This window comes from Arachis stenosperma, chromosome 2 (genome assembly GCF_014773155.1).
Source record: "Arachis stenosperma cultivar V10309 chromosome 2, arast.V10309.gnm1.PFL2, whole genome shotgun sequence".
NCBI lineage: Eukaryota > Viridiplantae > Streptophyta > Magnoliopsida > Fabales > Fabaceae > Arachis > Arachis stenosperma.
The window spans coordinates 2570555-2642643 of NC_080378.1; the positions used below are offsets into that span (position 1 = coordinate 2570555).

The 72089-nt window shown below is 34.5% G+C and overlaps 5 protein-coding genes across 11 annotated transcripts; 1 reads left to right on the forward strand and 4 right to left on the reverse strand.

The window, feature by feature from the left end:
* Positions 1-13263: 13263 nt before the first annotated feature.
* LOC130961558 (uncharacterized) lies at positions 13264-19961 on the forward strand. Its single transcript, XM_057887503.1, has 3 exons — positions 13264-14647; positions 18972-19511; positions 19749-19961. Exons 1-3 carry the CDS (start codon positions 13739-13741, stop codon positions 19848-19850), a joined length of 1551 nt encoding a protein of 516 aa, XP_057743486.1. The 5' UTR covers positions 13264-13738; the 3' UTR covers positions 19851-19961.
* Positions 19962-20123: 162 nt separating this feature from the next.
* Positions 20124-21680, reverse strand: LOC130961559 (stemmadenine O-acetyltransferase-like). Its single transcript, XM_057887504.1, has one exon. The coding sequence runs from the start codon at positions 21650-21652 to the stop codon at positions 20276-20278; it is 1377 nt and encodes a 458-aa protein (XP_057743487.1). The 5' UTR covers positions 21653-21680; the 3' UTR covers positions 20124-20275.
* Positions 21681-24178: 2498 nt separating this feature from the next.
* On the reverse strand, positions 24179-30672 carry LOC130961214 (palmitoyl-acyl carrier protein thioesterase, chloroplastic-like). Its single transcript, XM_057886965.1, has 7 exons — positions 30388-30672; positions 27655-27788; positions 26389-26502; positions 24848-25019; positions 24691-24759; positions 24297-24398; positions 24179-24223 (listed from the first exon to the last, which is right to left on the reverse strand). Exons 1-7 carry the CDS (start codon positions 30670-30672, stop codon positions 24179-24181), a joined length of 921 nt encoding a protein of 306 aa, XP_057742948.1.
* Positions 30673-37663: 6991 nt separating this feature from the next.
* LOC130959321 (putative disease resistance RPP13-like protein 1) lies at positions 37664-43101 on the reverse strand. Of its 5 annotated transcripts, none has more exons than XM_057885288.1 (4): positions 41746-43101; positions 38930-41607; positions 38543-38613; positions 37664-37975 (listed from the first exon to the last, which is right to left on the reverse strand). In XM_057885288.1, exons 1-2 carry the CDS (start codon positions 42908-42910, stop codon positions 38948-38950), a joined length of 3825 nt encoding a protein of 1274 aa, XP_057741271.1. In that variant the 5' UTR covers positions 42911-43101; the 3' UTR covers positions 37664-37975; positions 38543-38613; positions 38930-38947. The 5 variants fall into 5 exon arrangements, with proteins under 5 accessions (XP_057741271.1, XP_057741270.1, XP_057741269.1 ...); XM_057885287.1 differs by having other exon boundaries at positions 38930-41655; XM_057885286.1 differs by having other exon boundaries at positions 38543-38610; positions 38930-43101.
* A 1202-nt stretch (positions 43102-44303) lies between these two features.
* LOC130961374 (putative disease resistance RPP13-like protein 1) lies at positions 44304-50370 on the reverse strand. 3 transcript variants are annotated; one of them, XR_009079531.1, is made up of 3 exons: positions 45961-50370; positions 45281-45359; positions 44304-44896 (listed from the first exon to the last, which is right to left on the reverse strand). XR_009079531.1 is itself a non-coding variant. In XM_057887223.1 (2 exons), the coding sequence occupies exon 1, from the start codon at positions 50158-50160 to the stop codon at positions 45961-45963; it is 4200 nt and encodes a 1399-aa protein (XP_057743206.1). In that variant the 5' UTR covers positions 50161-50370; the 3' UTR covers positions 44923-45371. The 3 variants fall into 3 exon arrangements, 1 of the variants encoding a protein (XP_057743206.1); XR_009079530.1 differs by having other exon boundaries at positions 44307-44896; positions 45281-45371; XM_057887223.1 differs by lacking the exon at positions 44304-44896 and having other exon boundaries at positions 44923-45371.
* Between the last annotated feature and the right edge of the window lie 21719 nt (positions 50371-72089).

Consider the following 72089-nt stretch of genomic DNA (forward strand, 5'->3'; position numbering starts at 1 on the left):
TAAAAAAAAACATAGGTGAACAAAGATATAATAGTAAATGAACAAAATTGGTGGAGTGAAAAAATGGGTGACAAGACATACACTGTCACCGAGTTTCAAATATGATGACGGAAAAGACTCAAGAGTAGTAGTAGTACTTTAGTAGCCTAGTAGTAGTGGTGTCTCCTCTCCAACACTCGAACATGCCTTTTTGTTTGAAATGCTCTTCTTTTGGGGTTAACTTAGCGGAGAAGTATTATTTAAAGACAATAATTAAAATAAAATATTATTCAGTAATAAAAATTAAATATTAGAAACTGTCCAAACTATCGAAAAAAAAGTACAAACCACTATCATACATGATTGAACTTTAAAGAAAAAAATACATGAAACATGAATCATCTAAACAGATGCGACCCAGTGCCACAGCGACGGGGTACCCGTGCCCTCTGACCTCGGCGGATCAACGGCTCCTCATCCTCGATGTCATCCCCGTCATCCGGTGGGGCAGGCTGTGCTGGTGGCGCAACATGCAGGGGTGTCGCCGAAATCCCTGCGACAGACTCTGATGCAGCGGTGAAGGCGGATGGAGGAGTACCTCCGAGACAGGACCAGCGGATGAGGAGGGCTCATTCAGATCAACATCTAACGGGGCCTGTGTGCCTAAGGTCTGACCACCACTGCGCGGAGTCGCGTCCCCCTGCATGATGGCGGTGATCTCCTCAAGGAAGCGTGGACTCCCAAAGTCCCAAGCGTGTCTGACCCAATGAAGTCTGACCACTGTGATCCAGATGCGCCCAAGGTGTCCCCCCCTGCTCAGGCTGGTCATCGGCTGGCACACCAACGAAGTAATCTCCAAGAGGGCCTGATCCAAGTACAGCGTCACCTGTGTCAGCCCCGGCACCCATCCCTGTACCATACCTCCACCTGACCTGATCGTGTGTGGTAGTACCAGCAGATGCAGCAGCCCCTGAACCACCCCCACCAACGGGCCGATGCTGATCGTCGGTGTCGTCTCCATGGTCAGCACGACCCCTCGCCCTACTGGCCTCGTCCTCCGCCTCTAGCGGGACCGGCGTCGTAATCATCGTGCACAGCATGGTCAGGCCACCACTCCACTCACGCTGGCTCCTCCGTGTCCCCACACCCATCCTCCTCTCAACCCTACGCCTGTCCGCACGTCCTCAGGACGATCCATGTCTGGAACTCGCCCCGGACCCCGCTGTGAGGCCTCTAAGGAAAGGACTGCTCTAGGATCCCCCAAGACTCCGGAGACAAGAACCTCTTCCATACTGACGCCACCAGTCAAGGAACGCATGCGAAGTCCGGGGTCGCCTACAACGTCGAACCTCAGCACACTGTCCTGACGAGAGTCCCAAAGGAGATGCCACCTCTGCAAAGTAGACGGGAACCATCGATCGCCGCCTCTACCGTCCTTGGACATCAAAAAGTCAATGTTCAGGGCGGGATGCGGAATGGGCTGAACCCCACCAAACTGCGGAAGAACACGATCTATCTGATGCCACTCTATCACAGCAAAAAGCCCGCGTCACAGAGCGCCACAACGCCATATGCCTAGGCTCCAAAACCTCTGGATGCACAACCTGAACGTCGGGAGTACTATACGGCATCCATAGAAACTGCTCAAGGAACTCACCCTTGTCAGGGCAAATTTACCACACACTAGAATGCTAGATTCTAAAAGGACACTTGTTAAGTAGCATACTCACCTCCCCATCCTGTAACCGTATCCTGAGCCTCCACATCTGCACTCTAGGACCCTTCTCGCTACCGGAAGGGTTGTAACCTGACCATCTGCACCATACACATTTGTTACATCAACAGAATATTAATGACTACGCAGGTATGTATGTCAAATTGAAATAGAGAAGGCCTAGTATAGTACCTGGATGCCAATGGCCAGCTCGACTCATCATATCCTGCAGGCTAAACCGAGGAAAGCGCCAAAAGATCCAAGGAGTAGCTGGCGGACGGGGCCCGCTAACTTGACAACATGTCTGTTCGCCACTCGGCACATGCACCGGTACAACCAAGCCAGTGCGGCAGAACCCCAGCTGTAGGTACCCAGTCCTCCAGTCTAGCTACGTACGGAAGGCCTAAACCGAGGAAAGCGCCAAAAGATCCAAGACTGGAGTAGCTGAAGCGGGCCCGCTAACTTGACAACATGTCTGTTCGCCACTCGGCACATGCACCGGTACAACCAAGCCAGTGCGGCAGAACCCCAGCTGTAGGTACCCAGCTCCTCCAGTCTAGCTACGTACGGAAGCCATCTGATGTGAATCCGGTTCCCTGACTTGTCCGCAAACAGCTGGGTGCCCAACAACATCATGATGTACGCACGGGCATACCGGCGCACAGTCTCATCATCTGCATCCTCAGGGCACTCCCCGAAGGTCTCCTGAAACCAGCTGCAGTTCACTGCGTACTTCTGAACCTGGCTGGGAGGAGGTATAACTCCGAGCAACTCCTGGAACCAGACCCAGGCTGGACGGCCACCCTCGATGTATATATGGAACTCGGACAAGCACCCGCTCACGTAACGGCCGTCCACTGGCAAACCCAGCTGGTATGCCACGTCCTGGAGTGTGATGGTGCACTCTCCGAACGGCATATGGAACGTGTGCGTCTCCGGACGCCATCGCTCTACGAAAGCACTGACAAGGGCCTCGTCTAGCCGGAACCATCGGTCGTTCAGCCTTGCAAGATGGTATAGACCTGCCATCTGCAAGTACGGAACGTATCTGTCATCAAGTCGCATGCCCTGCTGCCGCCGCATGCTCCTAATGCATCGCTGGGGCTGCTCACAAAATGAAACGCTCAGTTAGAACCGGCTTAAAATCCAACCACAACCATAAGCAGCACGATAAATCATCAACATACCGTTCTGCTAAATAAGACCGCATAACATTACATGAAAGATAAGCAACTGGAAAACAAATCACCAACATAAAACCACTAAGGTAAACCACTAACATAAACCGTTTGCATAAACCACTCGCAAAAACCGCTAACACAAACCACCAACATAAACCACTAACGTAAACCACTAGCATAAACCACTAACTTAAACCACTAACTTAAACCACTAACATAAACCATCTACATAAACCACCAACAAAAACCACTAGCATAAACCGCTAACTTATACCACTAACATAAACCACTAACATAAACCACCAGGATATACCACTAACTTAAACCACTAGCATAAACCAATAACTTAAACCGCTTACATAAACCACTAACATAAACCACTAACATAAACCACCTACATAAACCACTAACATAAACCACTAACATAAACATAAACCACCTACATAAACCACTAATATAAACCACTAACATAAACATAAACCACCTACATAAACCACTAACATAAACCACTAACATAAACATAAACCACCTACATAAACCACTAACATAAACAACTAACATTAACCACTAACATAAACCACCATCTAACCCACATGCAAAACCACTAAGCCACAAATACCGCTAGAATAAAAATTATTTCCATACTAACCTCCTCGTTGATGACCCCGGCTATATGAGCGACTCCGTCCAAGCGATATAACCGTGCCGGATCGTCCCCCATGAGCAGAGTATTCCGTTCAGGTCTTCGTCGGAGAGAATCTGGGTCGTTTTCTCTGAGATTTTGTGGGGTAGGGGGGAGGAATAATAGTTCGAATGAGGGTGACTCGAACTCCTTATATAGCCGAATCACCCATAATTCGAACCACCTTGGTTCGATTTATTAAAGAGCGCTCCAAGGGTAATTCGAACCAGCTTGGTTCGAATTACATGTGTTGCAGAATTGGCCATAGTTCGAACTAGCCTAGTTTGAATTACATGGGATTGGAGTTCGAACCACCTTGGTTCGAATTACATTGAAATCTCCACTTCCCTAATTCGAACCACCCTGGTTCGATTTATTCAACTTTATAGTTCGAACCACCCTGATTCGAATTACATAAAAATAGCATCTGGCTTATTGCTGTAACGATTTTTGCTTTGGCGTATTTACGTCATTTTTTGAGCCAGTTGGCTTATTATGGTTTTTTACCCTATAATTAATTCAACATTTTGCATATCGCGCGAGTCTTAGTCTAATTATATGTAAAAATTATAACGCTTTTAAAAATTATTAATTAAAATACATAATAAGACAAAAAAAATTAATGTAAACTAAAACAAAATCTATTCATTTATTTTAGTTAAATTAAATAATTAATATTATTAATTAGTTATAGCTAGTGTAATCAAATAAAATATTAAATAATTTGATATTTATCACAATCAAATAAAATAATTGATTAATTATAGCACATTTAAAAATTATTAATTAAAATACATAAAAAAATTAATACAAATTAAAACAAAATCAATTCACTTATTTCAATTAAATCAAATAATTAATATAATTGATTAGTTATAATTAATATAATAAAAAAATATATAAATAATTTAATATTTATCTCAATTAAATCAAATAAATAATTAATTAATTAATACATTTAAATAAATCAAATCAAATAAATTAATAAATACCTTTAAAATATGTCACGTTAGTTATGTCATTAATTTAAAAAATCCAATTTTAATAATAAATATCATACATTTAGTCCTTATAAAACAGAAAGTTTGTAAATCAATTCCTTGTCATTATTTGTTAAAACATCTGCACCATTATTATTAACAATCAAAACTAGAGATATAAATTTTGTTAACAAGTCATTTTATCCGTCTATTTCACTTGCTTATATTGATATTATGTACACAATATATGGGACCTAGATTGAATTATGTTAATCAAATATAATGAGATTTTGATTGAATAAAACTACACCATAGCTACAATAACAAGTTCACAGACAATTTCCCAATGAGTTATAACTCAAATGGCATAATCTTTCCATACTCGTCTAAGAGATCGCGAATCCGAATTTCCTTATCTTCAGTAAAAAAAAAAAGTATACAAACAATTTTTATTTTTTATTTTTTAAATAAGATTAGAATTAATAATACATATATAAAAAGTATTCTTCTTCTTTCCCCAACAAAATAAACTATTATTATCATAAGAGATAGAATAATTGAAAAAACTATAACACAAAATTGGAAAGTTGGCTTATAAAGTCATGGATATGTTATATGTATGCAAGTTTACAAGAGCTTGCTTAATAATCGCTCAGGAAAAGTACCTAAAATAAGAAGCAATCACCAAACTATGTTTGAATCTGTTTCAGCTCAAATAAAATAAGAGAATTTCTAAGTAACTCAAATGGATTGTTCAAAATTTACTTATTAGACACATTTGAGTAATAATGTTCATTGAAAAAAGAAAAAAATGAATTGGACACAATAAAATCCACCACTAGTAAATGGCATATCAATTGAAAAAAACATATATACATTATTTATCTGATATGTGTTATCATAGTAGTAATAGAATTTAATATTATACAGATTATTAATTATATATTATTACACTAGTAAAAATAATTAATTTTTAAATTTTTTTTTTACCAAAAATAGGAGATTCGAACCCACAACCTCTTAATTGAATATAGGGAGATTATGTCATTTGAATTATTATTCATTGATAATTAATTTTTAAACTTATTATTTAAAAATTATCTAAACATATAAATATAATTAAATAACTGTATAAAATTCTTTTATAGTATCAGTATATTAAAGTTATGCTTTTCATAATATATTTAATTTTTGTAAGTGTTAATATTACATGTATAATAAAAAATAATATAAAAAATATGTTAAAAGTAAAATGTATCTCCATAAAAAATATAAAGAGTGTTAATATAATGTTGGTTTTTGTCTTTGTTGACATACTAACTTCATATTTAAGATATGTATATTTTTTTTTTATTTCTCACGGTATCCTCCAACTTGATAGTCAAGAACTAATCCGTTGTAAATTTGAGATTTATTTAAGAGTCTGTTACTGGCTAATGGGTTACTGCATGCACAAGGCAAAATTTTGAACCCTGACACTTGCTTAAGCGGACGAGTGAACTGACCATTTAATTAACTCAAATTGATTATATTTAAGATATATAAGTCATGTTACTTGAGTAAAATAAGTTGGAACTAATTCATATTTCCACTAAACTTTTTAGTCCTTTGCATTTGACCTTGTAAGTGGAGTAGATCACGCTGTAACACTATTTTTTATTTCTAAAATTAGCATGTGAAGAAATAGAAATTAGATTAATTTATGGAAGTGGAAGACTACCAACCACAATCTCACAATAAAAGAATTAACTAAACCCCTTAAATACCATTAATATTTAGCAAGTTTTAGAGTCTTACAAGCATTGATGAGTTCACTTTTAGTTCCACGGGACAGTGAAACTTCTTATTCAGTTTCCATCAAAGTCTCCACAAAATCAATATGATAATGTTAGTTGAATAATTCAACCAAGTAATCACTTATCATATTAACATTTCACCAAGGCCACAAGTTTTTTGGTTATGATATCAAATATATTCTCTTATTCATAATTTATTTTTTAATGATCGAAATATTGTAAATTATAGTGGCTAATTTTTAAGTATTTTGTTGAGTATGTAGCAGAATTTAAACTTCTAATAGATATAAAATAATATGAAATTAAACACTATTTACGATAATGTACTAAATATAACAAAGCCAATATAAAAAAATATGATGTGATTACTCTATATAATATGATGTGAATTAATTTTTTTTCTTATTTTGATGATGTTTTAATTACAATACTACAGAAATATATATAGTATCATCTATACTATAATTTTAATGAACAAGAATAAAATTCTCCAATGAAAACTCTCTACAAGTTCTCTCTTATTAAAACTCCTTGCAAACCTTATTTTACTCCCTAAATTTGCTATTAACCTTCCTGTATTCTCACAATTTTTCACTTCGATCACAATTTAAAAAACTAACTCAAAATTTGAATGAACAAATTGTAGTAGTTGTATCCGGTTGTATCATCTTAACAATGACTGTCTATGTACTCTTTACCAGGATCAAACGAAACGTAGTTCCTTTATTTGCCATGTAATACTTAACATAGAATAATTTTGAGCAATCCAAACAATGCTGGAATTTGTTTCCCAACATTACTTTAGTCAACATGTCTGCAGGGTTTTCGTTTGTGTGTACCGTCACAAGAGAAATGTCACCTTTCTCTATAATATCACGCACCAAGTGATACCTAACATCAATATGCTTGGTATGAGTATGATGAATCTGATTTTTAGCCAAATAAATCACACTTTGGCTATCACAACTAAGATTCACACAATCTTGCTTAAAACCCAAATCATCTAGAAGACCCCTTAACCACAATGCCTCATTCACCCCTTCTACTACTACCATGTACTTAGCCTCTGTAGTAGATAGTGCCATTGTAACTTGTAACATCGATCGCCAACTAATTGGAACACCATATATTTTATATACATAACTAGTTGTAAATCGTCGTCTGTCTAAATCACCAGCATAATCTGAATCAACAAAACCATACTAATTTGATATGATGATTTATCACCAATGCATAAAACTTGTGCCAATGGTACCCTTCAAGTATCTTAATATCCACTTGACTGCTTCCCAGTGTGTCTTCTCCAAATTTTCCATGAACATGCTAACAACACTGACTGCTTGTGAAATGTCTGGGCGTGTGCATACCATAGCGTACATTAGGCTGTCTACAGCACTTGCGTAAGGTACATTGTTCATGTAAGCCTTATCTTCTACTATTGTAGGTGATTGTTTGCCTGAGAATCTGAAATGTGGAACCAATGGAGTCACCACCGACTTAACATTTTTCATCCCAAACCTTTTGATAACCCGTTCCATGTAGTCTTTTTGGCTTAAGAACAATTTTTGACTTGATCTTTCTCTTCTAATCTCCATGCCTAAAATTTTCCTCGTAGCACCCAAATCTTTTGTTTTAAACTCTTCACCAAGTTGAAACTTTAACCTATCTATCTCCACCTTACTCTTAGAAGCAATGAGCATGGCATCCACATACAATAAAAGATAGATATAATCACCTCCAGAAAGCTTACGAATGTATACACACAATCATAGTTACTTGTAAAGAAACCTTGTTTTAAAATAAAGTAATCAAATCGCTTGTACCACTGCCAAGGAGATTGTTTCAATCCATAAAGTGATTTTCTTAAGCAACAAACCTAACCTTCTTTACCCTCAACTTTGAAACTTTCAGGTTGATACATATAAATTTTTTCCTCTAAATCATCATGCAAGAACGCTGTCTTCACATCTAGTTGTTCTAACTCAAGATCGCCATGAGCTACAAGACTTAAAAGTATCCGTATGGAAGTGTGTTTCACCACAGGAGAAAATATCTCATTATAATCAACTCCTTCCTACTGTGCAAATTTCTTGGCCACTAACCTAGCCTTGAATCTTATACCATTCGATTTAGTAGGATCTTCTTTTCTTTTATATACCCACTTACAACCAATAACAGTCTTTTTCATGGACAATAAGGCTACCTCCCATGTCTTATTTTTATGAAAAAACTGCATCACTTCTTCCATAGCAACCAACCAGCTTTCAATATCCTTGTCCTTAATAGTTTGTTTGAAGGTGACTGGCTCATCATCCTCCACCGAGAGTGCATACTCTACCAAATTTAACTGCCCATAATGCCTCAAAGGCTTGTCTGACCCAAGCTTCTGTACGAGTTTGTATTTCTCTTTGGCCTAGTGGATGCCAAAAAATCCTGCTGTTGCTGTTGTAATACATGTGTATTTTTTCGCTGAATCTCCTCATGATCAAGTTCATCGACCTTCTCATCTTCGTGAGTAGCATTAAGATGCTCCACCTGAACATGACTAGAGTCTATTGGTTGGTTTTTAAACTCTATCTCCACCACTTGAGTGTTTATAGTTTTTCCAACATCACCATCATCTGTCGTCATAATTTTAGACAAAGCTACCATGGATCTTTCATTAAAGGTCACATCCCTGCTGCTTAAAAACTTAGAATCACTTACGCTCCAAAGACGATAGCCTTGAACCACTCTTGGATACCCCAAAAAGATTACTTTCTTAGCTCTTTCATCAAGTTTATTGTCTTTGACATGATAATAAGTCGTGCATCCAAAGACTCTGAGTTTCTCGTAATCTGCATATTCCCCTAACCATACTTTATAAGGTGTATCTCCATCTAAAGAAGAATGTGGAGATCGATTCACTATGTAGCACGCTGTAGCAACTAACTCAGCCCACCATTCTCTACTTAACCCAAAATTAGAGCGCATACACCTTACCTTCTCAAATAGTGTACGATTCAGTCTTTCTGCGACTTCATTCTGTTGTGGTGTGTCTCTAACTGTCCAATATCTTACAATCCCTTCTTGATCACAAAATTCCTTGAAAGTTCCATCCGTATACTTTGTGCCATTATCATATCACAAAGTTTTTAGCTTCCCACCTGTTCTATTTTCAACCATTGCTCTCCACCGCTTAAAAGTGTCGAATACCTCTTTCTTATGCTTGAGGAAGTAAACCCAAGCATACCTTGAATAATCATCAATAAACGTAATAAAGTACCTAGAACCACCCTTGGAAATAACTTTAGCCGGACTCCAAACATCAGTATGCACGTAGTCTAACAACCCTCTGCTTTTGTGTTTGCTTGTAGAAAATTTCACCCCATGTGCCTTTTTATATACACAGTGTTCACAAAATTTAATTTGTGGTTTCTTCATATTTTTCAACAAACCTTTTTCACTAAGCAATGACAGACCCTTTTTCGATATATTCCCAAGCCGCATGTGTCAAATCCTCGTGTAGTTTGTTTGGTCTTTATTTCCACCGATTCCAATTGCTAGCTTACCTGTAATAGTTGTCCAACAAAAGAGGATAAAGATTACCATAACGAATCCCCTTCATCATTACCAAAGAACCACGAACAACTTTTAAAATTTTATTTTCAGCAATAATTTTGCAACCATTTTTCTCTAACAAACCTATAGAGATCATATTTTTTCACAAGTTAGGAATATGTTTCACATTCTTAAAGGTTCTTACAACTCCATTATGCATATTGATTCTTATAGTACCTATCTCTACAATTTTGCAAGCATGATTGTTGCCCATCAAAACTGTGCCGCCATTAGTGTTTTGATAGGTAGTAAACCACTTCCTATTTAGACACATATGGCGAGAAACTTCAGAATCAAGCATCCATTTACCGAATATCTCGTAAGAACCATTTATTACATAGTAACAATCTTCATCATCCTTTGAGATGTAATTTGCTTTTTTTTTTTGAGTTGTCGTCATTGTTCTGTTTCTTGAAATTTATCTTCTTATTTGGGCAATTTGCTTTAAAATGTTTAGGCTCACCATATTTAAAGCATGTTCTCTCTGCGTGAAGTCTAGATTTTAGCCTAGACTTTCCACGCTTACCTTTTCCTCTTTCATTACTCCTTCCTCTAGCTGCAAACAATCCTTGTACTTGATTATTATACTCTCTTTCATTTGAAGACGACATTACATTCGTAGCAACCATACGTAGATCATCTGCTAAAAGTGATGCCCTCGACTCATCCATGGTCAGAGTGTCACCCACTAGCATCAAAGTCTGCACCAAATTTTCATAAGACTTCGATAATGAAAGTAATAATATGAGTGCCTGATCCTCATCATCAATCTTCACATCTATATCCTTTAAGTTTGATATAATCCTATCAAACTTATTGATATATTCTCGGATTGAGGTGCCTTCCTCCATCTTGCATATATACAATTTGAATTTTAAGTAGATCCTGTTAGTTAGAGTCTTTGTCATGATGTTACTCTCTAACTTTAACCAGATGCCTGCTGCAGTTGCTTCTTCATTCACCAAGAAAGCAACATCCGTCTCAAGGCATAAGATTATCGGAGCCTGCACTTTAAGATCTAATTCTTCCCAATCCTCATCCTTCATATCCTCTGATTTTTTCTCTTTTTCTGCCAGTGCCTTGTGCAATTTCTGTGATATAAACAAATTTTTCATCTGCATCATCCAATAGAAAAAATCATTTTTTTCATTAAACTTTTCGATTTCATATTTGCCTACTTTTGACATTTTCACTAGTAGAAGCCATTGTATTCAAACTTGAATTTTACCAATCAAATAATGAATAATATAATATTGACTCTTGATACCAATTGTTGAGTCTTCAATAGATTTTAAACTTCTAATAGATACAAAGTAATATAAAATTAAATACTACCCACAATAATGCACTAATTATAACAAAGCCAATATAAAAAAATATAATGTGATTACTTTATATATATATATATATATATATATATATATATATATATATATATATATATATATATATATATATAAATTAATCTCTACTAATGATAGTGGTATTTCATTAAATCCAATTTAAGATTACAATCACCAACGTCAAAACCAAGACTAAAACAAAAATAAATCGCACCAAACCTACCAAAACCAAACAAAAGCACCAAAAAAAAAAAAAACAAGACAATCGAACCAATAATTCCGTGTTTTATAAATTAATGGCAAGACAAAAAAGTGGCAAAAACAAAAAAAATCAAGACAAACTAAATCTAAAATAATATGATCTTTTCTCTCTAATTTATGATTATGACTCATAAGTTTTTTCAAATAATCTTTCAATAAATCATAAGTATTTTCTCTTTATACTAGGAACACTCAAACAAAACTTAATATATCAAGGTGAAAAAGAAGAAAATTATCGTGCTATTTTCTGTCTTTTGAATATTTATCTTTAAAAATCTTAAAAGTTGAAACCTGATTCTTCTTCTTATATCATAAACTTAGTCTTTTGCTAGCCGTCGCAACAAATCAATTATCATAAAAATTTTATACTTTTCTTTATTTGGATAGCAGCACAAATTTTTATATTCTATTCATATCCTGCTCTTAATAGTTGATTATTTCTAAACATAATCAAATCAATGTTTCATTATTCATACTAGTTTTTTAGTGTCCAAATTCTGTTATAATTGTCATGATTATTTTTTTATTCGGTAGTATTAATCTCTTTCATATCTTACTCTTAACAATTGATTCTTTCCAAATCAAATCAAATCACCACCTATATTACTACTAATCCTAAAATTATATAACAAAAATAATAACATCATAAATTAAAATCAATTTTTAATCAATCAACCAAATATTTATCATTACAATAAATAATAAAATCATTTTTTCAAATTTAATAATTTATTTAACAAAAGTGTAAATTATTAAACAAACATTTTTTTATAACTGAAATTATTCCTAGTTGTTAGATATACTTGTAAAAATCACAAGTAACAACTTTTTTTTAGCTGTAATTGGCTTTTTAACTCTTTTATTAATTTTCGTTAAAAATATTTTTTAATATATTATTATTTTCTTATTTATGTATCATTCTCACTTGAATATATTTGTATAAATATTAAATGAGGTATTTTTCGTATAACTGACTTAATAAAGATATTTTAATTTTGTGATAATTTAAACTTAAAAAAATATTTTTTAAGAAAATCCTTTAAAATTTATTCAATCGAAAACTAACATTTTAGACTAGACTCAAATTTTAAATTCAATTTTAATTTAAATTACAGCAAATATTATGTGGTTTAAGATATTGTTTTTTTTATTTATAACCGATCTTGCGGTATCAATTTACCTATTATTTTACTAATTTTTATTTTCAAATTATTATTATCCCTTTTTGTCTCGGTCAAAAAATTATTTTGGTTGATTTTCTGTGAAAATTCTAGTATATATACCAAAAAATCTCGGATATATATTTTTTATTTTTGAATCACTTTTTTAGATTTTAGACTCTCAGTTTAAAAGATAAGAAATCAATGATCATACGCATGTAACGAACTTGATACGTGTTTTATCTTGTGAATAAAGTAGAATTCAATAAAACAAAAGAATATAATTAATTAGTTACTTATTAGCTATTTTCTCTTTATTTTTCTGTTTTGGAGTGCATTAAAGTACAACAAGAAATAAAGAGAATTTCTTTATTTTATTTTATTTTTTTTGTGTTCATTTTTTCTCAAAAGAATGTGTTGTTTTTGCGAGTAGACACATGTCCATTGCAATCCATAGCACCGAACGGCCAAGAGAAAAATGTGAAAAAAAGTTAAAAAGAAAAAAAATTGAAAAAAAAACTATTTTTTAAGAACTAAATCTAAAAGGGTATCTAACTGTGTTCTTATATGAATAAAAATCGAACACAGATTCTTTAAAACTGCAAAAAAGAAACCACATAGTTGCAGACTTGCAGCATCATCTTAGGTTAAGTGTTTACTTCTTTTTTGTTCAGTTTCAATTCTCACTTGACTTCAGCTCGAAGATTTTTCTTTTTAACATTCTTTTTTTTTCTTATTTTCAGCTACCCTTTTTTGTTCCTTGTGAAACTCTTGCAACCTTATAAAAAAGAAACAAACTTTCCTAAAATCTGATCTGGGTTCATCACTTTTTCTATGATGGGGTTGTTATATATTTCTGGCTAATAAAGCAAGTTATTATGATGACTCAAAATATTGTTATATAGCTCACTTTTTTTTTTCTTTTTTTTTTCTTATTACTACTATTATTGTTCTTCTTCTTCTAGACTTCTACCTGTGTGATTCTGTGTTTTTTATATAAAGTTCACCAAATCTTAAATTTATTTTTGAGATACCAATTACCATGTCTATCATGAAGAACAATCACAAAGATCTAGAACACATATATTCTTCATGGAACTTCTCAAAGCTAATGGCTTTCATTCTTCTCTTGATCACAATCTCTTACCTTTGTTACTCTCTTAGATTTGTTACCAATTCATATGACTGTAGCCAAACACACCACATTTCAATTAGCCACATTTCTGACACCACCACCACCACCACCACCACTTCCACCACAGCAGCAGCAACAACAACAACACACTCTCAAGAAGAAGAAGAACAAGAAGATGAAGCGATTGTTTCCACAAAGTTGGAACCTTTTGAAGAAACAAATATTTCCCACATAGTGTTTGGGATTGGAGCCTCAGCAAAGCTTTGGAAGCAAAGAAAAGAGTATATAAAGCTATGGTGGAAGCCAAATCAGATGAGAGGAATAGTGTGGCTAGAAGAGAAAGTGAAAACTGATCCAAGTGATGAGAAGCTCTTGCCACAGTTGAAGATCTCTGAAGACACTTCAAGGTTCAATTACAAGAATCCAAAGGGTCATAGATCAGCCATAAGGATCTCAAGGATTGTTTCAGAGACACTAAGGCTTGGATTGAAGAATGTGAGGTGGTTTGTGATGGGAGATGATGACACAGTTTTTGTCACTGAGAATTTGGTGAAAGTGTTGCAGAAATATGATCACAATCAGTATTATTACATTGGAAGTAACTCAGAGAGTCATCTGCAGAACATTTATTTCTCTTATAACATGGCTTATGGTGGTGGTGGTTTTGCAATTAGTTACCCTTTGGCTTTGGCATTGGAGAAGATTCAAGATAGGTGTATTCAGAGGTACCCTGGTTTATATGGTTCTGATGATAGGATTCAAGCTTGTATGGCTGAGCTTGGTGTTCCTCTCACCAAGGAAAGAGGCTTTCATCAGGTTTGTCTCTGGAATCTTCTCTTTTTCTTTTCTTCTTTTTTTTGCTTTAAGTTTTCATATTTTATGTTTGAGGTGTGTTACATTAACATCAAAAAGTGATGAAATCAGCCATTAGCTTGTGTCTGGTAAATTTTATAGGATAGAAAATATAAGAACATTGAGATGGTGTTGACTGAAAAATTGTGTGTTTACTATGTTTATTTGTCTTGTTTTCAAAACAGATTTGTGTCTTGTAATGTGTATAGAAGTGTTTGGATTTTGGAGTGGAAGAATACTACTTAAGGACAATGGATATAGATGGATAGTTTAGAGGTTTAAAATTTGGTGGAGATTCCATAAGTTGATAGTCAAATTAATGAAGATTTTTTACCTTAAAATTAGGAAAAATGCAAAATTAGGAGAAATACAAGAGGATCAGCAGAATTTATTGTTAGACTAAAGAAATTGAATTGATGGTTAAAATTGTATATCAAAAACAATAAATTCGGCTAGTTTTTTTAGTATTTTTTCTTGTTTGAAGACTTTACATATTGACTTGGTCAACCTATGGAGGTTTTGGAGAAATTTATTGGAAGTGGTGTGAGACAAAATTATAAAATGAACAAAAGATAATGTGGGAGAATTTTGGGGGCTCATAAAAAATAAGTAAAGTTAGGAAAGCCTTCCTTAGGTTCCCCCACTTGGTTTAATTTTTTGTTCATGTGAGATCTCATTTTATAATAAAGTAAGAGATATTGTTTAGTGGGATTTTTGTTGAATGAATAGGGGAGTATGGGGAGATATCATTACTTGGAATAATAATGATTTAGGTCAAAAACAGGTAATAGATCATTAAGAATATTTTAATCTAGGTAACCTAATCAAATCTATTGATTCTATTTAAGGTCACTTTAGGATGATTTGTGTCACATTTTAAAAATAGTTCCTTTTTAATTTTTTATGTATTTGTGGAATGAAGTTCCCTAGGGTCTTGTCTATGATGTGGATAAATTTTAGAGGAAGATGATTAATTTAATGATTAATTTATAATATCAAGAATTAAAAAAAAATCCCTGCTTTCCATTGGCGCCAATAGATCTAGCAATTATTGGATAAAATAAAGCATTACTATATTTTTTATGTGCCCAAAAAATTTTAATACTATCATTTATTGCTAGTAGTTTTCTGAATTTAGTAGAATTTTCACCAATTTTCTACCCTAATTGACAGAAAAGAATGTGGTGCTGAATTTAAAGACTTTACCAAATTTGTTTATTCTTTAATTGGGAGATGAGACATTATATTCTTCTAACTATGAATATCTTCAAAAAAATAATAATAAAAAAACTTCAAATCTTCAATAGTCTTAGTCTCCAAATCAAAACTAGGCCACCACCACCACATCTAGGGTTTGATGCTTCCAGCTATATATCTCCACCGACTAAATGAGTCAATTAATAAAATTTGTTGGTTATTTCATTATTTCCTACCTTTCCTTTTCTTTCAGCTGCTTTTCAATTTCAGCGTTATAAGTATTTTTATTTTCAAGTTAGGTATCTTGTATCTTAAAGATATATTTTAAGAGGATTTAAATTTTTTATATATTTAATGTATTAAAAATATAAAATTTTTTTTAATAAATTTGAAAAAATATTTTTGTGGAATTTTTAAAATATGTTTTAAATGCTTATGCTAACAAAATTCTTATATTAAAAAAATTTATTTTAAATTTGAATTCCTAATAATTACTATCTATTTAGAGAAAATAATATATTAAAGAAAACAATATATTTTTTTAAAATTTGAAATTATGATGTAGTTTTGAGGTAGAGTTGCTTTATGTTTTTAAAGAAAAAAGTTTACCTCCTTTTTAAAAGTAATTATAAAATTTGATCATGTTATCTGTATAGAATAAATATTAAAATTTAACTATAAATTGAAAATTTATGAAATAAAAAATATAAATATATACAAATATATAGTAAATAATTTGGCAGCTAATTTTTTATTAGTATTTTCTTAACAAAATCGTACAAAACAAAAGTTACATAATTAATTTTAGAAAATTGCCAATGAACTATAGCTTAAATAGTATAGTCTAAGAGTTAAATCTCAATTTGGCCCCTGAAATTTAGTCCGATGCTCAAAATGACCCCCACAATTTCATTGGCCTCAATTAGAATCCCCAAATTTGCAATTGTGGCTCCAACTTGTCCCTGCGATCATCTCCGTCACCAAAATGCTGATTTGATGCAATTGCATGACATGGTGGACACTACTTAAACGACGGCGCATTGGTTTCGTGCCCAAACCCTTTGGAAACCATGTCGTTTCAGTTTTTTGTAGGTTAAAACTCTATTTCTTTCCCTTACGACGATTATAAGTTGCAAAACATCAAGAAAACCCTTACACTACGTGGTTTCCAAAGGGTTTGAGCGTGAAACCAATGCGCCGTCGTTTAAGTAGTGTCCACCATGTCATGTAATTGCGCTAGATCAGCATTTCGGTGGCAGAGATCATCACAGGGGCAAGCTGGAGTCATAATTATAAATTTGGGGGTTCTAATTGAGGCCAACGAAATTGTAGGGATTATTTTGAGCATCAAGTCAAATTTCAGGGGCCAAATTGAGATTTAACTCCTCCATTCTCATATAGAGGTCTCGGGATTGAGTCTCACTCCTAATTTCGAAAAAAAAATTGACATAATTAAGTTATATTCAAAATAGGTCTCAATCATAGTAGTGAATAAAAAGCTCATAATGTGGGGAATATGTAATTGCACAAAGCATCCAGTTGTCAAGTCTAGAGATTGTTTCGGTGTGGGATGTGTTTGTTAAATTGGTCCCACCCTAATTAATAATATTATGTAAAAGGGACAAAGATTTAAACCTAATAACACTTGTCACATCCCATAAGGCACGTCACAATCCCACCTTAGAAATCTAAGAAACTCTTCCTTGGGTCTGATTTAACGGTGAAATTTTAGTGTAGGGTGAAGATTGTTTTTTAAAAAAAAAAGTTTATAAGAAAAAATTATTGTGTGTATTATACAATTTTTTTATAAAATTAGTAAAAAATTTTCATTCTTCATCTAATTTTATACTTCACCAAAGAAATTTCCTTGATTTAATACAATAATATCCATTTTTTCCAAAGACAACATGATCGTTGATGGATAAAAAGGAGAAAATTCGTCCTAGCCCGTGTAGCGCGAGACAATGTGGTTCTTCAATGTTGTTTCTTGCACTGCAAGGCTTTGGCTAGTGACATTTGTGTATGTCTTGTTAGAAAGTGCATCCGGATTCAAATCCTAGCTATGACTAAGAAGTGGTTATATGGAACTCATAGGAAGGGAAGGGCGCGTGTGTTAGGGTATATGACAAAAACAAATGATGTTTGTTAAAGGATAGAAACTCAGGTGCAACTAACTTCATGTGAAGTTGATAGTTGATAGTCTTTAGATGAGAATTTAGTCAAATTTGTCAAATTATTTAACGGTCTTCAACTATCAACTTCACATGAAATTAACTGCACTTGAGTTTTCACCTTGTTAAAGACTAACAAAAGTTGGCGACACGACGCGTTAACTTGCTGTGTTAGCTGTTAAGTATCATGTTTGGAACAAGGACAAAATTCTCCTTGTTTTTTAAACTAAAATGATTCTTGTTTTAGAATTGGATTATTTTTTGTTTTTGAGACACTTAAATCACCTACATATTGAGGTCTATGATATGTGTTGGAGTAATGAGTTTATTTTTTAAAAAAAAGTGTGATATCATGATACTATAATAGTCTAGAAATTAATTTTATCTGACAAAATTTGTCTCTTTAATCTATATATATTTCTAGTTCGAATACAATGAATAAAACTCTTCCCAAGTTGCCACTACTCCAGTTACATCATTACGTGTTAGACACAGTTGTTTTTTCCATAATAAAATACGCGTTTTTTGTTGTTTGAATCCAGCCTTTAATTTGTTTACTTTATCTCTGAAATTTCTCCATTTCTTTCGCCAGATTGATTACATTAAACTTAACCACAAGTTATGGATATTCCTTTTTCTTTTTTATTTTTTTCTCTTAGTCTTAGTTGTACACTTGTATCCTTCTTTCTCTCTTTCATAATTCATAGTATTTATCTATAAACAATTATATATTTTTATGTCCATTTTGACATTTTAGTTGGATTTAAGTTTAATTCACTATAATTATTAAAATAATTACCTCAAAATTCACACCAAGATAATATAAATTAATTTACACTTACTATGTATTATTGTTGCCCTAATTTTGAGTTTTATCATTATTTGACTTGGCTTATTTTGTTTTGTTCTGTTTTGGGTAGTTTGATGTGTACGGCAATCTATTTGGGCTTTTAGCAGCCCATCCTGTTACTCCACTTGTGTCCCTCCATCATTTGGACATAGTCGAGCCCATTTTTCCAAACGTGAGCCGAGTCCAAGCCCTAAAGCGGCTCAAGGTGCCCATGCAACTCGACCCGGCTGGGCTCATGCAGCAATCCATTTGCTACGACAAGACCCGGACTTGGACCATATCCGTTTCATGGGGCTATGCGGTTCAAATTTTCCGGGGCATTTTTTCGGCCCGGGAGATGGAAATGCCGGCGAGAACCTTCTTGAATTGGTACAAGCGGGCCGATTACACGGCCTATCCGTTCAACACACGGCCGGTTAGTCGGAATGTCTGCCAAAAACCATTTGTTTACTACTTGTCCAATGCAGCATACAACAAGGGTGCTAATGAGACTGCGAGCCGGTACGTTCGGACTCAGTCCAACCCGGCTTGCAAGTGGAAAATGGAGGATCCGACCCAAATCAAAATAGTTGAGGTTTATAAGAAACCCGACCCACATTTGTGGGACAAGGTAAAAACTTCAATCTACTCTTATCCAAGATCAAAAATGCTATTCGTACACTAAAATCAGCCGCTAATATATTTGTGTATAAATACATGTGTGGTTTAATTCATTTTCAATGTGTATTTGTACCAACATGTATTTTATACTGGTAGTTGACTTTGGTGTACACTTAGCGAAATACTTTCATCAGTTTTTTCTTGATTTCTTTTTTAATGTGTTTGTTTTTGTTGTTGTTTTGAGCAGTCTCCAAGAAGGAATTGTTGCAGGGTAAGACAAACAAAGAAGAAAGGAACTTTGGTGATTCATGTTGGTGAATGCATGGAAGATGAAATTGTTGAGTTATAGTTATAGAAAGAACTGCAAACAGTTCCAACACGCTTTTGTTTATAAATTCTTCTTAACCCTACCTTTAGTTATATGCAATCTTAATTCTTTCCTTTTTTAAAAAATAAAAAATTATTTATTATTTGGTTAACTAATCTGAATAACATGATTAAGATGCAACTATTTGATGCAGTTCAATTTTCTAAGTTAAACATTCTAAATAACTAATCAAGAAGCATTGAGATTGATATATATCTCACTTGAAGATTGAATCAAAGTTCAAATATTGAAGGCGGCATGATAACATGTCTATTATTTGAAAGTGAAAATTTAGGTGCAGTTAACAATTTAGTCAAATCTGTCAACTAAGTCGGTTTTCGGCTATCAATTTCACATGAAGTTAATTGCATTTGAGTTTCTATCTTATTGAAATATATATGTTCTTTTCATGGAAATGATTTATTAACTTTGGCTAAAGGACTTGGATCCAAAGTTGCATAATTGAGGATTTCAGTGTTTGAAATCAAATGATTCATGTCATTTTCATCCAATGTAACCCAAGCATCAATGCCATCTCTTAACTTTGTATCAATCAAAATGATGAGATTCATGAACACAGGACCATTTGATGCAACACTACTCACCCACGTTGGTTTTCCCCACCCAAAATCAGCTTCATAGAATCCAAGATTGCACCAACTACTAAACCCAAAATGTTCCATTTCATTCCTTGATCTTAACTCACATATTTCCCTAAGCGAATCTTTCATGATCGAGATCCCTTTTTCACTTCGCAATTCGTCCACAAAACTCTTATCGATTCTTGATATTGTGTTCCTTAGCTTGCACGCCAAGTCATCCATGCTCATCCCGTGTTCGTCGAAATGCTTAGCTGAAACTAACCAAACTAGGTTGCCCATGGTGTGATCAGGACATAGAGCTTCATCCATTCTCCGCCGCAAGTTCACCAAATGAGTCACAAAAGAAGACCTTTGCACTTCAAATCGCGATTGGGATGCTGCCATGAGACACTTCCACAAGATTGCAGAAACAGTCTCCAACCGCGTAGGCGAATCTTCGGCTACATCATAGCAATATTTTGCAGATATTTGAACCTTGAGGGTGGATATAGCTTTGTTTGTGAACAAGAACCTCTTTGTTACACACTTTCCTTGCCTGAACAAGGAACTCCACATTCCCATTGATAAGTCTCTAAGCCATAAACTATTTGTGGGAAAAAGAGAAGATGCTATGAACTTTGGTTGTGTCAAGTGTTTGCAGCCTCTAGCCCTTTCACTCCAACACTTTAGGAATGTGGCTAATGCAGCACCATCTATGATCCTATGTGAAATGCATGTTCCAATGGCAATTCCACCACATTGAAACACATTCACTTGGATGTTGGTGACATAGGTTCCAAAGTTTGATTCTTTAGAAACAAGTTCATCACTAGGAAGGAACTTGTGCAAAAGGGTCAAATTGGGGTGGCTTAGAAACTTAGAAAGATGACACTTTACTTTGGATACTACAAAATTAGCACCTTCATCATTGCAATCAATGGAAAGTTCATGTTTGATCTTGCCACCTAGAGGGTAGAATTGTGTTAGTGTCTCAGATAAAGATTGTTTCAGCAATTCTAGCTTCTTGGGGACTTCAAGGAGGGTATTTGTGTCATTTTGTGAGGTGTAGAACAAGATTATAGGAGCATATGGAGCAGGAATGAGCTGATCCAAAAGGGAGAGTTTGAAGGTTCTTAAGTGAAAGGGTGTTGGAGAAGAAGGCCTAATGTCTTCTCTACCAATGATTTCTACTTCAAATTTCATCCTTTTTTTTCTAATTTCTATGGCTTCTAGAGAATGAACTGTGTGAGAAAAAGTTGAAACATGTGTAATCTAATTTATAGGTAGAAGGGGGGCAAAAAGTTTTGACTTGTCTTTAATGTAATCATTGATTATACTAGAACTAGAACAAGAAGAGAATCTTATCATATAAGGTGCTCTGCCATTTGATATTTGTCATTTTATTGGAAAATGATGATTGCAGATAATGTCAACAAGTTTCTAACTTCAAACTTTGTAAAATCCGAATGGAACTTAGTGTATCTTAACATTTAAAAATAAAAGGAGACTAATAGAGCTCAACTTAATTACATTATTTGAGTCAATATGACATGGTAGGTCTTGGATTTGTATGAAGTGATGTAACAATATCTTTGCATATATATCATAGGCTTATGATATTAAAAAAGGTGTTTCTATAAGATGATAAATTTATACGTATCAGTATGTAAGGATGGTAATACTACTTAAAATCGCAGGTACTCATTCCGTCTTTACTCATTCGGGACGGATAATTACCCGCTCTGAAAGCGGGATCTTAGGCGGGGCAGATAGGGGTCGAATTTAGGTAATATCTGTTGTTACCTACTCTGGTATGTATATAATATATGTAATATATGTAAAATAATTAGTAAAATAATTAATAACATTGTATCATATTTAAATTTTTTCTTAATTTATGTTATGTATGTGATGATGGTTATATAAATTTTAAAATTTAATTTTATTTGTTAGATTTTAATAATTATAGTGACGGGTAGGGGCAGAGCAAGTATCCACGAGAACGAATTAGAATTTAACTTTTTACTATCTGCAAGTAGGAATGAGGCGGTAAAATAATACATGAATTATATTTTTTACGTCAATAATTAATTTTTATTTTTTAAAATATATATTATATTATTTTTACTAAAACATCTGTATAATTTAATAATAATAAAAATATTTTAATATTTAATTTTACAAAAACACTTAAATATTTTTTTCCCACAGACTTCTCTCTTTATCAAAATACAATGTATGGTTTAGATTGGTTTTGGTTTAGTTGCCATATAAGCTTTGGCCAAATATCATTTCCCTTTAACATATGTTTGTGGCAGGTTGCCATAAAGTTATTATCATCACTTCTTAGAATAACATGTGCTTAGTGCATCACTAAAAGAGTTGGATAAACTTTGAATTAAAAAAAATCATTGCTTGATTAAATATTTTTTTATAGATATTATAATTGATTGAATTTTCATTTATTGATGATAAAAATTGAGAGCTACGGGCTACGGCTACAAGTGATTTTTACATGAAAATATTTCCAAAAAATTGGAAGTGGAAAAATATTCTCACTCTTAAATTAGTCATAAATTAACAGATAAAATTGTATTTGTATGCATGTGTCTTTTTATTAAAAAAATTTTTCACTTAAGTTAAGTAAGACTATTAATTTACTCAAAAATATTTAGAAAACAACAAAAAATCACAAAATTATTTTAACTTTTTTTATTTTATATTTTTTAGTTATTGCTAGAATAAACAAGTAATATTAAATACAAAATATTATTTGTACACGAAAATCAGTTACCATATATGTATACAAATATGTGTGTTATTTAATTTAATATGTATTTTATATTTTAATATATATTTTATACTAACATAATTGTTTTAGATATAATAAGTATGTAATTGTAAATATTATATATAATGACATATTTAAAAATTTTAATATAGAGAGGCCAATCTTTATATAAACTTTTTATTTATCCCCTTTTGTGTTATATTTTTCGTATATAATAAAAGCAAGTGATGAATAATATGAAGTTAATTATTGGATTTTTAAAGACAAAAAAGGTTTATGAACATATAAAATAAAAGAAAATAAAAAAAAACAGTTAAATACACAATGTAATTACTATAATATTTAAAGTATACAATGCGATTACAATAAATATAATATGCTAAATAAAATAAATTTTGATTAATTTTTTATTTTAATATTTCTGTTATTATTATTAACCATTAAAGTAAGTAACAGACACACAGATTTGAATCCTTTAAAATTTGAATTTTATTTTAGAGAGTAAAATATGATCTTCAACTTTTGAATAGTTTCTCTTTCATATTTATTATTGGTTCCACCTATAAAATAAATAATAAGAGATTACATTTAATCTCTAAAGTAAAATTCAAACTTTAGAAGATTTAAATTCGAAAAACACCACCCGGCGTAAATAGAGACTAATGCAACTCCCAGGTCTCTAATTACAAGTCTTTAATGGAAGCTTCTGGATCATGATTCAAAGTTGTTAGTAGGTTTGAGTCTCCACTCAGTCCTTCCCCTCAAAATCTCAACACCATCTTCAGATCGAAGCATATGATTGTACTCAATGTTATTATTATTATTATTATTATTATTATTATTATTATTATTATTATTATTATTATTATTGTCACTACAAACTTCAGCTAGACATTGTAGCTTACTGTCTCTCTTACACTCCCTCTTAAATTTCAAAGTCATGGAAGATATCCATAATTCATCAAGATTGATTCTGGAATGCTCTGCATATTTCAAATCAAAATTATTATTATTATTATTATTATTATTATTATTATTATTATTGTCACTACAAACTTCAGCTAGACATTGTAGCTTACTGTCTCTCTTACACTCCCTCTTAAATTTCAAAGTCATGGAAGATAATCCATAATTCATCAAGATTGATTCTGGAATGCTCTGCATATTTCAAATCAAAAGCAAAGAACATATTGTATCAAATTAAATAATAAAACCAAATCAGAACAAAACGAATATCCTAAGAATACGAATAAATTTAAATATAAAAATTATTTTTTTTACTTTCTTTTTGAGAATTTAAAGTTTAAGATTAAAATTTACAGCTTAAAATGTGAAATTTAAAATTTAAAATTAAAAAATAGTTTAAAAATTAGTTGATATTAAGTACAAAAAATTAGTTGTCTAGTTGAATTCTAAAAGTATATATATTAGAAAAAAAAAAATTAGTTACCTCTAAAATCCAACTAACATATTTTGCATTATTGACATGAAAATTTATATCGATATCACTCCATTTTGGCTGAAAATTAACACACACGTTAAATAATATAAATTCAAAAAAATAATAATGATAAAAAATTATTTATTAGAAAAGAAAACATGCATACCTTTAAATCAAGACAAATATAATCTGCTGATGTGTCATCAAGTTTAGGTATTTTTTTGTCATCACCTTCTATAATAATTCTGGAATTTTCAAGATAGGACTCAAATTCCCTTCTAACTTCTACAGGTATTTTGGATAATTTTCTTGTCAATTTGTTCATCAAAACACAAACACTGCATAGACAATATCAAAATCCAAATCCAAATCAATTGATTATGTTTTCTAACAGATTGTACTAACAATCAATTTTTAAACGTTTCTTATTAACTAAGAAGTGTTGTATTTTTTATTAATTAAACCAATTTACTTAATTTTTTATTTATTATATTTTATATCAATGATTCAGATTTAAAGTTTAATATTTAAATCTTAAAATTTTAAAATTTAAGATTTAAGTTATTTTTTTAATAATCAAGTTAATTTTTAAGTACAAATCGAATAGCGTCCAAAAATTATAAATTATGATTTATGAGAGTTTATGTAATAATTTTTTTTAATAACATTTCTATTAATCCTGGAAAAAAAGAATGGATACTCATGTATGTATGTAAAAGTGTAAAAAAGATATAATATATATAATTATTCCAAATATAGTGATTTTTTTTTTCAGAATTATTTTGGCATGAAGTTTTTATTGGATTTTAGTGTTGTACCTTAAATATTAGTGTAAATTATACTCTTTATAAAACAAGCCTCGTATAATACTATTCACACATACATGTATAATATCATTTATCTTTATGTATACTTGTGCGATAATTAGGGCTGGAAGTGAGTTGAGCTGAGTTCAAGCTCGACTCACTGAAATTGAGCTTGACTCACGGCTCAACTCATTAACAATTGAGTCTATTTTTTAAGTTCAAATTCGGCTCATCTAAAGCTTACGAGCTAGCTCAAACTCACGAGCTGGCTCAAATAATAGAAACATAAATGCAAAATTTATAAATTTATATCAATAAATTATAACTTATATATTTTAAAAAATATTTAAAAAGAACAATTTTATATATTGTTTATCTATCAATAAATATAAATTTTTTATTTAAGTCCTACATTAAAATTATATATAATAAATAAATATAAAATTTTAAATATTTAAGATCATTAATATATATAATTATATATCACTATTTCATATGTATATATATAATATTAAAAGTATAGACTAAATGTATATAGGATATGTGTGTGTATACTCGAGCTCGATTCATTTAATTTATGAGCTCAATTCCAGGCTCAAGTTTAGCTCACCAGCTCACGAGCTTAGCTTATCAAGCTATTAACGAGCCGAGCTCGAACTGACTCATGAGCTGACTTGACTCACTTTCAACCCTAGCGATAATGTCAATCTATACAATATTATTTATAAATAAAATTTTCCATCCAAATTGTTCTGTTAAAGTTGATTTTCGAGAAAGAAAAAAAATGATGTCATATTTCCTTAGTTTTTCTCCCAAGAAGAAGATCATTTTTTTTTAGGTTTGACGATGTGATTGTTGGAAAGTGAGGAAGAAAATGTTTAAAAGTAATTGATTTATATACCTTGAGGCTTTATTCAACATTTGATTTGTTTTGAAATCTCGCACAATCCAATTGAATCGCGCAGCATTCTTTCCTTCTGAAGATAACCAAGTTTCCACTTCAACTACATCATCCCTATATAATACAAATATAAAAATATTCGGTAACAAAAAAAAAAAAATTATAATTTATTTTATTTAAATTTATTAATTATTACAACAATTAATAAATATTAAATAAAGTAAATTTTGATTTTTTTTTAATTTTTTTAATATTACTGTAAATGTCAAAATTAGAAAAATAAAAGAAATTAAATAGAAAAATATGATAATAACATCCCAAAAGAAACTATAAGAAGAATTCAACCAAGACCAGACCTACAAAAAATTCCATAAGGCTTAATATACAGAGAGAGAATATATAGTACATAGACTTTTATAATTACTTAAGAAAGCAATATATTGCTATTTAATTGGTAGAGAAATATCAGGTGAATATGTTATTTTTATAATTAAGTTTAAGTGTTTAATTAAGTTTTTTTTATGTGTCTCCTTTTTATTCTTTAATTGATTTTTATTGTGCCAATAAAATTAAATTTAATTATCAAAATGACTTAATCAATAATCATATAGCACACCGTTCCTAATTTGTCAACATAACTAAAAGTGAAACTAGTGAACAGATTTATTGTTCACACAGTTAGCGTTTGGTGGAGAAATAGAGATGGAAAGGCTGAGATCGAGAGACAGACTAAAAGATAGAAATTGAAATAAATCTCAGTATTCTGTTTGGTACAAAATGGGAGACAGAAATTGAAATAAGAATAAAACTCTAATTTATTTTACACAAAGAGTAAAATTAGAATTAATTAATTGAAATGAAGGTATTTTAAGTATAAAATGTTATTAAAATTTCAGTCTTTATCTCTAAAAATTTTAATCCCCTGTGTTCCTACTTTTTGGAGGTACTAAAATGCTGAAATTTTGAAAATAGAAACAAAAACTTTAGTACCAATTTCTAAACCAATAAACATGATTTCAGTATCTTAATTTCTGTCTCATACCTCAAAACAAACTCTACCTGATTAAATGTTATATCCTATGTGTTGAAGTAGTTTATGATTCTTTATGAATGTATAGCAATCTTGTTTCATTGTCAGATATTAATCGATCTCCTATAAACTACTCAACCAAATCCAGTGATATATATGTTATAGAGTCATGATTATTCATCGTAAAGATATCAATAAGATTAAAATTATAAATATGTATATAAAGGAAGACTTACCATTTAGGATAACGGTAAACCCAAACCTGCATTTCACTATATACCCATACCAAGTTCTTTTTGATCATTTCTTTCGAAGAACCAGCTGCATCAACGTAGATCCCAAGTGTCTTACAGTGATCAATTATAGAACTCTATGAAACAAATAATAGAGCCAAATGAGATAACAATATTATTGTATGTCACTACAAAAAAAGAGAGAGTTATTTTAATATTTTATTTTTTAATATTATAATTAAATGTCAAAATTAATATATATTTTTTATAAATATTATAAATGTCAAATTCTCTAGGTTTTCTTGATGAATAATTTGACCGTAAAAAATTACTTCTCAATTTTGACGTTCATTTGTTTTCAATTTATTCCATTAGTTCTCTCAGTTTAGGATCATACTACTCATTCTTTATCTTCAAAATCTCAATTTGTTCTTCAGTTTTAAGATCTCATCTCACTCTTTGTTAAAAAATTTTGTTGAGAATATTTTATGGTCAATAAGTATCAAAATAAATAGTATTTTTGACGGTTAATAAGTATCACAGAAAATATATTCTCAAATTTTTTTAATAAATTATTTTTTACAGCCAATATTTATCAAAATAAGATTTAAACTTTTTTCACAATTATTTATATGTTAAAAATACTATTTTTGACAAAACTTTTATTAACATATTTTTATAGTTAAAATAATGTTAAATTTTTTTTTTTGACAAATTTTAATTTTTTTTTACATATATAACTCTCAAAAATAATTTATATTATTGTAGTGTGTTACGGATATACGGCTTAGTTTGGTAAAGCTTTTGCTTTTTAAAAGTAGCTTATGAAAGCTGTCTTTTAAAATACAGCTTTTTAAAAGCTGCAGCACTTACGTTTGGTAAAATCAAATTAAAAATAACTTTTAATAAGTACAAGCACCATAATTGTGTTTGGTAAAACAGCTTTTAAAAGTTGAAAAAATTATAATAAACATGTTTATAACAAAAAAATAATTTTTTTTTTCAAATTCTTTAAAATTTTATATAATATTTTAAAATAAAATAATGTTAAAATAAAAAATTCATAACAAACATAAATATAATAAATAAATTCTTCTATTTTTTAACTTAAAAATTTTATATAAGTATCATAAAAATTTATTTTATCCTAAACATCATTACTAAAAATATTAAATTACCTAAATTACTATAATCTAAGAACAGAAAAAAACAAACAAATATAATATAAATAGATAGAAGTTCATACCTAATATGTGATAGAGATGTATTTGTGTTGAAATTTGTGAAGATTAGGTTGAAAAATAAAAAATATATGAAGATTGTGTTAGATTTTATGAAGGTTAGGAAGAGAAGTTAGAAATATATGAAGATTTTAATGGCAATATAATAGCGGGAAATATGTGCGGGAAAATGAAAAAAATTTGGTAAGCATAAGCCATCTTTGAAAAGCTCCCTCCTAGGTGCTTTCAAAAGCACCCCTAACTTTTAAAAGCCGCAAACACAAGCACTTGAGCTTTTTAATTTACCAAACGCAAAATGATCTCCTGAAAAAGCTTTACCAAACCCAGTCGTACATGTGAATGATAACGGTTAGTTTAGTCATAGATAAGGGAGTTATAAGTTTGTTACTACCACAAAAAATTCACCAATTAAACAACATTTTTTTTCGGGTTACATTTAAAAATAGCATATTTATAGAATTGGCTTTGTTTTTCTTTGTGTTAGTTATCTGTTTATAGTAGAATAGACCGTTACTTGAAAAGTGTCTTTTTAAATAATAAAAACATCACTTATAAAATGTAGCTTTATCTTAATGTCAATAAAGACACTTTTCTCACAAAAGACAATACTTTTCAAGGGTAATCTAATATATATTTATATTTTGGGTGCACTTTATAAATGTCTTCTAATATCAAACACGTGCAAACTTTGTAATTTTTTTTTAAAAATTAAATTAAAAGATGACTGTATTGTTTAACAATGATAAAATTAAATTTTTTTTGTGTATTTTAATATTTAAAGAATTAAAATGTCAAATTTTAAAAATTTTAAAGTATGATTCAAGAAATGACTAGTGACATCATTTTAATGGACATCATCATATTTCTCAGTCACACTCATACTTGTGTATTTTCATGTTGTGCATGCCTTAAAGTCTTGATACATGATTAATTCACATTTTATTTTGGCAAAATTTCAAGTTAACTAATATTAATATACACTACACTAGTTGGCTTTCATATATACGTTCTTTACTATCTAAAAAAGGGACACTACTTTTGCCAATCTGAAAACAAAAGAATTATATATATATATATATATATATATATATATTATATATAGATATATATATATATATATATATATATATACATCTATAGCATTTACATAATATCTAGGGGTGTTATCGGTTAGGTTTGGTTCGATTTTGGATTAAAAACCAATGGAACCGACAACCATTCGGTTTGTTGCTTTTATAACAATCGAATCGAACCGAATCAATAGCGGTTTGGTTCAGTCGGTTTTTTCGATTTCTATCGAGCCAACTGAAAACCGGACCAAACCGATCGGTTTTGTCAGAAAAAAAAAAACGATTTTTTCGATTTTCAAATCGGTTGTTGTAATTTTCGGTTCGGTTTGCAGTAATTTTCGGTCCGATTCGATAACTTACACCCCTAATAATATCCAGGAGATCATTTGTATGATTAAGAATGATGATGATGTTTAAGGACAAACCTGAAAATAGTTCATCAAAGTCTCACTAGATGCCATTCCATTAGCATCAACTTCATATGATCTGATGGTAAAGTTTTGACGAATAAAACATGTGTTAGCAACTCTGGAAATCTTATCATCACCATTATAATTTTGGGCATTATTTGCCTTGATTTGTAAGCCACCACAAGAACCACGCTTCACTCCAAGTCCTTGTTTGATGCCCTTTTTTATGCCATAGCTTTGTGTTGCTAACACAACATTGTGAAAGGCACACATTGAAGCAGCAGTAATCGGTGCTACCATAATGGTTTCTGCAAAAGAATAATTAAGAATTCGTTAATGTAAACAAGTTTTATGCATAAAAATAAATGGATGAAACGTAAACATTCAAAAAGAAGTAAACAAATTTAATTGGATCAAACGTAAAATATTTTACAAAATTAATACTTTAAAATTAAATATTTATTGTCAACAATATAAAACAAGCAAAAAATAATAGTGGGCAGGGAAACATTTTCTGTTAATTTTTCTCTTGGAATTATGAAACTAGATAAACTAAAAATCTAACTCTATACTAATTAATACATGCATCTTTTGCCACTTCTAAAACTGCATAAGGAAAGGAGCAAAGTTCAAGAATATAAATGGGCTCCTTATATAGGGTTTTCTTTTCAGGAGTGTGAATGCTTTTTCATGGAAAAATCAAGAAAAAAAAAATCATAAACGCCCTTACAATTATTTTGAAAGCCCTCAATAAAAAAATATTCTTCTATTAAAAATAAAAGAATATATGACATGTTAAACTATTGATTTATCTATTAAAAATTAATTAAGATTAACAAATTATTTTTTGTTGAGAGTCTTATTGTCTTTTAAAGATAATTATCAAGATTTTTAATTTTTAATTTTATTTTTTATTATTTTTTTCAAATATATTAGCTAAATAATTTATTGTATAAAACAAAAAATATTAATAATTTTTAAATTATTTTTACTTATAAAAATTAAATAGAGGATATAATAGAATAGTGATTAACGTGTCACGTAAGTATATTTTGAAGAAAGATCATTGACAGAGGGACTAATCAGTCTTACGAAATTAAATATAAAAAACCGAAAAGAATATTTTTTTTTTGTTTGGATAGGAACCTTGTAGTCTTTCAAAAAAAATTATCAAAGATTGGATTGGGTATTCACTCAAAAATAAAAAAAAAGTTAGAATTGATAATTTTTAAAGAGAAACTATTAAGACCATCATTTAGTTTGTTAATATTAACTAATTTTTAGTTTTTAATTATAAAAAAGATATTTTTTTAAAAATGTAGAATAATATTTATGATTAAAAATTTATGATTTAAAATTTAAAATTTACAATAAATACAATAATTTTCAAAAATTAAATGATGTTGGCTGAAAAAGAATAACTCCATAGTCCTAAGATTTTGCAAATAGTGGAATATGCCGAGAAAAAATGGACTTCCTGGATAAATTATATAAATAAAATTAAGTGAATTTAATATTATTCAATAAATTATCTTAAATAAGATTTGGTTACATTACATCTAATCCTTTTGATCATAGTCGATGTCAAAACTAAATTAGTGATCGAACTGGTCATGCTATTGATTTATTGGTTTAATCAGTAAATTATTGGTTGAATTAGTTGATTTGATCATACGTAAATAAAAAATATAAAATAATTAAAAAATTTAAAATTTAAAATTTTAAATAAATATCTTCACTAATATTTTAAGAACTATAAAATCACAATAAATTATAACCAACAAATTATAATTCAGTTATTATTAAAATTTAGTTTTTTTATAATAAAGATCTTTAATTTTATTTTTATATTAAAGTAACTATTTTTTATTTTAATAACTAACTAATTAGTTGCCAATGAGTTATAACTCAAATGGCATAGTCTTTTCATATTCAATTAAGAGGTTGCACGTTGGAGTCTCTTATTTTTGGTTAAAAAAAAAACTAATTAGTTTATATTTATTATATTTTTATACACTATATGTATTTATTAAAAAAATAATATTAATAAATATCATAAAATCATAAAAAATAATTATATTGTAATTAATAAAAATATTTGATATTTTTTATTTATACATGTTTAGTAATATTTATTTTTATATTAATAATTATAAATAATAAAAATTATAATTAATTTAAATATAAGAGCGTATAAAATTAAAATAATATTTAACAAAAGTATTGTGTGTGTTTACTATATAATTAATAAGGGAGGCTGAAAATTTTTTTTTTTTTGTTTTCAACCTTGTTTTGCATTTGAATTCATCCCTAAGGTTTAACTTGGTTTTAAAATCGTGTTCGGACCAAAATACCCTTCCCCTTCTTAACCAAAATCCTCATTTTCTATTCTTCTTTTTTCTTCTTCTTCATCAAAGCATCAGCAACAACAACAATAAAACAATGTAATAAACATAAAAAAAGGAAAAATAGAAATGAAAAAAAAAATCTGTATAATCTCCATCACTATTTCTCTCAACTCCAAAGAACAACAACAAAAGAGACAGAAGCAGAAACAACCAAAAACATCAGTAACAACAATGGATAATGAAATCAAAATCAGAAGCAGAAGAAACAGAAGTAGAAGAATCATATAAGTAGAATCAACAACAATAATAGAATCATAATAAAAAATAATGTAATTAACAAATCCACGAATAAAAAAAATTCAACAATATAATTAACAGAAGAAACAGAAAAATCAACAATATAATTAACAGAAGAAACAGAAAAATCAACAATGTAATTAACAAAATCAACAAATCAGAAGTAGAATTGGAATCCTAGGGAGGATTAGCAGTAAGGACGCGAAGCAGTGGCGACTGACAAGGAGCAGCAACGACTGGCAAGCGAGCGAGAAGGAGGAGCAGAAACGGCAAGTGGCGTGCGACGTCCACCCTTACAGATCTGCTGGCGTCGACGTCCGTCCGTCCCTCGCCCTTCCTCTTTCCCCTCTTCGTCTTCTCCTATGCTCTTCCCCCTTTTTCTTCTTCCCCTCTCCCTTCCTCGTGTTCTATTTCTTTTATTTTTTTTAATTTTATAATTTTTTGTTAGGAGTAATTTGGTAAAAGAAAATTTAAGATTTAGGTCAAAAGGACAATTTTAAAATTAAATTAAAATTTAGGGACGATTTTGTATGCAACCAAATGTTAGGAACGAAAATTTTTTTCAATTTATACCTTAAGGACCAAAATCATACTTAACCCAGTTAATAGCTAACATATAAAATAGCAAGGGCAAAAGGCATGTAGTATTAGTAACAAAGAGGATCTAGAATTGAACCATATTTTGGTCAATTTTGATAAATAATTGTTTCGGCCCAAAAAGACCGACGCAACCAAATCCCATTCAAAACAACTGGCTAATATAAACAAAATCAATTTAATTGTAAATACATTTTGGTGGAAGAGTGAAAGAAAGTTAGGATCGATAATTTGGCAAATAGTTAACTAAGCATATAACAGATGGACCTCTTTTATAATGAAATTTATTATTGGTGGCAATTTGGCAAAGAAAGTTATGATCAGCAATTTGACAAATAGTTAATAGATGGACCTCTTTGATAAATGAAATTTATTGTTGGCCGTTTGTAGAAATGTTTTAAATCCAAGTGAAAGAGTGAAAGAAAGTTAGGATAAGTGGAATTTACCGTCTTTGATAAATGAAATTTATTGTTGGTGGTTGGTAGAAATGTTTAATTAAATCCAAGTGGAAGAATGAAAGAAAGTTAGGATCAACAATTTGGCAAATACTTAACAAATGGACCTCTTTGATAAATGAAATTTATTGTTGGTAGAAATGTTTTAAATTCAAGTGAAAGAGTGAAAGGAAGTTAGGATCGGCAATTTGGCAAATAGTTAACTATGGAGATAAAAGATGGATCTCTTTGATAAATGGAATTTATTGTTTTCCTTAAGGAAAGTTCCAATTAAGATAGGTGTATTTTCCCTCCGAATCTCCAATTTTTCACCTTCTCAAGTCTTCCAATCTCGCATCTAAGTATGGGACGAAAATTTCTGCTGCATTCTAAGATTTCTTCCTCAGGAACAGACTCGCGTTGTTGCAGGCGATTGCCAACTCAACATCACCATGGACTGTTCCAATGGTTCCGTCGTCGGCCAATACTTCATTGTCAGGTACTTGGTGAAGACCATAATATAAAAGTCATTAATGGTTTTTCTTCCAAAGATGACTGTTATAACCAGAAAAATTATATATTTGTAACTCTCATTTAATTTAGATTTAAATTTGTTAGACTTGTTAGGAGATTATTTCTAAAATTTAAAATAAAGTAGCTTTTTTGAAGAAGATAGGTTGGATAGATTCATGTTTTATACAAAATTAGATGGAATAATATTGGTAAATTCCAAATTTCATTAAGAATAATAGATAAGGTTTGTATTCACAAAATATTTCAGAAAAAATGAATAGATATATAAAATATTTGTAACGCTCAATATCATAACTCATTTTGGACCGAGACATAATTATATTATATTTCAGAGTTAGAGAAATAAGTCACATAACTAACATATGTGAGTCTATGTTTTTTTAATTATTTTATGTCATTTGTATTTTACAATTTTAAAAGGATGTGCACAAACTCTAAGCAAAAGAAATAATGGATTTTTTAGACATAAAAAAACATAGGTTTATATTTTCCCAAATGAAAAAACTTGTACTACTAACAATGGAAGTTACTTTATTAAAAAAAGCATACAATTCAAGTTTGATAATTGATATAACCCTTGCATTAGATATTGAAACTCATTTGTTTAGCATGTTGGTTCAAATCTATTTATAATATATAAAAGCTGATACCAACTTTCTCCACAATGAGTTTAAATCATCTTTTCTTTGTTAATGATGTTACATCAGTAATTCTAAAGACTTGGCAAAAGATGAAAATCAATCAATCATTATTTAGTAAAATATTTTAAAAAAATTAAAATAAAAAACTCTTATTTATTATTATTCAATTGAAACATCAAGTACTAATTAAATGCAATAAACATACATTAAAAGTGTCATAATAATAATAATTATAAAAAATTTCAGTTACAAATATTCAGATTCTACAACTTATACATATTAACACTCTTACTGATGAGTTTGGAAAACTCTAAATTAATATTAGTGATGACTAAACATTATTAATATAATTAATTACAAAATTATTAATTTGATTCCAATTCAAATATGTTAATTAAAATAATTTTGCTATGCAGGTTTTGTTATTAGGCCGAAAAGAAAAGAAAATTTGCAAGCCCAATTGTATTAAAATTAACATTTAGCATTTATACAAAATTTCTTTGATTTTTATGGTTGAATTGTTGTTATGTTATTTAGGCCAGAATTTAATTATTATTATGAGCCCAAATTGTTTTGCTAGAAACTAGCTTGCTTGGTTTGAAAACAAGAAAGAAAGAAAGTAAGGAATGCTACCAACAGATCCCATTTTCATCATGTGGTGGATTTCAAAATTCTCTTTGCTTGAGTTAATTACCTTGGAAACATGAAAGCTATATGTAAAAGTAATTTGATGGCATTAAGTGTAGCTTACACGCTACTACACAAAGCATGGAGAGTTGAACCTAATTAATTTATTTGTGATAACACGCTTTTTTTTTTCTCTCTCTACTCCTTCTTCTCTTTCGATCATTTCAACAGAGAAAGCATGGAAGCTAAAGCTAGCTACCGAAAAGAAGAAGAAGCAAGCAACAAGACCATTGAAATGATGGCAAGAAAAAGAAAACAAAAAGTATGCTGTGGTTGAGATTTTCATCACAAATGGTAAGATTTGGTGAAGAGATCTCAGCTTCTCCATACCAAAAAATGGAAGAAGATCTTGAGGGATGACTCGTCTCTGCTTTTGTGTTCACTCATCACAGAAGGTAGCTAGGGAGGCTACGTGAAGGAGAAAGCAAAAGTGGAGCAGGAGGAGCTGTCATGCATCAGAGAACTCATCAAAGGCTAAGGATCCTTCTTGGTGTGCAAGACAAGATGGAGGGCTCGGATTGGTGGAGTTTGATGCAAATGGAGCACACAGAGGTAATTGTATGTTGGTTTGAGCATTCGGTTATCTCTCCTCTCTCTCTGGCCAAACCGGTTTGCTTGAAGAAGAAGAAGTTTAGCTTGGTTCATTTGGTTTCAACCGTAGAGGCTTCCCCCTATATATAAGGGAGAACAGCCAGGGCTTGAGGCAAGGAGCAAGGAGTGAGAGTGCAAAGCACAGAGTTCTCATAGCTACCTAAGCTAACAGAAGTTCTTCTCCTTCAATATTTTTCATTTTGTATTTTTCTATTTAATTTTGTCTGTCTTGAGTCTCATGGAAAAAAGGCAAACAGTGAGGTTTGTAAAGAAAAAGTCATAGAGTGGAAAAAGGCAGAATGTGCAAAATTAAAAGAAAAAGCCATAGATGTTCTTAGAGGTCCTTTGTACATCTGTGTTGTATTTCATGATTCTGTGGGAATCCCCTTGCAAGTTGGGTCAGCACTTAGCAGTTGAAAGCTTGGCAGTAACCAAGTCAAGTTCAGAATTGAGATTTAGATTCTAGACTTATCCCAGATAGGAAGGGTAGTTCCTAGGGAGAATTGGTGTTTGTAATTAAGGATGATTATAGTGAAATTTCATCATTGTTGTGATGGAGACTGGATGTAGGCTGCATTGCACTTAGCAGCTGAACCATGATATATCTTGGTGTAATTTTCTCTCTCTTCTACTCCATTTCTGTTTCTGCTGCACAAGAGATAAAACTGAAAAATATCTCGTGCCGAGTGACGAGATAAAAAGAAAAAGTCTCGTGGCTGAGTACGAGATAAAAATAAAAAAGTCTCCAGAAGTTGTTTCAAAGACCAGCAAGTGTTATTAAGTGAAAAAGGGCTAAGATTCAACCTCTCTTCTCTTAGCCACTGAAAACCATCACTTACTACTCTTCATTTCTTAATCTCTCATACTAATTGTCAAAATTTTTTTAAATTTAATATAACATTTTTATATGTTTTTCATTCTCATTCATTTATTTTTTTAATTATTTACAAACAAAAAAACTGCAAGAAAAGACAAAGTGTAGCCATTAATGCAAATCGAAAAATGAAAAAAAAAGAAAATGCAATTTTGTATAACTCTAATATAAATAACCTATGTCTTTCTTAAAAATAAATAAATTCAAAATCTATTTATAATATGTTCTCTAAAATATTTTTAATATAACATTTATTAAAATATACTATATAGTATAAATAATCTATCTCTCCACACATTGCGCAGGTCTCACTCTAGTTTAAAAAATGACTGCTATTGATAACCAAACAAGCAGCTATGGTTCCCATCTTTGAAGCAAAGCATTGAATTGAATAATCCAATCAACTCCACATGTAGTGTGGATATGAATCATATGATACACATCAGTCATTAATTTAAACTAGTGTGGATACCAATTAACATGGAAGCTGAAATCAGAAAACACTACTGCTTCCCAACACATTAATCCACTTTACATCTCCATATATATATATATAGATATACATGTGCAATGAAATCTCGAACATCTGTGAACTTTTACCTGAAAAAGATGGAAAAAACAGTAGAAAAAAAATTGTTAAATTATTTTGAAGCTTCACTTTCCATTCTAGCCAAGACAATAAGCTTTACTTTCTTTTAGTCTATCACTCAAAGTCGCAAATCAAAAACATGTTATATTGTAAAAGAGCTTTAAAGGAAGATTAAAGAATAGAAGAAAATGAAACAAGGAAAAACCATATCAAATGTCCCTAGTGGTTGACAAAAGTTTTAATTTTACCTCAAATATTTTTAAAGGATTTCAATTTATCTCTGCTAAAATTATGAATGAATGACAGTAAATAGAATCGTAACAAAAAATACAATAGCAATAGATTCCAAAAACAGTTAAAGAATCAAATTTAAGTTATTACATGGCAATACAAATTAGTTCAGCATAAAGCCATAAACATTAAATAGTGACAAAGGCAGAAACACAATTTTACCATTAACTTCATATAACTAATAACTAATTTCCTCTAAAATCAAGCTTTCATAACATTTTTCTTCTTCCCAACAGAAGAGGAAAAGTAAATTTTAGAATGGAATGAAGCGGAGTAAATTGACCAACCTGAAGCTAAAACCTTGTATAAGATGAAATCTCCACCATTTGGGTACTTTTACTTCGTTAAAATCTATCTGCTGAAGATGGATGAAAACAGAAAATTTCAACATCTATTTGTGAAAGTTCTCAAATGTTGGATACACAATATATATAAGAATGGCATTTTTTGAGAATAACAGAGGATATTTCTTTTGGCTACAACTACAAATTGAGAGATTTCCAATGAATGAAATAAAAAAGAATGCAAATTTTGTTGTTGGCGAATCAGATTATGAGTCCAACTAGTTAATAATATGTAAAGAAAGAGAGAACTATTTTCTTTTGAGGAAAAGGAAATTTATACATGTATAATTCAATTGTGGTGGCATGAGAATCGTGAAGTTAGATGATTACCTCTTCAGAAATCTCTATTCAGAACATTTGTTCTCCATTGACTTTAATGGTGGGGATGTGGGAAATTTTAGGCCAAATTTGTTGATGCTTGTTCCTGCAGTGTTCTCCCAGCAAATGACAGTGATAAACTTTAAGTAGCAAGAGAGAGGGAGGCAGCTTTTCTCCTTCCATATTCTCCAGCTTCCAACAGTATGAAATGTGCAATTGTCGAAGGGAGGTGAGGCGGAGAAGCTTGTTGCACTCCAATGTCTCCAGATTATGGAAGCGCCATATCACAAGAGTGGTAAGGGAGGGAAGGTGAGGCAGCGAACCCACCTCTGGGTATGACTTTATGCTCTTACACCAAGAACCATTAATAATAAGACGAGTGAGGGCGTGCAAGTTGGCCATCCATGATAGATCCCTCATTTGTTCCTCGCAAATTCCCACTTCAAGTACTTTCAAGTTAGGCGGCAAATCACCCTCTGCCAACCTGCAAATGTTTGGGCAATATATGTGGAGAGAGTGTAAACTTGGGAATAGACTATTCATGTCACGTGGTAATGCCTCCAACTTGGAGCATTCTATGAGGCTTAGATGAGTCAAGTTGGGTGCAGCCTGTCCTTCTCCTGCTAATGACACTAATTTGTTGCAGAAAGCAATGGAGAGACGTTGAAGAGCAGCGTGTGGTGCCTCTGACATTGACAATGATTCCAGATTCCTACACCAAAATATCTCGAGATTCTTGAGATTGGGAAAGGCATCCAACGACAACGAGGTCAGTGAATCACAGCTGTCAAAAATATACAGGCTTACCAAATCATACTTCTGCTGTTGTTGAAGAAATTCCAGTTTTCTGCATTTTATGATTCTCAGATTTTGCAGAGATTTAGATGGTGGCTCTGACATTGAAACTGATTCCAGATTTGAACATCCTTTTATCTCGAGAACTTTGAGACTGGGAAAGGCATCCAACGACAACGAGGTCAGTGAATCACAGCTGTCAAATATATATAGGCCTACCAAATCATACTTGTGCTGTTGTTGAAGAAATTCCAGTTTTCTGCATTTCATGATTCTCAGATTTTGCAGAGATTTAGATGGTGGCTCTGACATTGAAACTGATTCCAGATTTGAACATCCTTTTATCTCGAGACCTTTGAGATTCGGAAAGGCATCCAACGACAACGAGATCAGTGATGAACACTCTGAGATTTCAATTTCTTGGAGGCAACTTAGATGGTTGATGCTCATCATTGCCTTAATTGCAGACTCCACCATAGATTCACAACCGCTAAATGATAAAGTATCCCCAGAAAGTACCATCTCTAGAAACCCTCCTATGTCATCTTGTCGTATTTCCAGTTTGCGAACTTTTGAAACATCCATTGAGGAAGAAACAATTCTCATTAATACATGATTGAGCATATCTCCCTTTAACATTGGACAATCTCTCATTTCAAGACTCTTAAGCTGAGGAAAAGCTTTTGAGTCAGGTAAGTGCCACTCCTCCCAACATGCCATATTATAAAATTTCAGACTCTCCAACAAGGGAAAAGGAGGAGCAATATGCAAAGAAGGATTGTCTTCATTCTTGTAAAACTCAATTCCAATGCTGCTGAGCTGACTGAAATCTTGAATGTAGAGGGACTTAAGAGATGGTAGCTGTCCAAGTGAAGGCAGCATGCAACAGTTCATGCAACACACCAACGATACATGTGTCATCTTGCTGTAGGAAGAATGCCCTAACCAATCTGCAAACCTTGTACCCCTGTATCCCCTTATTCTCAACTCTTTCAAGCCATTGTGCGGTGCCAAGCTGTGGAGGATCTCTCTCTCAGTTTGTGTATTCGAAACCATATCACCACCTGAAGACCACTGCAAGTATAATTTGCTGATGAGATTCTTGTTTATCATTCTTGCATTCTCTGCTTCTTTCACGTCCACAATATTCTCCAACTTCCTAATCTCAAATGAACCTTCAAGATTTGACAGCCCTCCTAATTCCTGGATTCCATTGTCTTTGTGCTTGCCCACCACAAAGTAATCTAAAATAGGCATGTGTTTCAATTCACTTATTCCTCTAGGCATTTCTTCCAAAGAAGTTGCCCTAAGATCAAGATGCCGTAAATTCACAAGATTATGCATGCCACTGGGCAACATGGTCAGCTTAGTACATCCATACAATATTAATGTTTGTAGATTATACAAGTTGCACAACGATTCGGGCAACCTATTAATCTTACACCAAGAGAGATTCAAATAGCGTAGATGAATCAATTCACCTATTGAATCAGGTAATACATCAAGTTTAACAAAGGATAAAACTCTCAAGTATTTAAACTTTGATTCTCCGCTTTCCATGCTAAACAAATCATCGATATACAACGATGTCCTGAAAGATTCCAATTTCGCAATGGAGTTAGAGACTTTTGTGATTGGAGGACCTAAGCTTCCACGTGGGAAATGTGACAAATGACGAGTGAGAACCTTCTTCTTTTCTTGTTCACCAAGCTCTTGTATTCTATAATAGAAGTCTCCAGCAAGGAATATTGCCAAGTCATGCAAGAGATCATGCATCACAAATCTCTTAAAATTATACTTACTTGGTTTAAAAAACAATCTGGAAGCTAATTCTTCAAAATATTTGCAACCAACTTCTTCAAAACTCTCTCCTCTATTTGGTAGCCTTAAAAGATCTTCGGTCATCCATAGCAAAATTAGTTCATCTTTATCCAAAAGATAATCTTTCGGATACAGTGCACAATAAACAAAACAACGTTTCAAATGTGCAGGAAGGTGAAAATAACTAATTAACAATGCTGGAATAATCTTACTCTCATTTGTAGAAAATCTCCAAATATCACTCCTTAAGATTTTTTCCCATTCCTCAGCATCATGCCTTCTGCACAAGCAACCAAGTGTTTCCGCTGCTAATGGCAAACCGTCACACTTCCTCGCAATCCTTTTGCCTATTCCTTCTAGTGTTGGGCTTCCATTTGATTCTGGAAAAGAAGCATTGGCAGCAAACACCGACCAGCAATAGTCTTCTGATAATGGATTGAGATAGTGAGGGTGGTAATTTGTTTGGACAACTGAACCAACATCTTCCTTGCGAGTAGTTAGAAGAATAGTACTTCCCTTAACCCCATATTGAAAAGGGGCGAGGAAATCCTTCCATTGAAGATGATCATTACTCCAAACATCATCCAAAACAACAAAGAACTTCTTTTCAGACAATTCTTTCTTCAGAGCATCTTGAATTGAATTGAGGCTGTCAAGATCCTGAGTATTTGTAGAGATCTCTTTTACAATATTCTTTGTAGTCTCAACAATATTGAAGTTTTCCGAAACGCAAACCCATGCTTTCCGATCAAATCCCACCATCAACTCTGCATTATTATACATCCATTGAGCCAAAGTAGTTTTACCAACACCACCCATGCCAACAATAGAGATCACAGACAGGTGATGCTCATTGTTGTCATTCAGCATCTTGATTAAGGCCTTCTGGTCATCCTCCCTGCCATACACATTCCCTTTTACAAGAGAAGTGGATGGGGTTTTCCAGGAGAAGCTAGCAGTGGAAATCTTTTCAAGCCCAAGCTTTCCTTTGCGTTTCTCAAGATCTTCTATCCTTCTAACCACCCTTTCTATCTCATTCACCATCTGCCTATCTTCAGAATTGAAGATTCTACCCAAGAGAGTGACCTTTTGAGTTGCAGCTTTGGTGCAGATGCGGTCCAGCAAGTCATCAGCAGTGTAAAGAGCATCTCGGAGAGAGTTGAGCCAATCCTTCACATCATGGTTATCCAGTTGCTTGAGCTCTGCATCATCAACGAGAGCTCCAGCATCTGTCAGAGCATTCCTCAGCCTCTCAACCAAGTCAGAGCTAAGCTTCTTACCCACAACCAAGTTGACAGCATCAGCAGAAATGAGCCTGTCCAGGACAACATTAATGAAGCCAGACAGAAAAGCTCCACCAACAAGAACTCCAGCCATGATCTCAAACAAGATCAAAGTAATCAAATTTTAAGAATAGAAGGAAAGAACTAAGCTAAAAGTTTTCAGAATAGAAGAAAAGAACAATTCTTTACAATTGCAAGTTAGGAACAAGACGTGGTATTATTCTCCGAGATAACTTAATTCAAAGTAGTGGAGTAACTTTTCATTTTTATAACACTATATTTTAAATGTTATTGCCATTTTGGAAGGTGCACCGTAATTGCATAAAACCTTTAATGTTTAATCATATTCCTACTTTTTGAAAGATGCAATGAGATTGCAAGATGTGTAAAGTTCAAACTTTTTTAGGACCAATGGAAATGTAGTCTTTACCAGAAAGAATCTGAATAATTTGCTTCATATAATTGTGACTGACTTCCACAATATGAATTTCATTATTAGTATTTTTTTTATTATTTTTATCCAATCCAAATTGAGATGGTTAATCACCACCAGATTGTTTTATAAAAGTTACTCAAGCTATTAATACCACTAAAATATCTCATTTTTTATCTTTACAAATTTTGATATCCATGCATGTCATCTAACAAAAGCTCCCACTTCTACCAATTAATGCACATGTACTTCTGAAAGATGATGTTTCACTTTCAGATTAGATTTTGTTCTACAAATACTTTTTTTTTTGTGAACTATTAAAATATTTTCTGATGCATTAATTACCATTTCAATATTAAGAAAACTATTTTTCAATATCAAGTTTTTAACCATCCAAACTTCCTCCAAGTTGATCTATTGCATGTTGGAAGTAATTCTAGACTTGCTTTGCTCAAACCATACAACAAAATCAACAGCAGAAGGTAATTTATTACATAGTTGATCTACTGCTTAACTCACATTTAAATACATCCATAACATTAAGAGTTTGTTTGGTAACTATTATTATATGCATCTGTCTTAAGACACTTATCAAACACAACCTAAGAGTTTATTCCTTAATGACTCAGTATAACAAACATTTGGACTAATCTGGTATTAACATACACACTAAAAAAAAATCCACACCAAAATAATCTTACATACACACTAAAAAAAAATCTTACCTACCACATAACTAATCTGGTATTAACATACATGAATATGTGCTTTTGGAAACAGCCGTCTTTTTTATTTTATTTATTTATTTCAGTAATTTTGGGATATGGTGCACAAATCCTCATTTTATTATCATTGAATCTTAGTATGATCTTTATTTTTTATGTTTAAATTTGTAGTGTTCATCTTTGGAATATAATGAACAAATATTTATTTTACCATTGATCGCTCGTGACTAAGTAGTAAGAGAATTCCAAATTGAACTCATGTATTAATGCATTGGATATCAACGATAAAACAACAAAGAAATATACAAATAAAAAGAAAAAGAACAAGTTATGATTTGATGTGAATTGATATTCACAACTCCTTCACCTGTTATGCTCCTTCATGCTAACTTTATCATCTTTTCTCCCCATGTGCTATTACTAATTTTCATAATGGCATCGTTTATCTTTCAATCTTATTTTTTCTTTGGAAAAACGAAAGTAAAGGTGAAAGATGATTCTTCATTTATTTTGCATATTTTGACTGAAACTGGCATTAAGATCCATTTCAAAACTAAATGTTTGTCATAATGTCATCACAATAACCACAGATGCACATAATACACTGACTTTACATAAAAATAACCCTGTATATTTGTAGCTATCCTCTTCAATTCAGTCCAAAAAGATAAACTATTCTATGACCATGCTTTTTCTTGAATCACTTGAATCCCACTGCAGGTTAATATATGTACAAACTGCACATACACGATAAAGATCAATGAGTGAAGTTGATAGGAATGAAGTTGCTCCTGATGGCATCACCAGAACTTCACCTTCTAATGATTATTTCAGGTACAGGATTGTCATCTTTAAATGTGGAAAGCATATTCTTGAATCATATCTGCATTAGCTACATATCTTCATCAACTTGTGAATTTGTCTGATGATGTATCCAAATCCAGAAAGGAAGAAATAGTTATTATTATAGAATGTTTTCTCTTAGTATTAGAAATAGTTTATTATAGGCATCTAATACTATTCATTTTATGTAATGATTCAAACTGTGGTTTAAAATAAAAATGACTACATAACAATAACTTGATCCTTCTATTTTGAAAGCTTATATACCTCATGCATGCTGATTCCTTTTATTATTCCTATATGAATCTTGCAACACAACAACTGACTCTGATCATAAAGAATTGACAAAGACAGGAACACCATTTTATAACTCCTTTCTTTCCCCAAATTAAGCTATTATTTTGTTTTTCCTCTGTCCAAAACGGGCAAAAATAAAATTATAGAGAGGAATAGAGAAACATACCAACAAAATCAGAAGCTTTTCACTAAGAAGTGCCACTCCAACTTTGTCCATCGTGTCTTCCTTTTCTATCTTGTTCATTCTAGTGTAGATACTAACATGAAGCCAAACTCAGTAAACACAGCTTCTCGTAACTAATTTTCAAACTCACTACTTCAAAAGTCATCTAAACGCATGAATCTAATTGGATGACCATGTAAATCAAACTCTTTGTTTAATACATCTAAAAATATTCTTAAATGTTGGATACACAAAAAAGATATTCACCGTCTTTCAATTTTTGTTTCATGTTAATTCTTATCTTCTTTTGCAAAGGTGATTTTATAGAAAAATATGAAGGTTAATAAGTATTACAGATAGCAATGAGCCAATGACTTTGTTAGAGAAACGAAAGATATTTCTTGAACTACAACTGCAAGCTGAGAGCTTCCCTAATAAATGAAAGAAAAGAATGCATATTTTCCAGTTGGAATACGAGTTCAACTTGATAATAATTTTTTTCACTTGAAGGAAATGGAAATTTATGCATGTGTGAATTTACATGTGGTAGCATGACAAACATGAAGGTTAGATTATTACTTGCTCATAAATCTCTGTTCAGAAAATTCGTCGGCCGTCAACTTGAATGGTGGGTATGTTTAAAAAAAAAAGGAAATGACAAACATGAGAGATTAGAAATTTACCTACTCAGAATCTGTATCGGAGAAGTTTTCGGCTTCAATGGTGGGGATGTGGGAAATTTTGGGCGAGATTAGTTGATGCTTGTTCTTGCAGTGTTCTCCCAGCAAACGACACCCTTCAATTTTGAGTAGCAAGAGAGAGGGAGGCAGCTTTTCTCCTTCCATATTCTCCAGCTTTGGACACGAATTAATATGTAGTTGTTGAAGGGAGGTGAGGCGGAGAAGCTCGTTGCATTCCAATGTCTCCAGATTATCGAACCAGCATATCTTGAGAGTGGTAAGGGAGGGAAGGTGAGGCAGCGAACCCACCTCTGGGTATGACTTTATGTTGTTGCAGTAATCACCATGAATGGTAAGATGAGTGAGGGCGTGCAAGTTGCCCATCCATGATAGATCCCTCATTTGTTCCTCGCCAATTTCCACATGAAGCTCTTTCAAGTTAGGCGGGAAACCACCCTCTGGCAACCTGCAAATGTTTGGGCAACCGTATATCTGGAGAGAGTGTAAACTTGGGAGTAGACTCTTCATGTCACGTGGTAATGCCTCCAACTTTGAGCACCCACTGACATAAAGATGAGTCAAGTTCAGTGCAGCCAGTCCTTCTCCTGCAAATGACACTAATTCAGGGCATTCATAGATGATGACACGTTGAAGAGCAGCAAGTGGTGCCTCTGACATTGACACTGATTCCAGATTCCTACACCAAAATATCTCCAGATTCTTGAGTTTGGGAAAGGCATCCAATGACAAGGAGGTCAGTGAATCACAGCTGTAATGTATTTGTAGCTCTACCAAATCATACATGTGCTGCTGTAGCTGGGGGAATTCTAATTTGTGGCAGTAAGTAATGGAGAGACGTTGAAGAGCAGCGTGTGGTGCCTCTGACTTTGACACTGATTCCAGATTCATACACCCTTCTATCTCCAGATGAGTCAAGTTGGGTGCAGCCAGTCCTTCTCCTGCAAATGACACTAATTTGTCGCAATTAGAGATAGTAAGATGAGTCAAGTTGGGTGCAGCCAGTCCTTCTCCTGCAAATGACACTAATTCAGGGCAGTCAAAGATGGAGAGACGTTGAAGAGCAGCGTGTGGTGCCTCTGACATTGACACTGATTCCAGATTCCTACAATTATATATCTTGAGATTCTTGAGATTGGGAAAGACATCCAATGACAAGGAGGTCAGTGAATCACAGCTGGAATCTATTTGTAGCTCTACCAAATCATACTTCTGCTGTTGTTGTTGAAGAAATTCCAGTTGTCTGCAATGCAAGATTCTCAGATTTTGCAGAGATTTAGGTGGTGGCTCTGACATTGACACTGATTCCAGATTTAAACACCCTTTTATCTCGAGAACTTTGAGACTGGGAAAGGCATCCAACGAAAACGAGATCAGTGATGAACACTCTGAGATTTCTATTTCTTGGAGGCAACTTAGATGGTTGATGCTCATCATTGCCTTAATTGCAGACTCCACCATAGATTCACAACCGCTAAATGATAAAATATCCCCAGAGAATAGCATCTGTAGAAACCTTCCTTTGTCATCTTGTCTTATTTCCAGTTTGCGAACTTCTGAAACATCCATTGAGGAAGAAACAATTCTCACTAATACATGATTGAGCATATCTCCCTTTAACATTGGACAATCTGTTATTTGAAGACTCTTAAGCTGAGGAAAAGCTTTTGAGTCAGGTAAGTGCCACTCCTCCCAGCATGCCATTTTATGAAATTTCAAACTCTCCAACAAGGGAAAAGGAGGAGCAATATGCAAAGAAGGATTGTGTTCATTCTTGTAAAACTCAATTCCAATGCTGCTGAGCTGACCGAAATCTTGAATGTACAGGTCCTTAAGAGATGGCAACTGTCCAAGTGAAGGCAGCATGCAGCAATTGTTGCAAGACTCCAAAGATACACTTGTCATATTGTTGTAAGAACAGTGCCCCAACCAATCTGGAAATATTGTACCCCTGTATCGCCTTATTGTCAACTCTTTCAAGCCATTGTGCGGTTCCAAGCTGTGGAGTATCTCTCTCTCAGTTTGCGTATTTGAAACCATATCACCACCTGAAGACCACGTCAACCGCAACCTATCAATGTGCTTCTTATCTCTTATCCTTGCACTCGTTGCTTGTCTGACATCAACAACATTCTCCAACTTCTTAATTTCAAATGATCCATGAAGATTTGAGAGACCTCCTAATTCCTGGATTCCATTATCTTCATTATTGCCCACCATATAGGAATGTAAGGTATGCAAGTGTTCCAATTTGCTTATTCCACCAGGCATTTCTTCCAAAGAAGTTTTCCTAAGATCAAGATGCCGTAGATTCACAAGATTATGCATGCCACTGGGCAACATGGTCAGCTTAGTACATCCATACAATATTAAAGTTTGTAGATTATACAAGTTGCACAACGATTCCGGCAACCTATCAATGTTACACCCAGAGAGATTCAAATAACGTAGATGAATCAATTCACCTATTGAATCAGGTAATACATCAAGTTCATCAAAGGATAAAACTCTCAAGTATTTAAACTTTGATTCTCCGCTTTCCATGCTAAAGAAATCATTGATATACAACGATGTCCTCAAAGATTCCAATTTCGCAATGGAGTTGGAGACTTTTGTGATTGGAGGACATAAGCTTTGATGTGAGAAACATGACAAATGACGAGTGAGAACCTTCTTTTCTTGTTCACCAAGCTCTTGTATTCTACAATAGAAGTCTCCAGCAAGGAATATTGTCAAGTCATGCAAGAGATCATGCATCACGTACTCCTCGGGAAAATCCTCATCAGCTGGTTTAAAAAATAACCTTGAAGCTAATTCTTCAAAACACTGAGAACCAACTTCTTCTAAACTCTCTCCTCTCTTTGGTAGCCTTAAAAGATCTTCAGCCATCCACAGCAAAACTAGTTCATTTTTCTCAAACTCATTATCTTTGGGAAACAAGGAACAATAGACGAAACAACGCTTCAAGTAAGGAGGTAGCTGGAAGTAGCTTATTAACAATGCTGGAATAATTTTACTATTTTTCAATTCCCAAATGTCATTCATTAAAACAACATTCCATTCTTTAACATCATCCTTTCCTCGCAAGAAACGCCCAAGTGTTTCTAAAGCTAATGGCAACCCCTTACACCTCTTCACAATCTTTCTACCCACATCCTCTAGTGTTGGGTTCCCGTTTGACTCTGGAAAACATGCATTGGCTGCAAACAATAACCAACAAGACTCTTCCGACAACTCATTAAGGGTGCAAGAGGGACATGTTTGAACTACTGAAGCAACCTCTTGATTGCGAGTTGTTATAAGAATTGTACTACCCTTAGCCCCACAGTGAAAAGGAGTTATAAATTGCTTCCACTTATCGGCATCTTCGCTCCAGACATCGTCTAGAACAATAAAGAACTTCTTTCCCGACAAGATTTCCTGCAGTTTATTTTGAAGCAAATTGAAACTCCCAAGGGTACAAGAATTTTTAGTAATCTCCTCAATGGTTTTCTTTGTAATCTCAGCGACATCAAATGTTTCAGAGATGCAGACCCATGCTTTCAGATCAAATCCTTCCACGACACTGTACGCCCATTTGGCTAAGGTTGTTTTACCAACCCCACCCATGCCAACAATAGGAATCACAGATAACTGAGATTCACTCTTGTCATTTATTATTTCGATTAGAACTTGTTGATCATCCTCCCTGCCATATATGCTCCCTTCCATCAGACATGTGGTTTCTCGCCATGATGACGATGATGATGATGATGATGACAAGTTATTATCCTTGGTAGTCTTTTGAAGACCAAGGATATCTTTTTGACTTACAAGAAATTCTATTCTTGAAACCACCCCTTCCATGTTATCTACCATCTTCCTATGTCGGTTGAGGAAGAAACTAGGTACCTCCTTTTGAGTGGCGGCTTTGGTGAGTACAGCATCCAGAAAGTCATCAGCATCATAAACAGCATCTCTCAGACAGTTGAGCCAATCCCTCACACGATTGTCGCCCAGTTGCTTGTACTCAGCATCATCAAGCACAGCTTCAGCAGCATGCAGAGAAATTTTCAGCCTCTCAACCAAGTCAGGGCCAAGTTTCTTGCCCAAGACCCGGTTGACCGTATCCGTTGTGAGCAACCTGTCAAAGACAACGTTAATGAAGCCAGAAAGGAAAGCTCCACCAACAAGTGCACCAGCCATGACGATATGATCTCAACAACAGCAAAGTGAATGGATTTTCAGAGAAAGGTAAGAGAACAATGGTTTGCAGTGTAGTGAACTACTAAGTTTTTCTCAATCAAGTAGTGTATGCAAAGGAGGAGTCAATGATTCCTTAGCAACAAGACATGGTATCGGTCTCCGAGATAACTTAGAAAATTCATAGCTTGGAGTGCTTAATTGGATTTGCTCTAACTTTTCATTTTTTAATTCTTTCTTGCAAGTGGTGCTGTTTCCGTGTAACTATATAAAACTAGGACATTTTGGCGCCACATTTTTGTATGTATATCATGGTAACATATTATGAGGTTATTAATAACAATAATGCATGTTAGTTGTCTTATTTTAATAATTTGTACGTTGCTAAAGTCTTAGTCTTAGTTTAATAGTTTGCTTGGAGCTTTTAATTTGTGTTTGGAGCTTTTAATTTGTGTTTTTAAATTTGAGTGATGCAACAAAACTGCAAGTTGAGGCAGGTTTCAACTGTTGCATGAGTCATGACTTGGGAATATGCAAGGCATATCCAAGTCATATTAGGTGATTAGTAAGATGAACCAATTTTAGTTTATTAAACCACAGAAACATGATCATGACATTTTGGTCTTTCATTTTGCAAATGTCAATTGTATTATATTTTTTTGCTGGTTCTGCACTGATGGTTTATTAGTGGCTAAGAGAAAGGGGGTTGAATCTTAGCCCATTTTTCGCTTAGTAACTCTTGCTGTCCTTTAGAACACTTGAAGAGATATTTCTTGTTTTTTGTCTCGTGCCTAGTCAGGAGACTTTTTCGTTTTGTTTCGTGACCAGCTATGTTATAACCGAAGAGAGAGAGAGAAAAAAAAAAAGAGAGGAGGGACTTAATGAGTCACGTGACTCACCCCCTCCCCAACCCCACTTATTTCTTTCACCCGAAACCCTTCTCCCTTTTTTTCAATTTCATTTCTTCTTCTTCTCATTTCTTCTTCTTGAAATCATACACTATCATTAAATCCACTTCTTTCATTTTACTTCCTTCTCCTTCTCTTCTCTTCTTTATTTTATTCATTCAAATTTCTTTTATCACCACCCTAAATCATGGAGCTTCAACCTATTTAGTGAAGAAAATATTCAACTTTTGAGTTCTGGTTATTATTGAGGCTTCAAGGTAACTCTTTGACTCAATAATTAGCTATATCTCAAATTTTTAGCATCCTTACACTTGTGGGTATAGCAAAATCCGAATTAGGGTTATTAGGGTTAGAAAATTTGGGGCTTTTGTCAAGGTGAGTAAGATTATGTTAATTGACAATATTAGTAGCTCACAAATATCATTATTGTCATATTTCTAGAGTTGTAGAGTTATTGGACATCATTTGGTAGCTCGTTGACGCGCTCAGAGTTGCTTCTGGTTCTTTGGAATCAAGTTGTGAGTGAATATTATATCTATAATTGTTTTTAAATATATTATTATTAATATTTTTGTTGAATCATCAATTTTGGAATTTGAAAATATTTTATTATTGTGATTTCTGTATTTTTGAAATAAATGTTGACTTGTGAAACTTACAATTTTATAAAAATGTACACGAGACAATATTTATATATTTTGTAAAGCATATATGTTTTCTTATTGAACTTATTGAATTTTAGTATGCAATCTTATATATATCGATTTGCTATGGAATTTAGTAGTATGTTATAAGTATTAGAGATTTTTATAAGTGATTTGGTTTGGATTGGTTTGGGAGACTCTGACTAGAAAACCGTAGTTAACGGCGGTGATGACGTTAACCTAGATGCATCTGGCTCAGACCTCAGCTAGCAGGGGCGTTGCTAGCCTAACGTGTAGGCCACACGTTGGATCTGTTATACCGTACGGGCACACTAGAGGAAAGGGCTACCCTTAGAGGTGGAGCCGCCCTAGGTGTGTAATACTTGATTTGATTTGACTTCTGGAATGAGAACTCCCATTTCAGTTCATCCGCTTAACTACTTATCTATTTGTTTGCATAATTAATTAATATAAATTTCTCATCTCTGAAAAGCAATATAATTTTTAAGGTAAACTCTGTATTGTCTCGTGTGGGTTATAGATGTAATGTTTGCTCACTGAGTTGCAAAACTCACCCTATTATATTCCCATGTTTTTCAGATACAGGAGTCATTCCAGGTTCCATTCCACCTGCCCCTCAGTAGATCTTAGTCATTTTGGTGAGCCCTTCTTCTTTCCAAGGGCTAAGTAATTATGTAATGGAACCTTTGCTCAAAATTTAGACTATGTCAATGCTCCATATGTCACAGGCAGGATCCTCGTGTGGGTTATGTTATTTTGAATCTTGAACTGTTTAGATAGTAATTATAAGTTGGTTATGTAAGACTTATGGATTTAACTATATACTCTAGTTATCAACTTGATATATATATATGATGCGTATATTGGATACATTTGGTTGTGGATATGGTTGGAATATGTTGTTGTTGTTGTCTTTGGAAATGGATGTTTATTATTGATACAGGGAGTTAATACTTATGTTGGTAAGGTCTTAGAAACAGAGGAGGTTCTGTCCGTTTTCCTGAAAATTTGGTCGTTTGGCTTGCTGAGGGACTTGTCCCTTGAGCGCCAGTCATGGCTTGGTTCGGGCCATGACAAGCTAGGAGATATTTTCAGTTTTGTCTCCTATGCAATAGAAGCAGAAACGGAGTAGGAGAGAGAGAAAATCACACCAAGATATATCCTGGTTCAGCTGCTAAGTGCAACGCAGCCTACATCCAGTCTCCATCACAACAATGATGGAATTTCACTATAATCATCTTTGATTATAGACACAAATTCTCCTTAAGAACTACCCTTCCTATCTGGGACAAGTCCAGAATCTAATCCCAAACTGAACTTGACTTGGTCACTGCCAAGCTTTCAACAGCTAAGTGCTAACCCAACTTGCAAGGGGATTCCCACAGAATCATGAAACACAACACACATGGACAAAGGACCTCTGGGACATCTATGGCTTTTTCTTTTAATTTTGTGCACTTTGCCTTTTTTCGCTCTATGGCCTTTTCTTACAAACCTCATTGTTTGCCTTTTTCCATGAGACTCAAGACAGACAAAATTAAACAGAAAATTACAAAATAGAAAATATTGAAGGAGAAGAACTTCTGTTAGCTTAGGTAGCTATGTGAACACTGTGCTTTCACTCTTTTCCTTACTTCAAACCCTGGCTGTTCTCCCTTATTTATAAAAGGGGAAGCCTCCAAGATTGAAGTTCTTGAACCGAGCCAACTTCTTCTTCTTCTTCATGCAAACCGGTTCGGCCAGAGAGAGAGAGGAGAGATAACCGAATGCAAAACTGGTGCACGAAATTGCAATCACACTTTTGCAATCCCGCACAACTAACCAGCAAGTGCACTGGGTCATCCAAGTAATACCTTGCGTGAGCAAGGGTCGATCCCACGGAGATTGTCGGCTTGAAGCAAGCTATGGTTATCTTGTAAATCTTAGTCAGGATATCAGAAATTATCAGGATTGATTGTGAAAAGCAAAAGAACATGAAATAAGTACTTGTTACGCAGTAATGGAGAATAGGTTGAGGTTTTGGAGATGCTCCATCTTCTGAATCTCTGCTTTCCTGCTGTCTTCTTCATCAAACACGCAAGGCTCCTTCCATGGCAAGCTGTATGTAGGGTTTCACCGTTGTCAGTGGCTACCTCCCATCCTCTCAGTGAAAATGTTCCTATGCTCTGTCACAGCATGGCTAATCATCTGTCGGTTCTCGGTCAGGCCGGAATAGAATCCATTGATTCTTTTGCGTCTGTCACTAACGCCCCGCCTGCTAGGAGTTTGAAGCACGTCACAGTCATTCAATCATTGAATCCTACTCAGAATACCACAGACAAGGTTTAGACCTTCCGGATTCTCTTGAATGCCGCCATCAGTTCTAGCTTATACCACGAAGATTCTGGTTAAGGAATCCAAGAGATATCTACTTAATCTAAGATAGAACGGAGGTGGTTGTCAGGCACACGTTCATAGTTGAGAATGATGATGAGTGTCACAGATCATCACATTCATCCGGGTTAAGAGCAAGTGATATCTTAGAATGGAAGCAAGCATGATTGAATAAGAAACAGTAGTAATTGCATTAATCCATCAAGACACAGCAGAGCTCCTCACCCCCAACCATGGGGTTTAGAGGCTCATGCCGTGGAAGGTACACAAAAAAACGTGTAAAAATGTCATGAGGTACTGATACAATGTTAAAAGATCCTATTAATAGTAAACTAGTAACCTAAGGTTTTACAGAAATGAGTAAATGACAGAAAAATCCACTTCCGGGCCCACTTGGTGTGTGCTTGGGCTGAGCAATGAAGCATTTTCGTGTAGAGACCTTTTCTGGAGTTAAACGCCAGCTTTTATGCCAGTTTGGGCGTTTAACTCCAAGTTTTATGCCAGTTCCAGCGTTAAACGCTGGAATTTCTGATGCTGATTTGCCACGCCGGTTTGGGCCATCAAATCTTGAGCAAAGTATGGACTATCATATATTGCTGGAAAGCCCAGGATGTCTACTTTCGAATGCCGTTAAGAGCGCGCCAATTGGGCTTCTGTAGCTCAAGAAAATCCACTTCGAGTGCAGGGAGGTCAGAATCCAACAGCATCTGCAGTCCTTTTCAGTCTCTGAATCAGATTTTTGCTCAGAACCTTCAATTTCAGTCAGAAAATACCTGAAATCACAGAAAAACACACAAACTCATAGTAAAGTCCAGAAAAGTGAATTTTAACTAAAAACTACTAAGAATATACTAAAAACTAACTAAAAGATACTAAAAACATACTAAAAACAATGCCAAAAAAGGTACAAATTATCCGCTCATCACAACACCAAACTTAAATTGTTGCTTGTCCCCAAGCAACTGAAAATCAAAATAGGATAAAAAGAAGAGAATATACTATAGACTTCAAAATATCAAAGAAACATAGCTCCAATTAGATGAGCGGGACTAGTAGCTTTTTGCCTCCGAACAGTTTTGGCATCTCACTCTATCCTTTGAAGTTCAGAATGATTGGCATCTATGAGAACTCAGAACTCAGATAGTGTTATTGATTCTCCTAGTTAAGTATAATGATTCTTGAACATAGCTAGTGTATGAGTCTTGGCTGTGGCCCAAAGCACTCTGTCTTCCAGTATTACCACCGGATACATACATGCCACAGACACATAATTGGGTGAACCTTTTTAGATTGTGACTCAGCTTTGCTAGAGTCCCCTATTAGAGGTGTCCAGGGTTCTTAAGCACACTCTTTTTGTCTTGGATCACAACTTTATTTCTTTCTCTTTCTTTCTTTCTTTTTTTTTTCTTTTTTTTTCGAAATTTTTTTGTATTCACTGCTTTTTCTTGTTTCAAGAATCAATTTGATGATTTTTCAGATCCTCAATAACAGTTCTCTTTCTCCCTTATTCTTTCAAGAGCCAACAATCTTTAACATTCTCAAAACAACAAATTCAAGAGACATATGCACTGTTCAAGCATTCATTCAGAAAACAAAAAGTATTGTCACCACATCAAACTAATTCAACTAGTTTCAGAGATAAATTCGAAATTCTATACTTCTTGTTCTTTTGTGATTAAAGAATTTTTCATTTAAGAGAGGTGATGGATTCATAGGACATTCATAGCTTTAAGGCATGAACTTTAAATTTTATTAATTATGAATTAAGAACAAGACTCAAATATAGATATAAAATGAAACTAAAAGAAAAATTAGAAATCAAAAATTTAAACTAGGCTTCTAATGATAGAGGTTTTCACAGAGTTAGGACTCAACAACCTTGATTTTGAGAAGTGGATGCTCCCTCAGCTTGAGAGGAGAGCTTTTGGCGTTTCATCTCTTGGAGTTCACGCCCCTGCTTCTCTTGTTCCTTAAGCAATTTGCAGAGCATGCAGTTCTGATTCTGCTGTTCTTCCTTCAGTTGCTCCATAGTTTCTTGCAACTTGGTGATAGATGCTTCTAGGCTGGTCCAGTAGTCAATTCTTGGGAATTCAGGGAGGAATTCCTGCGCCCTCCTTTTGATAGAGTTGTCTTGCATTTGTCCTTCCATTGACTTCTTGGTGATTGGATGTTCAATGGGTATGAATTCATCTACTCCCATCTTCACCCCAGCCTCTTTACAGAGCAAGGAGATCAAGCTTGGGTAAGCCAGTTTGGCTTCAGTGGAATTTTTATTTGCAATTGTGTAGATCTCACAAGCAATCACATGATGAACCTCCACTTCTCTTCCAAGCATAATGCAATGAATCATCACTGCTCTCTTGATGGTGACCTCAGAACGGTTGCTAGTGGGCAATATGGAACGCCCAATAAAGTCTAGCCAACCTCTTGCAATTGGTTTGAGGTCTCCCCTCTTGAGTTGGTTTGGGACACCCTTAGAATTGGTTATCCACTTAGTTCCAGGGAGGCATATGTCCTCTAGAACTTGATCCAAACCTTTATCTGCTCTCACCATTCTCCTATTAAAGGAGTCAGGATCATCTTGCAGTTGAGGTAACTTGAAGATTTCTCTTATTTTATCCAGATGGAAGTACATAACTTTCCCTCTGACCATGGTTCTGTAGGTATGGTAAGCAGTTCCAGTCATTCTCTGCTTATCTGTTAGCCACAGATTTGAGTAAAATTCCTGAACCATGTTCCTTCCAACCTTTATCTCAGGATTGGTTAGAACTTCCCATCCTCTGTTTCGAATTTGCTCTTGGATTCCCGGATATTCATCTTCTTTCAGATCAAATTTCACTTCCGGGATCACTGACCTCAGACCCATTATTTTGTGATAATGGTCTTCATGTTCTTTGGTTAAGAACTTCTCTTGATTCCAAAGATTCTTTAGATTATTCTCTTTCTTGCCTCTTAAATTGGTTTGTTTTCCCTTAGGAGCCATGATCTTGGCTTTAGTGATCACGGAAAAGCACACCAAACTTAGAGGTTTGCTTGTCCTCAAGCAAAAGAAAGGAAAGAAGAGAGAGAGGAGCAAATTCGAATGGTGTGGGCAATGAGGGGCCGAACGTGTTCTTATAAGGGGGGAGGAAGGAGATTTCGAAAAAAAATAAGAAGAGATTTGAGAAGATATGGAGAGAATTTGAAAAAAAAAAGGGTGAGTTTTTGAATGAGATTTGGAATTGATTTGAGATAGATTTGAAGAATGGTTTTGGATTTTGAAAATTTGAAAGTGAATGATGAAAGGTTGAAGTGTATTTATGTAGAAGAGTATGGGTAAGAAAAGGAAAGTTTGAAAAAAAATTGATCTGAAAACAAAATTGTGGTCCCCCCACCTTTCTGGCGTTAAACGCCCAGAATGGCACCCATTCTGGCGTTTAACGCCCAATTGTTGCCCCTTTTGGTCGTTTAACGCCCAGCCAGGTGCCCTGGCTGGCGTTAAACGCCAGAAAGCCTTTATCACTGGGCGTTTTTCTAAACGCCCAGGATGCTGCACACCTGGCGTTAAACGCCCAGAATGGTGCCCATTCTGGCGTTTAACGCCCAAAATGGCACCATTCCTGGCGTTAAACGCCCAGAATGGTACCCATTCTGGCGTTTAACGCCCAAAATGTCCCTTACTGGCGTTTTTTCGCCAGTAAGCTCTTTTTCTCTGCTTTTTGAGCTGAATTCTTCTGTAACTCTGTGAATTCCTTCATTTTTGATACTTGCCTCTATAAAAACAATTCATACAACCTCCTAATGACTGGGTTGCCTCCCAGCAAGCGCTTCTTTACTGTCTTTAGCTGGACCTTTACTAAGACTCACTCAAGTCTCAGTTTTGAGCATTCCTGCTCAAAATTGCTTTCAAGATAATGCTTGATTCTCTGTCCATTAACAATGAACTTTTTGTCAGAATCAATATCCTGAAGCTCAACATATCCATATGGTGACACTCCTGTAATCACATACGGACCCCTCCATCGGGATTTGAGTTTTCCTGGAAACAATTTGAGCCTAGAGTTGAAGAGCAGAACTTTTTGTCCTGGCTCAAAGACTCTGGTTGACAATTTCTTGTCATGCCACTTCTTTGCCTTTTCCTTATAAATTTTTGCATTTTCAAAGGCATTGAGTCTGAACTCCTCTAGCTCATTTAACTGGAGCAATCTTTTTTCACCAGCTAACTGAGCATCCATGTTTAGGAATCTGGTTGCCCAGTAGGCTTTATGTTCCAGTTCCACGGGCAGATGACAGGCTTTCCCATACACCAGTTGGTATGGAGAGGTTCCTATAGGAGTCTTGAATGCTGTTCTGTATGCCCACAGAGCATCATCCAAGCTCTTTGCCCAATCCTTTCTTCGGGCTATCACAGTCCGTTCTAGGATTCTTTTTAGCTCTCTGTTAGAGACCTCAGCTTGCCCATTTGTCTGTGGATGATATGGAGTTGCCACTTTGTGGCTAATTCCATATCTAACCATAGCAGAGTGTAGCTGTTTATTGCAGAAATGAGAGCCCCCATCACTGATTAGTACTCTGGGAACACCAAATCTGCTAAAGATGTGTTTTTGGAGGAATTTTAGCACGGTCTTGGTATCATTAGTGGGTGTAGCAATTGCTTCTACCCACTTAGATACATAGTCCACTGCCACCAGAATGTAAGTGTTTGAGTATGATGGTGGGAATGGCCCCATGAAGTCAATTCCCCATACATCAAACAATTCTATCTCTAATATCCCTTGTTGAGGCATGGCATATCCGTGAGGCAGGTTACCAGCTCTTTGGCAACTGTCACAGTTACGCACAAACTCTCGGGAATCTTTATAGAGAGTAGGCCAGTAGAAGCCACACTGGAGGACTTTAGTGGCTGTTCGCTCACTTCCAAAATGTCCTCCATACTGTGATCCATGGCAATGCCATAGGATCCTTTGTGCTTCTTCTCTGGGTACACATCTGCGGATCACTCCGTCAGCACATCTCTTAAAGAGATATGGTTCATCCCAGAGGTAGTACTTGGCATATGAAATTAATTTCTTTCTTTGCACACTGCTGTACTCCTTGGGTATGAACCTCACAGCTTTATAATTTGCAATATCTGCAAACCATGGAGCTTCCTGAATGGCAAAGAGTTGCTCATCTGGGAAAGTCTCAGAGATCTTAGTAGAAGGAAGGGACGCCCCAGCTACTGGTTCTATTCGGGACAAATGATCAGCTACTTGGTTCTCTGTCCCTTTTCTGTCTCTTATTTCTATATCAAACTCTTGCAGAAACAACACCCATCTGATAAGCCTGGGTTTTGAATCCTGCTTTGTGAGTAAGTATTTAAGAGCAGCATGGTCAGTGTACACAACCACCTTGGATCCTACTAGATAAGATCTAAACTTGTCAATGGCATAAACCACTGCGAGTAATTCTTTTTCTGTGGTTGTGTAATTCTTCTGTGCATCATTTAGAACACGGCTAGCATAATAAATGACGTGCAGAAGTTTATTATGCCTCTGTCCCAACACTGCACCAATGGCATGATCACTGGCATCACACATTAATTCAAATGGTAATGCCCAATCTGGTGCAGAGATGACTGGTGCTGTGACCAGTTTAGCTTTCAGGGTCTCAAATGCCTGCAGACACTGTGTGTCAAACACAAATGGTGTGTCAGCAGCTAGCAGATTACTCAGAGGTTTTGCAATTTTCGAAAAATCCTTTATAAACCTTCTGTAGAATCCTACATGCCCCAGAAAGCTTCTGATTGCCTTAACATTGGCAGGTGGTGGTAATTTTTCAATTACCTCCACCTTAGCTTGATCCACCTCTATTCCCCTGCTTGAAATTTTGTGCCCAAGGACAATTCCTTCAGTCACCATAAAGTGACATTTCTCCCAGTTTAAAACCAGGTTAGTCTCTTGGCACCTTTTCAGGACAAGTGCTAGGTGGTTAAGACAGGAGCTGAATGAGTCTCCATATACTGAGAAGTCATCCATGAAGACTTCCAGAAATTTCTCTACCATATCTGAAAAGATAGAGTGCATGCACCTCTGAAAGGTTGCAGGTGCATTGCACAGACCAAAAGGCATCCTCCTGTAGGCAAACACGCCAGAAGGGCAAGTAAATGCTGTCTTCTCTTGGTCCTGAGGATCTACTGCAATTTGGTTGTAGCCTGAATAGCCATCCAAAAAGCAGCAATAATCATGACCAGCTAGTCTTTCTAGCATTTGGTCTATGAATGGTAAAGGAAAATGATCCTTTCTGGTGGCTGTATTGAGCCTTCTGTAGTCAATACACATGCGCCACCCTGTGACTGTCCTTGTAGGAACTAGTTCATTTTTTTCATTATGAACCACTGTCATGCCTCCCTTTTTGGGGACAACATGGACAGGGCTCACCCAGGGGCTATCAGAGATAGGATAAATAATCCCAGCCTCCAGTAATTTAGTGACCTCTTTTTGCACCACCTCCTTCATGGCTGGATTTAGCCTCCTCTGTGGTTGGACCACTGGTTTGGCATTATCCTCCAACAGGATCTTGTGCATGCATCTAGCTGGGCTAATGCCCTTAAGATCACTTATGGACCACCCAAGAGCTGTCTTGTGTGTCCTTAGCACTTGAATCAGTGCTTCCTCTTCCTGTGGATTCAAAGCAGAGCTTATAATCACTGGAAAAGTGTCACCCTCTCCCAGAAATGCATACTTCAGGGATGGTGGTAGTGGTTTGAGTTCAGGTTTGGGAGGCTTATCCTCCTCCTGAGGAATTTTCGAAAATTCCTTTGTTTCCTCTGGTTCTTCTTGATCAGGTTGAGCATCTTTGAAGATGTCCTCAAGCTCTGATTCTAGGCTTTCAGTCATATTGATCTCTTCTACCAGAGAGTCAATAATGTCAGCGCCCATGCAGTCATTTGGTGTGTCTGGATGCTGCATAGCTTTTACAGCATTCAACTTGAACTCATCCTCATTGACTCTCAAGGTTACTTCCCCTTTTTGTACATCAATGAGAGTTCGTCCAGTTGCTAGGAAAGGTCTTCCTAGAATGAGAGTTGCACTCTTGTGCTCCTCCATTTCCAGCACCACAAAGTCAGTTGGAAAGGCAAATGGCCCAACCTTGACAATCATATCCTCTATTATGCCTGATGGATGTTTAATGGAGCCATCAGCAAGTTGGAGGCATATCCTGGTTGGTTTGACTTCTCCAGTCAACCCAAGCTTTCTGATAGTGGATGCAGGTATTAGATTGATGCTTGCTCCAAGATCACATAGGGCTGTCTTGGTGCAAGCGCCCTCTAATGTGCATGGTATCATAAAGCTTCCAGGATCTTGAAGCTTTTCTGGTAAGCTTTTCAGAATGACTGCACTGCATTCTTCAGTGAGAAACACTTTTTCAGTTTCTCTCCAATCCTTCTTATGACTTAAGATCTCTTTCATGAACTTAGCATAAGAAGGTATTTGCTCAAGTGCCTCTGCAAATAGAATCTTTATTTCAAGAGTCCTTAGATAGTCTGCAAAGCGGGCAAATTGCTTATCCTGTTCCGCTTTGCGGAGTTTCTGAGGATAAGGCATCTTGGCTTGATATTCTTCAACCTTAGATGCTGCAGGTTTATTCCTTACAGAAGTCATTGAAGAAGCCTTGTTAGAGGGATTATTATCAGCACTCTCAGGTGTCTGATCCTCCCTTGGCGTTTGAACGCCAGGATTGGGTGGAAAATGGGCGTTTAACGCCAACTTTTCCCCCTTTTCTGGCGTTTGAACGCCAGAACTGGGCAGGGGATGGGCGTTTAACGCCAGCTTTCCCTCCCTTTCTGGCGTTTGAACGCCAATAACATTCCTCTCTGGGCTCTTACTGTCCTCAGAGGGATTTTGAACAGTGGTTTGGTTATCCTCTGTCATTTGTTCCTTGTTTGGCTTTTTGCTCTTTTGAGCAGTGTTATTCAGTGTCTTCCCACTCCTCAGTTGAACTACTTGACATTCTTCTGTTATCTGTTTAGATATTTGCTGTTTTGCTTGATTCAACTGCAGTTCTATGTTCTTGTTAGCAACCTTAGTATCATGGAGCATTTCTTTAAATTCTGCTAACTGTTCTGTCATCAGGAGCAATTGTTGATTAAGCTCATTCATCTGTTCTTGAGGATTAGGATCAGTGACTACTGCCATGACTTCCTCTTTTGGAGAGAACTCATTGCTAGAATATAAGTGTTGGTTTCTAGCAACAGTGTCTATAAGCTCTTGAGCTTCTTCAATTGTCTTCCTCATGTGTATAGATCCACCAGCTGAGTGGTCTAAAGACATCTGAGCTTTTTCTGTGAGCCCATAGTAAAATATGTCTAACTGTACCCACTCTGAGAACATTTCAGAGGGGCATTTTCTAAGCATACCTCTATACCTCTCCCAGGCATTATAAAGGGATTCATTATCCTCTTGTTTAAAGCCTTGGATGTCCAGCCTTAGCTGTGTCATCCTCTTTGGAGGGTAAAAATGATTCAGGAATTTGTCTGACAACTGTTTCCATGTCTTTATGCTTGCTGTAGGTTGATTATTCAACCACCTTTTAGCTTGATCTTTTACAGCAAATGGAAACAATAATAGTCTGTAGACATCCTGATCTACCTCTTTATCATGTACTGTGTCAGCAATTTGTAAGAACTGTGCCAGAAACTCAGTAGGTTCTTCCTGTGGAAGATCGGAATACTGGCAATTTTGCTGCACTATGATAATGAGTTGAGGATTTAGCTCAAAGCTGCTTGCTTTGATGGGAGGTGTACAGATGCTACTCCCATATGCAGCTGTAATGGGGTTAGCATATGACCCCAGAGTCCTTTTGGACTGATTAATTCCACTTAAGTCCATAATGGACAAAAGGGAAATGATAATGATCGCAAAGAGATAAATTTTGTTTTTTTTTTGAATTAACCAAAAAAAATAAAATAAAACAAAAGGAAATTAAAATAAAAATTCGAAAATCAGAAAGAAAATGAGATCAAAGCAAATTGAGAACTGAATCAATTAGTTAATTAAAAAGATTTTGAAAATAGCAATTAGAAAGATATGATTGAAAAATTTTTATGAAAAAGATTTGATTTTTAAAAAGAGGAAAGAGAAAAACAACAAAAAGACACCAAACTTAAAATTTTTAGAAAATCAAACACTAATTTTCGAAAATTTTAAAAGAAAAACACAAAGAGGACACCTAACTTAGAATTTTTACGGATCAAAAAGGGACTAAAGACATGCAAAATCGAAAATTAAAAGAAAAACAAAAGCATGCAATTGACACCAAACTTAAAATATGAAACTAGACTCAACTAAAAGACTCTAAACCAACAAAAATAAAACAGTCCTAATCTAAGCAACAAGATAAGCCGTCAGTTGTCCAAACTCGAACAATCCCCGGCAACGGCGCCAAAAACTTGGTGCACGAAATTGCAATCACACTTTTGCAATCCCGCACAACTAACCAGCAAGTGCACTGGGTCGTCCAAGTAATACCTTGCGTGAGCAAGGGTCGATCCCACGGAGATTGTCGGCTTGAAGCAAGCTATGGTTATCTTGTAAATCTTAGTCAGGATATCAGAAATTATCAGGATTGATTGTGAAAAGCAAAAGAACATGAAATAAGTACTTGTTACACAGTAATGGAGAATAGGTTGAGGTTTTGGAGATGCTCCATCTTCTGAATCTCTGCTTTCCTGCTGTCTTCTTCATCAAACACGCAAGGCTCCTTCCATGGCAAGCTGTATGTAGGGTTTCACCGTTGTCAGTGGCTACCTCCCATCCTCTCAGTGAAAATGTTCCTATGCTCTGTCACAGCATGGCTAATCATCTGTCGGTTCTCGGTCAGGCCGGAATAGAATCCATTGATTCTTTTGCGTCTGTCACTAACGCCCCGCCTGCTAGGAGTTTGAAGCACGTCACAGTCATTCAATCATTGAATCCTACTCAGAATACCACAGACAAGGTTTAGACCTTCCGGATTCTCTTGAATGCCGCCATCAGTTCTAGCTTATACCACGAAGATTCTGGTTAAGGAATCCAAGAGATATCTACTTAATCTAAGATAGAACGGAGGTGGTTGTCAGGCACACGTTCATAGTTGAGAATGATGATGAGTGTCACGGATCATCACATTCATCCGGGTTAAGAGCAAGTGATATCTTAGAATGGAAGCAAGCATGATTGAATAAGAAACAGTAGTAATTGCATTAATCCATCAAGACACAGCAGAGCTCCTCACCCCCAACCATGGGGTTTAGAGGCTCATGCCGTGGAAGGTACACAAAGAAACGTGTAAAAATGTCATGAGGTACTGATACAATGTTAAAAGATCCTATTAATAGTAAACTAGTAACCTAAGGTTTTACAGAAATGAGTAAATGACAGAAAAATCCTCTTCCGGGCCCACTTGGTGTGTGCTTGGGCTGAGCAATGAAGCATTTTCGTGTAGAGACCTTTTCTGGAGTTAAACGCCAGCTTTTATGCCAGTTTGGGCGTTTAACTCCAAGTTTTATGCCAGTTCCAGCGTTAAACGCTGGAATTTCTGATGCTGATTTGCCACGCCGGTTTGGGCCATCAAATCTTGGGCAAAGTATAGACTATTATATATTTCTGGAAAGCCCAGGATGTCTACTTTCCAATTCCGTTGAGAGCGCGCCAATTGGGCTTCTGTAGCTCAAGAAAATCCACTTCGAGTGCAGGGAGGTCAGAATCCAACAGCATCTGCAGTCCTTTTCAGTCTCTGAATCAGATTTTTGCTCAGAACCTTCAATTTCAGTCAGAAAATACCTGAAATCACAGAAAAACACACAAACTCATAGTAAAGTCCAGAAAAGTGAATTTTAACTAAAAACTACTAAGAATATACTAAAAACTAACTAAAAGATACTAAAAACATACTAAAAACAATGCCAAAAAAGGTACAAATTATCCGCTCATCAAAAACCCAACATGCAATTGCCTCTGGTTCTTCCTTGGTCACCAATATTCATCAATCCGAGCCCTTGATGCACTCTTGATGATGACAGCTTCATCTGCTCCAACTGCTGCTTTCTCCATCACGCAGCTACTGTAGCTACCTCCTGTGGTGGTTGAGCAAAATCAGAGACAAGCCATCCCTCCAATGATCTTTTTCCTCTGACCAAAATGGATCTTCCTCCATTTTTGGTATGGAGAGGATGAGCTTACTTCACCATATCTTACCTTTCTTGGTTGAAGATCTCAGTCACAACATACTTTTTGTTTTCTTTTTTTTTGCCATCATTACAATGGTCTTGTTGCATCTAGCTTCTTCTTCATTACTCTGATAGCTTGCAAAAGCCTCCATGCTTTCTCTGTGAAGTGACCGAATGAAGAAGAGAAATGAGAGAGAAGAGAGAGTAAAAGGAAAAGCAATCAAATGAATTTGAACAAATTAATTAAAGATGAGTTGTGATGAGTTTGGAAAACTTTAATTTAATTTGATGATGATCAAACATTATTAACAACAAAATTATTAATCTACTTTTGATTAAAGTATGTTAATTATAATAATTTTTGTTGTGCAGATTCCTTAATGGGCCAAACAGAACAAAAATATTAAAGCAAGCCCATTGGAATAGTTTTCATTCAGCCTTAATGCTAAACCATTGTGATCATAATGGCTGAAACAATGTTTTTTATTTATTGGGCCAGAATGAGTTTTAATGCTACAAGCCCATGATTGTTTCTCATGCTTGATCCGGAAAAAAATTCATCAGGAAAGCAAATGTTATCATTTGCCTTATACCCTTCATCGGATCTCATGGATGAAATATTTTTGGGCCAGTTGTGATTATCAATGATACAAGCCCAAAATATAATTGCTTGAAGGCAAGCATGTTTGGTCTGAAACCATAAAGCAAAGAAAACAAAGCTTCGTTTGCTTCCAATGGATCCAAGAATTTTACCATGCAATGGATTCCAAAATTCATTAAATTGTCATTTATTGCATGGGAAATATGAGAGAGAAATTTGCAGCTGAATTGATTGATTGCCATAGTGCTACACGCCACTCTAGCAAGGGAAGTAAAAGCAACTCATTTTAATTAATTTATTCAAACACACTTGATTGCTTTTCTTCATACTTTCTTCTCTCTCATCTCTTTTCTTCTCTCTTTCGGTTATTACACAGGAAACCATGAAAGAAAAATGGTGCTACCGAAGTGAAGGAAGAACACTCTACAAGACCATCATGATGATGGCAAGAAAACATACCAAAATAAAAGTATGCTGTGGCTGAGATTTTCACCAAATATGGTTAGATTTGGTGAGGTAATCTCGAGCTCTTCATGCTCAAAAAGGAAGAAGAAGATTCGGCCAGCAAGGAAGAGATTCTTGGAGGCATGGCTTGTCTTTGATACTGCTCAACCACCACAGGAAGTAGCTAGAGTGGCGAAGTGATGGTAGAGGCAGAGATTGAAGCAGATGAAGTCATCATCATCATGAAGTATCAAGGGCCAGAAATCTATCTTGGAGAGCAAGCCAAGGATGGAGAGCTCGGATTGATGATGAGTGATGACCAAGGAAGGACTAGAGGTAATTGCATGTTGGGTTTTGCATGGTTATCTCTTCCCTCTCTATGTGGCCAAACCGGATCTGTTTCTTGAAGGAAGAAGAAGTTGGCTTGGGTGTTGGCTTCAAGTGTGAAGGCTTCTCTCTTCTATAAAAAGAGTGAACAGTCACGGTTTGAAGCAAGGAGTTAGAAGTAAGCAGTGAGAGTTCAAGGCACAGGATTCTCAGAGCTACCTAAGCTTACAGATTTTCTTCTCCTTCAATATATTCTTTTTTGTATTTTTCTATTTAATTTTGTCATGTCTTGAGTCTCATGGAAAAAGGCAAACAGTGAGGTTTGTATGTAAAAGCCATAGAGCGGAAAAAGGCAGAGAGTGCAAAATTAAAAGAAAAAGCCATAGATGTCCTTAGAGTTCCTTTGTTCATCTATGTTGTGTTTCATGATTCTGTGGGAATCCCCTTGTAAGTTGGGTTAGCACTTTACAGTTTGTAATCAGGTTGATTATAGTGAAATTCCATCATTGGTGTGATGGAGACTGGATGTAGGCTGCATATCACTTAGCAGTTGAACCAGGATATATCTGGGTGTAATCTTCTCTCTCTACTACTCCATTTCTGTTTCTACTGCACAGGAGCTAAAACCAGAAATAGCTCGTGCCAAGTGACGAGACAAAAATAAAAAGTCTCGTGGCTAGGGACGAGATTAAAACAGAAAAGTCTCCTCAAAGACCAGAAAGCATAATCAAGCAAAAAAGGGGGCTAAGATTCAACCCCCCTTCTCTTAGCCACGGAAACCATCAATTGGTATCAGAGCGTGGTCTTAAAGAGATCAAGCTTTGCAGCTTGGAGAAAAGATCCAGATGGCAGAAAGCAGTGGCTCTAATCTGGTGTCCTACAACCTTACAGAAGGGCAGGCAAGCAACAGACCACCTCTCTTTAATGGGAAAAACTATACCTATTGGAAAGAGAGAATGAAGATCTTTGTGCAAGCAGTAGATTACAGACTTTGGAAGATCATCTTAGAAGGTCCTCAATTTTCAACTAACACAAGTGTTGAAGGAGTAGTCACTCTCAAACCTGAAGCAAGCTGGACCGAGGAAGATAGGAAGAAGGTGGAGTTAAATGCCAAGGCAGTAAACTTACTCAACTGTGCTATCAGCTTCGAGGAGTACCGACGGGTATCATGATGTACAACGGCAAAGGAAATCTGGGACAAACTGCAAATCACTCATGAAGGAACCACCATTGTAAAGAAGACTCGAACAGACATGTTGAACAGAGAGTATGAAATGTTTGCAATGAAGGAAGGAGAGTCTATTGATGAGCTGTTTGAACATTTCAACATCATCATTGTTGGCTTAGATGCTATGGGAATTACATATCCTGATTCTGTGCTTGTGAGGAGATTGTTGAGATGTCTCACAAAAGAGTGGGAAACAAAAGCTTTAATTATTTCTGAGAGCAGTAGCTTAGACTCTATGACATGTGATGATTGAGAGGAAATCTTCTTGCTTTTGAAAATACCTATTTAAAAAAAGATTCAAAAAAGAAAGGAATTGCTTTTTCTTCTGTGACTAACCCTCTGGATGAAGAATCCAGTGATAACTCCTCTGAACATGAATTTGTGTTATTTGCAAAAAAATTCAGAAAAATGATGAAGCACAAAGGGAAAGGCAGCAGCTCAAGGAAAATGAAGAAATACCTTAGCAAGGTAACTTGTTACAACTGCAAGGAAATTGGGCATTTCAAATCTGATTGTCCCAAGTTAAAGAAGGAGGAGAAGCCGAAAAGAGGAAAGAAGAAGGGACTAATGGCTTCATGGGAAGACTTGGAAAATGACTCAGATGATGATGATGAAGAAACCGAGACCAAGTCTCAACCATGTCTCATAGCAGATCACATAGATCAGGTAGTCTTTCACAACCCTAACACTGAGGATCTTCATCTTATGATAGACCACCTTTCTGAAAAAATAAGATGTTTTCTGTTGGAAAATCAAGAACTTGAACAACAAATCGCAATTCTTAAAGCTGAAAATAGTTTTCTTAAAGAGAAAGTGAGAGAGGCCGAAACTGCTTGTGATCTTGTTGAAGAAAATAAGCAGTTAAGAGCCCAAATTAAGAGTTGTGAAAGTGATCATTCCGTTCTTGCATATGTAGATTGCTTTAAAAGAAATGAAGAGTTGCTTAAAGAGATTAAAAGACTTAAGGAAGACTTGGCCAAGTTCACTCAAAGTTCTGAAAATCTTAATCAAATCTTGGCTAGTCAAAAACCTCTTTATGATAAAGCTGGGTTGTGGTTTTATAAATCTGCAAAAAAAAACTCATTTTGAAAACATTGCTTCATCTTCTAATGATACAAAATTTCAAGACCCCACCTACTTTAACAAAACAGCAACTCCAAGGTTTTGTAGATTATGCAACCGAAATGGACACTTTTCCATTCAATGTTTTTTTGGTGAAAGAATGATTGGTGAAAAAGTTTATAAAGTTGTTTTTTATTACAATGGCTTAGGACATAGGAGATTGTTTAACGTAAAAGGATCCAAGAAGATTTGGATACCTAAGGTTACTTAAGCTTGTTTTGTAGGTGTACCTAGCATCCAAACGGAAGGAGAATATGTGGTATATGGATAGCGGATGCTCTAGGCATATGACCGAAAAGACAACATTCTTCATAAAGCTTGATGAATATGATGGAGGACTTGTCACTTTTGGTGATGATGCAAAAGGAAAAATAGTGGCTGTTGGGAAAGTTGGTAAAAATTTTTCATCTTGTATAAATGATGTTCTTCTTGTACATGGTTTGAAACATAATTTACTTAGTGTTAGTCAATTGTGTGATTTAGGTTTTGAAGTTATTTTCAAGAAGTTTGTTTGTTTAGTTGTTTGTGAGAAAACTGGGGAAATTCTTTTTGAAGCTAAACGATGCAACAATGTGTATTGATTAACTCTTGAGGATTTAAAGGAACAAAATGTAACATGCTTTACATCTATTGAATCTGAAAAATGGCTTTGGCATAGGAAGTTGGGTCATGCTAGCATGTACCAAATTTCTAAGCTAGTCAAAAGGAATTTGGTTAGAGGAATTCCAAAAATCAAGTTTGATAAGGATCTTACTTGTGATGCTTGCCAATTGGGCAAACAAGTGAAATCCTCTTTTAAATCAAAAGATGGAATCTCAACCAAAAGGCCATTAGAGATGTTACATATTGATCTTTTTGGTCCTACTAGAACTCAAAGTTTAGGAGGTAAACACTATGGTCTTGTGGTGGTAGATGATTACTCTAGATTTGGTTGGGTACTTTTCCTCGCTCATAAGAATGATTCCTTTCATGCCTTCTCCACCCTTTGCAAGAAAATTCAAAATGAAAAGGATTTAAAAATTGCCCATTTGAGAAGTGATCACGGAAGAGAATTTGAAAATCAAGATTTTGAAAAATTCTGTGATGACTTAGGGATTTCTCATAATTTTTCATGCCCTAGAACTCCCCAACAAAATGGGGTGGTTGAAAGAAGGAATAGAAGTCTTCAAGAGATGACTAGGGCTATGCTTTGTGCGAATGAGATTCCTAAATTTTTATGGGCTGAAGCTGTGAATACAGCTTGTTACATTTTGAATAGAACAATTATTAGAAAAGGGTTAAAGAAAACTCTTTATGAGCTATGGAAGGGAACCCCTCCAAATCTTAAGTACTTTCATATTTTTGGATGCAAATGCTTTGTGCTTAATAATAAAGAAAACCTTGGAAAGTTTGATCCAAAATCTTATGAAGGAATGTTTGTTGGATATTCCACCACAAGCAAGGCCTATAGAGTTTATCTCAAAGAGCATAGAACCATAAAGGAATCCATACATGTTACTTTTTGTGATTCTAACTTATTTCCCAGTATTGTAAAGGATAATGATTCAGATTGTGAAAAAGCTGGAACAAGTAAAGAAAATCCCAAATCTGTGCAAAATGAAGAATCTGTCAGCCAGGTTATGTCTCGTCAGATTGGAGGAGACATTTCCATTTTGTCTCCTGAGCAGGCACGAGAAACTGAAACAGTGAGACCAACAGAAGCTCATCAAAGCTCAACACCTGTCCGAAAACCTAGAGAATGGAAGTCCATGAGGGGTTATCCTCATGACTTCATCATTGGTGATCCCTCTCAAGGTGTAACAACAAGATCCTCCACCAAAAGGAAAACCGAACCTAGCAATCTTGCTCTCTTGTCACAAATAGAGCCCAACAATGTCAAACAAGCTCTTGAAGACCCATCATGGGTTAAAGCAATGCAAGAAGAACTTGTTCAATTTGACAAGAATGAGGTTTGGACACTAGTACCCCATCCGGATGGCAAGAAAGTTACGGGTACTGGTGCACGAAATTGCAATCACACTTTTGCAATCCCGCACAACTAACCAGCAAGTGCACTGGGTCGTCCAAGTAATACCTTGCGTGAGCAAGGGTCGATCCCACGGAGATTGTCGGCTTGAAGCAAGCTATGGTTATCTTGTAAATCTTAGTCAAGATATCAGAAATTATCAGGATTGATTGTAAAAAGCAAAAGAACATGAAATCAGTACTTGTTCAGCAGTAATGGAGAATAGGTTGAGGTTTTGGAGATGCTCCATCTTCTGAATCTCTGCTTTCCTACTATCTTCTTCATCAAACACGCAAGGCTCCTTCCATGGCAAGCTGTATGTAGGGTTTCACCGTTGTCAATGGCTACCTCCCATCCTCTCATTGGAAATGTTCAACGCACCCTGTCACGGCACGGCTATCCATCTGTCGGTTCTCAATCAGGCCGGAATAGAATCCAGTGATTCTTTTGCGTCTGTCACTAACGCCCCGCCTTCAGGAGTTTGAAGCTCGTCACAGTCATTCAATCATTGAATCCTACTCAGAATACCACAGACAAGGTTTAGACCTTCCGGATTCTCTTGAATGCCGCCATCAGTTCTAGCTTATACCACGAAGATTCTGGTTAAGGAATCCAAGAGATATCTACTCAATCTAAGGTAGAACAGAGGTGGTTGTCAGGCACATGTTCATAATTGAGAATGATGATGAGTGTCACGGATCATCACATTCATCTAGGTTAAGAGCAAGTGATATCTTAGAATGGAAGCAAGCATGATTGAATAAGAAACAGTAGTAATTGCATTAATCCATCAAGACACAGCAGAGCTCCTCACCCCCAACCATGGGGTTTAGAGACTCATGCCGTGGAATGTACACAAAGGAAACGTGTAAAATGTCATGATGTTCAGATACAATGTCAAAAGATCCTATTAATAGTAAACTAGTATCCTAAGGTTTACAGAAATGAGTAAATGACAGAAAAATCCACTTCCGGGCCCACTTGGTGTGTGCTTGGGCTGAGCAATGAAGCATTTTCGTGTAGAGACCTTTTCTGGAGTTAAACGCCAGCTTTCATGCCAGTTTGGGTGTTTAACTCCAAGTTTCATGCCAG

Coding starts and splice junctions, on each gene's coding strand:
- LOC130961558 (XM_057887503.1), top strand. CDS start 13,739: ATGTCTATCATGAAGAACAATCACAAAGATCTAGAACACATATATTCT. Junction 14,648..18,971: donor AGGAAAGAGGCTTTCATCAG/GTTTGTCTCTGG, acceptor TGTTTTGGGTAG/TTTGATGTGTACGGCAATCT. Junction 19,512..19,748: donor ACCCACATTTGTGGGACAAG/GTAAAAACTTCA, acceptor TGTTTTGAGCAG/TCTCCAAGAAGGAATTGTTG.
- LOC130961559 (XM_057887504.1), bottom strand. CDS start 21,652: ATGAAATTTGAAGTAGAAATCATTGGTAGAGAAGACATTAGGCCTTCT.
- LOC130961214 (XM_057886965.1), bottom strand. CDS start 30,672: ATGGTAGCACCGATTACTGCTGCTTCAATGTGTGCCTTTCACAATGTT. Junction 25,020..26,388: donor ATGTTGAATAAAGCCTCAAG/GTATATAAATCA, acceptor TTGTCTATGCAG/TGTTTGTGTTTTGATGAACA. Junction 24,399..24,690: donor ATGTTAGTTGGATTTTAGAG/GTAACTAATTTT, acceptor TGAAATATGCAG/AGCATTCCAGAATCAATCTT.
- LOC130959321 (XM_057885286.1), bottom strand. CDS start 42,910: ATGGCTGGAGTTCTTGTTGGTGGAGCTTTTCTGTCTGGCTTCATTAAT.
- LOC130961374 (XM_057887223.1), bottom strand. CDS start 50,160: ATGGCTGGTGCACTTGTTGGTGGAGCTTTCCTTTCTGGCTTCATTAAC.